General features: G+C 33.0%; 3 protein-coding genes across 5 annotated transcripts; 1 reads left to right on the top strand and 2 right to left on the bottom strand.

Moving 5' to 3' along the window:
- Positions 1–8035: 8035 nt before the first annotated feature.
- On the bottom strand, positions 8036–18550 carry LOC112715039 (urease). Of its 2 annotated transcripts, none has more exons than XR_011866420.1 (19): positions 18337–18543; positions 18053–18224; positions 17368–17441; positions 17147–17192; positions 16259–16364; positions 15492–15637; positions 14580–14690; positions 14323–14486; positions 13844–14225; positions 13657–13765; positions 13285–13424; positions 13010–13147; positions 12845–12936; positions 12381–12510; positions 12127–12285; positions 11657–11830; positions 11200–11342; positions 10811–10882; positions 8036–8481 (listed from the first exon to the last, which is right to left on the bottom strand). XR_011866420.1 is itself a non-coding variant. In XM_025766774.3 (19 exons), exons 2-19 carry the CDS (start codon positions 18176–18178, stop codon positions 8260–8262), a joined length of 2526 nt encoding a protein of 841 aa, XP_025622559.1. In that variant the 5' UTR covers positions 18179–18224; positions 18337–18550; the 3' UTR covers positions 8036–8259. The 2 variants fall into 2 exon arrangements, 1 of the variants encoding a protein (XP_025622559.1); XM_025766774.3 differs by having other exon boundaries at positions 11200–11334; positions 18337–18550.
- Positions 18551–28748: 10198 nt separating this feature from the next.
- On the top strand, positions 28749–34705 carry LOC112715038 (kinetochore protein SPC25 homolog). 2 transcript variants are annotated; one of them, XM_025766772.3, is made up of 9 exons: positions 28749–28974; positions 29235–29423; positions 29528–29593; positions 29849–29995; positions 32473–32583; positions 32658–32747; positions 32835–32957; positions 33438–33673; positions 34322–34705. In XM_025766772.3, exons 2-9 carry the CDS (start codon positions 29288–29290, stop codon positions 34331–34333), a joined length of 921 nt encoding a protein of 306 aa, XP_025622557.1. In that variant the 5' UTR covers positions 28749–28974; positions 29235–29287; the 3' UTR covers positions 34334–34705. The 2 variants fall into 2 exon arrangements, with proteins under 2 accessions (XP_025622557.1, XP_025622558.1); XM_025766773.3 differs by lacking the exon at positions 34322–34705 and having other exon boundaries at positions 33438–33679.
- LOC112717264 (short-chain dehydrogenase TIC 32, chloroplastic) lies at positions 34554–44320 on the bottom strand (the record flags this gene model as incomplete). Its single annotated transcript, XM_072204077.1, is given in 9 exon segments — positions 34554–34888; positions 34890–35001; positions 35101–35173; positions 35285–35363; positions 35473–35514; positions 35516–35580; positions 35752–35795; positions 43955–44036; positions 44072–44320. Coding segments are annotated over 9 exon segments (843 nt in total), but the record flags the coding sequence as incomplete, so codon positions are not given.
- Between the last annotated feature and the right edge of the window lie 13987 nt (positions 44321–58307).

Here is a 58307-nt window from a genome sequence, read left to right as displayed (position 1 = left end):
AGAAAGGTTCTAGTGGCAAATGGGGATTAAAGAGAGGATTTGGGGGCCGAGGTTGTGGAAGGGGTGACCAATCTGGAGGTTGGAGCAGTAGAAGGGATTCTATTGGGGATGGGTCTTCTGACGAGTTAAGTCTCAAAGTGGTCCCTGAAGTTATACTCAAGACTCATATTAGTCCCTAAAGTTAATAGTTACCCATATTCGCCCCTTAAGTTGCACTCCGCTACTCAGATTCGTCCTTCCGGCACGTTGGCTGGTAATGACTAGCTGACGTGGATTAGTAAATTTTTATGGTGCAATTTGGTCCCTAAATCAAAGTTAAAAACTCTAATCTCCAAATTTGATCATCATTCCCTATAGTAACCCCTTTCTTCTTTTCTCCATCTTCAAATTAAACAAAATGGGATATATAGAAGATTGTTCAAGAACAAATACTATAAATTAGATGAAATAGTATAAGTACGGCTTCATGTCTTGGACTGATGAAATAAGGCATCTGAAGGTGAGTGTATGTCATGAGTCTTACCTACTTCATAGTTTGAGTTGAATTAAAACTTCAAAATATTGTTTTCTAAACAATATGAATTCATATTGCTGTCGTGAATCAGGTAATGGCAAATATTAACACACCTGCAGATGCACTAACAGCTAGATAGAATAGTGCCCAAAAAATTGAATTGTGCAAGACCGAACACATGGTAAAAAACATAAAAATTTCAACTCCTTGGTTATAATTAAATGAAAAGTGTGCTCTCAATATTCCTATATATATATAATGCATGCTTAATTATTATGACACTAAATATTTAAGAATTGTATGATTCTCTACTTTCAATTTTTTGCCTCAGACGAGAGGATAAAAGCTGTGAGGTTGATGGTAGTAGCCATTACACCAGAACAGAGGAAAGCCGCAATTAACCTGTTGTTATCTTATCAGAGATCAGATTTTGAGGGGATCTTCCGCGCAATGGACGGTCTCCCGGTGACAATTCGATTGTTGGATCCTCCACTTCATAAGTTCATTCCTGACTCCTGAGGGTGAGTTGCATCATATTGTCAGGGAGCTAACTTCGGAGACAGGAATCAATGAAGAAGAAATCTTCTCTAGGATTGAAAAACCACCAGAAGTGAATCCCATGCTTGGTTGCCGAGGCTGCAGGTTTGCATCCCCCTAGTTTATGGATTGATTCACAGCATTCATATCTGACTAGTGAATTTTCTGTTAACAGGCTAGGAATATCATATATAAAACTAACTGAGATGCAGGTTCGTGCAATCTTTGAGACTGCAGTTTCAGTGAGTAACCATGGCATTAAAGGTCAGCTGGAAATAATGGTTTCACTTGTCGGTACACCTCAAGCATGATCCTTATTCAACCTCATTTATTCTCTTGTTGATTTTTTGCTTAACTTTTTGCTCTACATGTACCATTAATCATAAAAATTATGTTATAGCTTTATCATATATTCTTTGAGCCAAGGTTTCGTAGTCTTTTTAGTTTTTCCTAAACAGTATGTACTAAATAGAACTACATTAGCTTCTTGTCTTGGTTATTTATAATATTTTATTTTTTATCCTTGGCAGGAGTTGAAGTACCAAGTGAGTTTAATAAAAAAATGTTGATGTGAAAGTGTTCTTTGAGATGGGTTCCTCTCTAAGCTATAAAGTAGGAACCATGATCGAGGTCTCTAGAGCTACTCTAATTGCAGATGAGGTATAACTTAAATCCTCTCTTATTTATCAACTCAAAGAACCACATTTAGATTCTAGCTTTGTATATTACTAATTTCAAATATGATAAAACCATAAAGAATGGCAATAGACTCCACTCTTTTGCTTAGACTGGAACAATTAAAGTGTCATTCTATTTCCTTTTAGTTTCTCACACTTTATAATTTTATTATCTGTTCATGTAGATTGCAGAGGAAGCAGAATTCTTTTTATTTGGAACTAATGACCTTATTCAAATGACATTTGGGTATAGCAGAGATGATTTTGGCAAATTTCTTTCTATTTGCCTGTCAACCGGCATTATTTATAGTATCTATTCTTGAATAGTCTTTTATATATCCAATTTCATCTAATTTGAAGATGGAGAAGAGAAGAAAAGAGAAGAGAGGAGTTACCGCAGAGAATGATGATCAAATTTGGGAATTAGGATTTTTAACTTTGCTTTAGGGACCGAATTACACCATAAAAGTTTACTAATCCACGTCAGCTAGCCATTACCTGGCCAGTGTGTTATAGAGGAGTCCAGACCATCTTTCCGGTGGCGCCAGATGGACATAATGTGACGGAAGGACGAATATGAGTCCCGAAGTGCAATTTCAAGGACGAATATGGGTAACTATTAATTTCAGGGACTACTATGAGTCTTGAATGTAACTTCAGGGACCACTTTAAAACTTAACTCGTCTTCTGACTGAAAGCATTGGAAGCACATTTTGGGCCAAAGAGCACTTTGTCCCTTTTGTCCACGTGGCACTAAACATGTGCGTGAAAAGTTAATGCGACACGTAAGATATTTTTAGTTAGATCTGACGGAACAAATTGGACTAAAGACTAAAGTGACTAACAGAATTAACTGTTGAGAACTAATCAAATAATTAATTTTTATTGGAGACTAAAGTGTTTGGTCCAAAATTTGTTGGAAACGAAAATGAATAAATACTCTTTATTTACTTTTTCTTTTCACTTCATAGTAAGTTGTAAGACCCTCATCTACTCTTTTTTTGTCCTATTAGACTCATGTAATCCGTTCAATTTGAGAAAATGTAATTTTTTTTAGCAAAAAAAAAATATTGGATCGAGTTATATTTTAGTATTATATTTAGTTAAGATAAATATAAAGATTAATAGGTAAATTTAGAATTTAAAAGTTAAATTTTTCATTTATAAAATGGAAGTGAAGGAGAGCGAAGTTTAGGTGTGAATATGACGACGTGAATGACACGACGAAAGAAGAATTGGGAGCGGGGGAAGAAAATCTAGATGACAATATCAATATAAAAAATGAAAATTAAAAAAAAATTGACTTTTTAGCTAACTTATTTTTTTCTATTTATTTCATCATAATAATTTTTTTATGTTGAAATAGCAGAATCTTAGATTATTATTTTCAGATTGCATGATACATGATGCACCTAGTTCTTCATTCTTATTTTTGTACTGTAATTTAAGTTCAAATGAATCATCCCCAAGGGATGGAAAAGCTGATGAAGGAAAAAAATTACATCATCAATCATGTTGAAGGCAGTGGGCATCAAAAATGATACATCGTAAGATCAAAACTTTATTACCCAAGATGTTCATACAAACAAAAATAAACAAAATGTAAAAAATTTAAGATCAAAAGAGGAAGTAGTTTCTACTTTCTAGAAAGCAGAGTGGTCGTGGTCGGAGAGCACGCTAGAACCTCTTCGTCTACTGTAACGGTGTCTGATTCTGGATCGACAATAATATTTGGGAGAGAGTCATTGAGTTTCATGTCAAGTTTGATGAGCCTTCTCACATTTTCAACGGCTTCCACTCTCTTTTGAAGTCCATACAAGTCTTTTAATGGAAATGGATCCTCTCCATTTTTTTTTGTCACTGGAGAGAATAAAGTGTAATCTCCCACCTTTAATTTTATAAGTGGGACTAGAAATAAATGAGAGAGAGAATGCAATGAAGGATGAAATCTTCCACTAGATACCATCCAATTTTTTTTCCACTGGAGAAGATCCACTCCCGTCTTTTAATATCACCTGACAGCAGATCTTGCAAGTCTCATAATAGAAAATACAATTTTAGATAAGACCTATGTTGAACTAGGTCGGAAGGGTAGTTTTGTATAATTTATGATTAATTTTATAAGTCTAGTTATGAAAGAATGCAGTAAAATAAAATATACTAAAAGATTACATATTTTATAACTTTCGGCTCTAATACTTGTAATTCGAGACAAATAGGTCAAATTTAAATTCATAAAATAGTCTAATAAGTTTATCAGATCTGTTTGAGTTTATTAAAATATAAAAAGATATAAAAATGTTTTTTATAATTAAAATAGTTATTAAAAATTTTAAATTTATTATATTTTATTATAAATATTTTTTATATTTTAAATATTTTAAAAATTTTGATATTATTCTAAAGATTAAATTTAGTATATTGCACATAAATATTTTTTAAAAAATTAATTTTTTTAAATATTTTTATTTTTTATTTTGATAAAAAAAATTATATATATCAACTTTTTTATTAGGTTTTAGATTAAACTAAGTTCAATAACAAGCTAAGTTTTGTACTTAAAATAAAGTTTATAACAAATTACAGGTTAAATTCAAACCAATTAAATAGATTACAAACTTGATTTATTAAAAGTGAAGTCTAACTTGTCCTGAGCTATTTTCACCCTTATTAGTGCCGATTTATTATGATTGATTTCATGAAGTCTAGCCGTGGAAGATTGCATGAAAAAGAAATTTATTGACAAGCTACCGTTTTTTTTTTTTGGTAGAGACAAGCTACAAGTTAAAAGTGCATTCTCTAATTTCTTTATCACTATATATGTGTCGATAATACAGTTTACAATCAGTTTAATTCATTTGACCTCATTGGTTAAAAAAGTGTTTGTCTCATATTAATATTTTTTTCACTAAGTAATTGTACTTAACTGGAATTTTCAATTTTTTAAATCATATATATATATATATATATATATATATATATATATATATATATATATATATTACTTTATTTTCTTAATCTAAGTCAAGAATTAAATTTTTAATACATACAACAATTTCCATTTATTTCAAATATTTTTTAATCATGACATATAATTTTTGTTTTTATCAATAAATTTTTAGAATAAATAATTAGGAGTCCTAACTTATTTTTTTAATTATTTTTCTAACTTTTAAATAAAAAAAGTTTTCAATATTTTTTTTCTGTCCACAAACACATTTCACACAATCACAATATATATATATAACACAAAATCACCTCACATTCTTAACTACTTGCTATTGGAATTACATGAAATAGTTTTTTATAAGTTACATGCTAAAAAATATCAAAAATATTTAATAACAAAAAATAATTAGTCAAAAAATAAAAATTTACTTTATTTAATATTTATTAAAATATTTTTTTACTGAAAGAACATTTACAAACATCGAGGCATTTATTACAATTTTTATCAACAACTTACAACTTATAAACTTCTGCGGGAGGGTCATGCGATTTTTTTCGAGGTGTGCTATACATCCATATAACCATGTAACATACATCCATATAACTATGTAACCAAGTTCACCAAATTTCAAATAGTTACGTGCATTAACGAGAGTAAAAATAAACGTCCATTTATTACAAAAAAATGTTACTTCTTCCTCACTTTTTCTTCTTCTCTGCTCGTATTATAGGCTTCACCGTTCTTTTCTGCTCGCGTTTTCTTTCTTGTTCTTCTTCTTCTTCTCTACTTGCGTTATTCGTTATGAATCTGAATTGACTTCAACGTAATTAGCTTTGTGGTTCTTCTTCTTCTTCATTTTCTTCTTCGATCTGGACTTTTGAATTGAAACAATGAATGAATCAACTTCAAAATCAGTTGAATGAGTGCGATTTGGATTATTCTTCCGAAACGCATCACAATAATCTTAAACATTGAACAAAGTAAAAGGAGGCCACTGAACCAAACAACATTCATTTGGTGAACTGAAATCACAAAGGCCACCGAACCGAACAATGTACATGTGGTGAATAAATGGTGATCAACTTTCAATCAACAAGAATAGTATTTCTCCATGCAAAAGAAGTACTGAACAGAGTAACAATCAATTTCAAAGCCCTAGTTACATTATCCACTGAACTGAAGAAGAAGAAGAACCTACGAACGCAAATTTGAAATAAGAAGGAGGAGGAGGAGGAAGAGGAGGAGAAATACTATTCTTGTTGATTGAAAGTTGATCACCATTTATTCACCACATGTACATTGTTCGGTTCGGTGGCCTTTGTGATTTCGGTTCACCAAATGAATGTTGTTCGGTTCTGTGGCCTCCTTTTACTTTGTTCAATGTTTAAGATTATTGTGATAACATGCAGCAATCATTCTCTAGCTGTCTCAATGTAATAACCTTATTCAACTAATTTGAAGTTGAATCATTCATTGTTTCCATTTAGAAGTGTAAATCGAAGAAGAAAACGAAGAAGAAGAGGAACGACGGAGCTTATTACGTTGAATTCAATGCAGATCAATAATGAAGAATGCGAGCAGAGAAGAAAAACGCGAATAGAGAAAAACGACAAATTTTACTAAGAAGAATTTGAAAGAAGAAGGAGGAGGAGGAGAAATACTATTCTTATTGATTAAAAGTTGATCATCATTTATTCACCACATGTACATTATTCGGTTTGGTGGCTTTTGTGATTTCGGTTCACCAAATGAATGTTGTTCGGTTCAGTGACCTCCTTTTACTTTGTTCAATGTTTAAGATTATTGTGATAGCATGCAGCAATCATTCCCTAGATGTCTCAACGTAATAACTTCATTCAACTGATTTGAAGTTGAATCATTCATTGTTTCCATTCAGAAGTGTAGATCAAAGAAAAAAACGAAGAAAAAGAAGAATGACAGAGCTTATCACGTTGAATTCAATGAAGATCAATAATGAAGAATGCGAGCAGAGAAGAAAAACGCGAATAGAGGAGAACGACGAATTTTATTAGGTTGAAAAAGAAGAAGAACGAAAACGCGATACGTTATATGAAGCACGTGTATAACAAACAACTGTGGGGTGGAGAACGTGGATGTGAAGGAAGTTACTTGGATAACATCCATGTATTTTTTACATGGATGTAGAGCTTTTCCCTTTTTATCGCGAGTACACACGCCATGCAAATGTAAGAGAGAGAGGCGTCCAGCATCCAACAAAACAATATGTATTTTGATTTGGTGATTTCTTAGATACCCAATTAATTTGAGGGTATTACATACCCTTCTTACATGTTCCAATTAATTGGTGACATGTGTATTCATTAATTCCAATCAGCAAATGAATTTTTAATTTTTAAAAATAAAAATTAATAAATTTAATACATGTATAAAATATTGTATATATAGATATCTTAATACACTGTACATTCATTTAAGTTTGGTTAATATATGTATAAAATACTTTATATATACATATCTTAATAGTTAATATACTGTACATACATTTAAGTTTAGTTAAATCAAACCACCATATGTGCTAAACTTTAAATAAATTATTTTAAAGAGAAAAAAGAAAAAGAATTAGAATTGGGTTATTATATATGCTGCTGAAAAAAAAGGGAAGAATATAGAACCCTAACCTTTTTCATCTAATTTCGTCTTCTCTCTTTTCTATATTCACAGAAAAAATTCGTTTTCGTTTTCTTCCCTCTCCTTCACTCTAAGGATATACCTTCTTTTTTCTCCTTCTAATCTTCAAAAGTCATCGATCTTGTTACCGTAACCCAGAACAATCGATCGATCTTTTTATTGTTCTCTTTTTTTTCTTCAATAAAAACACAGAAGACGAAAACGCATTTTTTTAATATAAAAAAGAGAAAAAAACAAAATTAGATGAAAAGAATTAGGTTTTATGTTCTTCCCTCTTTCTCCAGCAACATATACAATGATTCAATTCTAATTTTTTTTAAATAATTTATTTGAGATTTACCACGTATGGTGGTTTGATTTAACCGAACTTAAATATATGTACAGTATATTAAGATATGTATATATACAGTATTTTATACATGTATTAAATTTATTAATTTTTATTTTTAAAAATTAAAAATTCATTTGCTGATTGAAATTAATGAATACACATGTCACCAATTAATTGAAACATATAAGAAGGGACCATACCCTCAAATTAATTGGGTATCAAAAAAATCACCTTTTGATTTTTGTTTTCAAATTAACTTTTTAGTTAACGTATTTTGCGTACCTTTTACTATGTATTCTTGTAGTAGTTGTAAAATAGTTCTTGATATTGAAATAGCAGAACCCGAGATTATATTATTTCGAAACTGCATGATGCATGATGCATCTAATGCATCATTTTTCATTTCTGTACTGTAATTTAAGTTCAAATGAATCATACCGAAGGGATTGTGAAGGAAAAAAAGTACATCATCAATCATGTTGAAGGCAGTGCAGCTTGACGAATGATACATCCTAAGACCGAAAGTTTATTACACAAGAGGTTCATACAAACCGGAATAAACAAAATGTGAAATTTGAGATCAAAAGAGGAAGTAATTTCTAGAAAGGGGAATGGTCGTGGCCGGAGAGCAGGCTAGAACCTCTCCGTCCGCTGTAACGGTGTATGATTCTGGATCGACAGTGATCTCCGGGAGAGAGTCATTGAGTTTCATGTCAAGTTTGGTGAGCCTCCTCACATTCTCAACGGCTTCCACTCTCTTGTGAAGTCCATACAAGTCTTTTACTTTGTTCCGTGAAGCAGCCTGCTTGCAAACATACCAACAAATCGACATTGTGGCGTCAATGTCTGCCTTTGGAGAGGGAAAAAAAACGTGGATGTGCAGGGTGTGTGTGTTCTCAACTGGATAAATACTTCTATGTTTCTAGAGTATATTTAAAGCTTGCTCACAATTAAACTACTAAAAAATTCAAATATATGTGTTATTTTTTAAAAACATAAAGAAAATATTTAAAAATTAGGAGAATAATTAGGAAGATAAGTTAGGGCTCCCAATCATTTTACAAATGAAAATAAGCGATTGTAGATATATATGTGCTTTAGGAACGTATAATCTTTGTACAAAATGCTATTTGTATAGCAAAATTAGTCACTAAAATTAGTCACCAATATATTTATGTATAAATACATGTGTGATTTAATTTATTTTACTGTATATTTATATTTCAACATGTATTTTATATTAGTGGTTAATTTTAGTGGCTGATTTTAGTATACACGTAGCATGGTTGTTCTTTGTGTATGCGTCTATCTAAAAGGGAATTAGGGAAATAACTCTTCTCATTTTGAAATTTACATGACTGTCTTGCGTGTGTTTTCATCCATTAATTTCGCTTATAGGTAACAAATGGGTAATATAGTTTAAATTATGGCTTAATTATTCTATCGATCCTTATAGTTTTACCAAATTTTGGATTAAGACGTTACAGTTTAAAAATTTGTAACTGAGTCTCTATATTAGATACAAATTTTCAACTAGGTCCTAATTTACTATTTTTTTATAAAAATTGTGAAATATTCTCCGAATAGTCGATTTTGTGTTTGTTTATGATGAATAGTAGAATATTCCAAAAGACAAATACTCTTAAGATTATTGTTTTAGTTTAGTAAGGACGAGAATAATTTTTTATATTTTTTTTTTATCTTAGAATCAAATTAGTCTCTCGAATAAAATTCGAGATCTTGCCATTATACACATGCTGATGTGGCAGAAAATTTTCTGCATAGAAGTCCGTGCTAAATGAAAAATGCTCAATCTAGTTCTTGTGTGTAACAAGATTGAGTCATTTTGGCATTTGTACTTAACCAAATTAGTTTGTAAGGCTACGTTTGTTTACAGGTACGGGATATTGAGATAGGAATACAAAAACACAAAATCATATTTGAAAGATGAAACATAGATAGAAATATTGTATCTAGAGACACTGAATTAGTATATTTTGTATCTATCCTAACAGGAAGGATACAGAGACACTAACAAGGGACACCACTTATTTTTCATTTTTTCTTTCATATTCTTGTTAATTTTTCATAATTATATATTTTCTCAAATTTTTTGAATGAAAAAAATGAGAATAAATTAGGCTTTCATAATTTTTTTTCTAGTTTATTACCAAACAAAATACAAGAACACTAAAATTTGTGTCTCTGTCCTTTGTGTCTTATTCTCACGCAGCCTAAGTTACCAAGGGAGTCAAATTCGTCCTCTCTTCCTCTTGAAAGCTAGCAGCTGTTGTGTTGATTGTAAGTTTCGGGTTATTTTTTATGTCAAGTAGCCTTTTATAGATGAGATTTATGTTACCGCATTGCCGATTTCTGATATATTAATATGAATATCAAAACTAGCTGTAAATGATTAAAATTTACAAACACACAGAATTCATAACTTTCATAATCTACTATGATGATCTTTTGGAAACTATGTCCAGGTGATTATAAAAGTTATGGTCTTTTTTGTGTAAAATTGTACTCGTTTATAGTTTGCCTTGTATTCATATTTAATAAATCATAAATTGGAACTGTGCTAACATAAATCATATATCGAAGGTGTCTTTACTTAATTTGGAATAAGATATTTTTCCATAAAAACCTACTTGAAATTAACATTTTGTGCGCACAAAATAACCTAAAACTTGCAATCAACACAACAATTGCTAGCTTCCAAGAAGAGAGGACCAATTGATTCCAATGGTAACATACAAGGACTAATTTTTGGTTCAATTAAAAGTATAGGACCAAAATGATTCAGTGTTACATACAGGGACTAAATTAGCATTTTTTGTTTAGCGCAGACTCCTTCATGTCACTAAACATGCCACGTCAGTACGTGTTAACGGTGTGATAACAAATTCTGGTCTGATTTGCTTCACGTTAGTAATCTATGGGAACTAATTTAATCCAATTAAAAGTAAAGGACCAAAATGACTAATCTTATAGGAACTAAATTGAGCAGTACCCCAGAGACTAATAGAGTAATTAAATTAATCGTGAAAATTATGCGTCACAAAATTATTTAAAATTTAATGAGGGATCCAATCTCTTGCAAAAGATAGAGAAAAAGAGGGGTTGCATACCTTGCTCACGAAAGCAATAGAGTGTGCACTGCTAGCCTTGCCGAAGGCTACGAACATAGGCCTCATTATGACCTACATAATTGTGTTTCATAGTTTAGTTTGAACTAGTTCCATGGAGAAAACAAACAAGTAATGAAGTGTAGACTAAGATCGTATTTGTGAGTTGAGAGTTTTGGCGGGGAAGGGATAAAAGAAAAGGGTTTAAAGAGTAAAAAGAACTTCACTTTACAGTTCAAGCCCTTCAGTTTCCTTTCATCCCCTCTAAACCCCGAATTATTTCAATAAAATTCATGTCAGGCTAGTTAATGTGTAAGTTTTTAGCATTAACCACAAACTACAACCCTAAACAAAGCGGAACGCTCTTTAAAAAATAGACTTAAAAATTTTACCGGTTCGGGGGTTGGGATGCTCGCATTTGGGTCACCCATGTTAGCCCATGCAACCTCCCCACCTTTGATTACCATTTCTGGTTTTGCTCCAAAAAATGACGGCTTCCATAACACAAGATCAGCTAACTTCCCCACCTGCAAAACTGGATATGAATGTGGCACTTGGAATAATATATAAAAAATAAAAAAGGATCAGCATCAGCTTTAACCCCAACTTTTAATACCTCAATTAAGTTAAATTAAACCAAAAAAAAAAAGCGCGGCAAACTACTTAGAGAAAGTTACAATAAGAGCCACTAAATACTAGTGCTGTATAACTGGCACTACCCACTAAATACCTCAAACATGACATTTGCATTCATGTCTTTTCATGGGAAATGACACAAATTCTGCATGTATTTTGCCCTGGAAAATTCTTGGTTAGATTGATAAAGCACTAAACATTTAAACATCATACCTCAACTGAACCAATGTGTTGAGAGAAGCCATTTGCTATAGCTGGATTTATAGTGTACTTTGCAACATATCGTTTGATCCGACAGTTGTCATTGTCATTGTCCAAATCACCAGGTTTAAGTGGTCCTCTTTGCAACTTCATCTTACTGGCAGTTTGCCATGTTCTACTAATAACCTAAGGAAGAAACCAATCCAACATCACATTCCCTAGGATCAAAAAATTAATCTTGATTTTCATGAGTAATTTTTACTGGAGAAATTTGAGACATTCATAGTTAGTATTCCACACAATTTTTTAAATGAGATAATAGCATAGAGATATTTTAAGAAATTGAGAAAAATGCTACAAGAACACATCATTTCATATAAAGATTTAATTCGGCACTATCCAGCATTATATTTCTATTTTCCATGATAGAAGAGTCTAGAGTTATGTCTTAAATTGATGCACTAATTAAATAAAGGAAGGACCTCGCCAATTCGACCCATAGCCTGTGAATCAGAAGATATTATGCTAATTGCCCCCATATCATGCAAAATATCTTCAGCAGCAATTGTTTCGGCTCTGATCCTTGATTCGGCAAAAGCTACATCCTCTGGAATATTCTTATCGAGATGATGACATACCATCTGTACATCATTGAACTCTAAATTCAGAAGCAAATTGCACAAGCTACATTACTTCTTGGTAATTTTGCTTCAAACCAACATGTCAAGGTTCATACCAACATGTCAAGATGCTCATCTATGGTATTAGACGTATAGGGGCGTGTGGGGTTTGTTGATGAGGGCAAAACATTCTTCACACCACATACTTTGATGATATCAGGAGCATGGCCACCGCCTGCACCTTCACTGCCCAAGAAAACAACAGATAAAATTAAAGAATTGATCTATCAACATGGGTAAACAAAGAATGAAAACCACACCCTCATCAACTTCTGTGGGCCAGAAAGAAGAGGTTCAGAGACAAACAGATAAATATATGTGAAGGCATAGGACAAGTATAGAACTAGTATTATATAATGGGAAAAGCAAAGGTTTAAACCAATCACCGATTTTGCAGTCAAATTATATATCATCTCCATTAATTCCTCTTTCTATAGCATATACATGTCTCTGCTTTTATACAAAATTATTTTTTGTTAGGAAAAAATAAAAAGAAAAGCAGTTCAAAGATAGTCTATACCTGTGATAAGTATGAATAGTTCTTCCTTTAAATGCATCAATTGTATGTTCCACAAATCCAGATTCATTCAACGTGTCAGTATGTATATTAACCTGGTATAACAAAAGTTAATAAATCAATCAAATATACAATAGTAAATAAGTGAATATAATAAGTGAGATGTGCCTGGATATCATATTGTTCCGCAATGGTTAAACAACTATCTATTGCAGCAGGTGTAGTTCCCCAATCCTCATGCAGCTTCAGTCCCATAGCTCCTGCCCTGATTATGTCATGTAGGTCCTCAGGCTTAGCACTGTTCCCCTGAAGCAACAAACAGAAGGTTTACTTTAATTGAATTTTGAAAGTAGAAAGAGATTCTATATTCTTCACAAAACAAGAAAATTTGTGCTTCAAAAAGAAGAAGCACAATTTTATACATCAAACAAAAGAAAACACACTTTGCCTGTGAAACCAAAGTTTAGAGGCAGGTCATCCGTTGATTGCAGCATCATTTTCATCTGAATTGGAGCCGGCGTACAAGTAGTAGCACGTGTTCCATCAGCTGGTCCTGTTCCTCCTCCAACTAATGTAGTGATACCTATACACAAGGTAGAAAAAGGATCCCAATTAATAATTTGGTGAAAGAAAGAAAATTGCCAAACTAATAAGAAATCAAATAGAGACTAGAGTTTCAATACAAAATATGATAAAAATATTGAAGCACGGTGAACCAATCACAAGTATCTCCCAGCACACTAGGACATGTTAAATATTTGAAATAAATGTAACCGCGACTTTCAGTAGAGGTTATTTCCACTTATGAAACTCACCACTTGATATGGCTTCATATGCTAATTGAGGGCATATAAAATGCACATGACAATCTACGGCCCCAGCTGTTACAATCAAACCCTCTCCAGCAATAGCTTCAGTGTTAGCCTAAAAATAGAAGATGTGAGTTTAAATTGTATCATAGCAATTCAACTTGCTGTGTCCAATATAGTTAAGGGAAGTTACCCCAATGATCATATTATTTGGAAGTATTCCATTCATGATGTCTGGATTTCCTGTTTTTCCAATCAAGATGATTCGGCCATCTTTGATACCAATATCTGCCTTGATAATTCCAGTATAATCGATTATCATAGCATTTGTTATAACAGTATCCAAGCAGTGAGCAGATGGATGGCCGCATGACTGACCCATTCCATCTCTTATGACTTTCCCCCCTCCGAAAACACATTCATCACCATAGGCAGTAAAATCATTTTCAATTTCCGCAAACAAGTCAGTATCACCAAGACGGATTTTGTCACCAGTAGTAGGGCCATACTTGTTAGCATATTCCTCTAGAGGAATTTCCGTAGTAAGTGAATCATCTTCCCCAGTAATACCTTCCCTGGGAAATTCAAATTTGACATTTGAGAAATTTTCATTCACTCTTGACAAAGATGCAGGAAAAGTTATATAAACTGCATCAATAACAAATCATAAACCTTGCATTTTCCTCTTCCATATGCCCGAATTGTCGTGTCTTCACAGCCTCCATGGCTGCTACACAATTGGAAACAGTAACTGGCCCATCGGCAATGTTATTACCTCCTCTGATGATTTGGTTACCTCCAATGCTTACAAGTACAACACTTTTACATTCCCCGGGCTATCAAATGTATAAAAGAGTAAAAAATTCAAAGAAATATGCATTCCAATTACTATATCAAATTTGAAAACTGATCATGATTTAGAATTCCACCTCAAAGCGTGTTGCAGTCCCTGCAGCTATATTGAGGCGCATGCCATATGCTTTCTTTCTATCAAAGGTTAAGTAGGGATTTACTTCAATAAAATGGTAGTGACTGCCAACCTGAAATTTTTCAGAATGTTATAAAGTGGTTGATAATGAGATTTTAAGTTTTAGCTATTATTCTGATAGAATTGGATGTGTTTACAAGAGAGGATACTATCTATGTAAATAATGAAAGTGAAACCCTAATCCCAGTTAAAATAAGGAAATGATCATGAAATAATAGTAGGTATCTCATCCACCAATCAGCCATCACTGTATTTTTGTATTTTATTTGTATTTGGATTATATTGTTTATAAAGTTTAATTATAAATGTAAATTTAGTTTGATTATATTGTTTATGCACTTTTTTTCATAAATGTGAATATAGAGTTATTCTATATTCCTAAATGGGTGGCTGATATCTGATGTCCATGTAGCAATTATTCTTTTTCAGAAACTAAACTCTTTAGGACGATATTTAGACAAGCTTCACTATTTACTGAAATATAAAATTAACAAGAAAAACTCAAAAGCCTCTACTTTTTGAAATAAGTATAGCCGAAAGATGGTGCATTGCTGGATCAGAGGGATCAACAAGATGCACTTGCTCACAATACATATTGTCATACATCCCTCGATAATAGATCCGAAAACCATTTTACATAACTAGTACCAACTGAGTAGCATTGATTGAAAACACTTAAGATATTCAATTTGTGCACAGTTTATATTGCTGCAATTAGAAGTGTTGGCACTAAGATAAATTATTGCATATTCCAAACATTTTTAACATGGCATGAATAAGTTTCCCATTCTCAAGAAAAATAAACAAAGATGCATAAATTTATCAGACATGTTTGTCATTTGTAAGCAAACACCTGAATTGGTCTGTCTCCCTTGTTGACAACTTTGAGAAGTACAGCCTTCCTTCCAGGGTTAAGAACTAGGCTTCCACCTCTACATATTATTTCGCCTGGAATTCTATCATCTTCTTCATTATCGGGAAACTTGTCAAGTGAAGGTACTGTGAACACAGTTTCCATGCATCAATGAAAATGTTAATGTAAGTAAGGCTTCAATTTGTGCTTTGCAGTTTTGTAACTCAACTAAAAAAAAAGTTCTCCAATATCAAACTGCATTACAGGTGATTGAAAACTTGCAGTCTGAGCACTATAATGCTATTGCAAGATATTTTGGGTGCACAATAGAGAGACAGGAATATATATTGGCTTATCTATATAAGTTTTCTTGCCTTACAACATATAATCACTATTTAAATTAAAAGCACACACTATTGGAGTTCTCGGCAAATCAATGATCTTTTCGGGGGGAAAAATGCTTCAAATTAGCTGATAACAATTTTGTCTCCCACTACATTTATATATAAACAAGACAACAGAATTCTCCTTTGCCTAAAAAATTAGAAATATTGATCTTAATCAACAACTAAAAATTATATAAGAATTTTAATCAGGGGTTAAGTACAAATAAAATTATAAAAGAAATAGTTTGTAAAACTCCTATCTTGTTAATCTGCAAAGACGGTACATGCAACATTTGATTAGAGAAAAAGATGCTTAGAAATGGAAGCATTAAGTAGATATATAATGAAACATCTATCTTTAAGATCATATACAAGGCATACCTGGAAGAAAAGAACCAAACAATGCTTTCTCAAGGTTTCCATTCTCGCAAGCAACTGGGTCATGAACAGTGATTAACTTAGTCCCATCACGAAAAGTGGCTTCAACCTACATTCAAATTTATGGAATAAGATGACACCAGGAGGATGAGGGAGTCTAAAATGTACTAACACATTACAAAAGGATTGACCTACTTGTATAGTTTTATCCTTTTAGGTTTTAAGAGCCATATTAACGAGAATAACGAGGGTCAAAATATATTAAGAATTTTGTTCGCAAATCTGATTTAAATCACATATACAAGGTAAATTCCGCCTAGTTACAATGCTTGGTTATTATTGTTGTCATTGTTGTATTCTTGGCACTAGACATGAAGATTGCCAATCTTGAAGAATTGTGAAGAATTTAGGGTCACGGAAACACAGAAAGATAAAACACATATAACACTGAATACATTGTTGATGGATGACAGGATACAAAAATCAAATCCTAATACCTCTTAATTAAACTAATGAATAGATCAAATACTAGTAACCTAGTATTAGTAGTACAGGCCCAATTCCACTAACATCATTAATGATTTCTAAGATTTTCCTACTCAATTAGAAGATTAATTGAATTAATTGAGTCCACAATATACTTTGGATATGCTCTAGATTAGTTTACAGGCATTTTCAAATATTCTCCAACATCTCACAGTAACAAGTTAACCAGCATAATTTATTGTTTTTAGCCAGCAGTTAGCCGGCAATGTTTAAAAGTGTGGCCTAAAAGTATGTTGTTGGATTGCTAGACTAAAGGAATTGGACTAAAGGCTAAAAATGCTGATAAAAACCAATAAATTCTTCTGGCCCTTAAGCTTTTCTCTTTTAAAAATATAGCCACATTACCTGAACAGCATCCAAGAGATGTGGAACAGAAGGAAGAACTTGTCTCCTGTTGAATAAAAGGTGTGAGGACAAAATTTTTAAAGACTAGAGAACTTGTTCATTCCTCTTCTGATACTACCGAACAATATCAATTCAAAGAGATGAAATCTCAAACTAGTAATAATAATTATGATTAGCAAGCATAGGCAATCATCACCAGATAACCTAAATTGACATAGTACCTTCCTAAGAGTTCTCTCCCAATGCACATTAGTTCTGCCACAGTCTTCTCACCATCGCGAACAAATTCCAGAATCTATGGAATATGAAAAACAAAAATTAAATTATATATTTCCCAAAATCACAGGTATCTTCAACATGAGACAATCATGTTGAACTTTAGAATCTTTTTCATGGTAAAGCTAGCTCTCTTAGTGGGGATTTACTCAATCCGCAGTAATTAAATTAAGGGTTTGTTTGTTTCAGCAATTTCTTACAGAAAAAAAGAAAACAACTTTCACGTCTTTGAATTTTATGTATAACTTGAGACCTTGTTTAAGGAAATTAATGGTGCCTTTGTTTCAGTGTGCTTATTTATTTATTTATTTTTACTGAAAAAAGAAATCAACTTCAAGAATTTGATTATAATGTATAAACTAATAATAAAAAAGATTAAAGAAAAAAAAAGAGAAAGAAATCAAGTTGTAAAATTACTTTATGAAATCAGAAACCAACGCACCCTAAGTATGTACCACTTAAACCAACTCCATTTGGACAAATTAAATTAAACCATATCATATATAATATATCAACCTTCAAAGGGTTAAGATTTTGGCTTCTGTATGCAATTGACAGTGGAATCCTTAACAGATTACAAAACTTCTCATGCAAAAAAGATTTAAAAAAAAGGCAGAGAAGCAAAACTACCTGTGTTGCTATAAGAGCAATAGCTTCGGTATAATTGAGTCTTAAACCACGAGCAAGGCGTTTCTGTGCAAGGAATCCAGCATTGTGCAGTTCTAGCTTCTCTATCTCTCTTGGACTCAGTTTCATTTCTCTAAGTGTTCGATAAAAGTCCTCAACGAAATACTACTAGTAACTGAGGAAATTTCAGTATTAGTAAATAAAAAAACACGAAAGCGAAAGTACTGGCTAGATTCACATTCTGATTCTGAAATAAAATAATGAAGAACGAGAGTGATTGTTCTTACCAGAGAAAAAAGAAAGGTTGAATTGTTGTGGAAGAGCTTTGATAATGGAGCACTGGAAGTAACGCGTGATTGATGAATCAAAGTCCAAGCCATGTAAATTGTAAACAATTCATTTCTCATTTCTCCTTTCTCACACTAACATGTCGTTTGTAGGATGCTCATCGAATTTTGGCTGGGTTTGTTTAGGATTACTTGGCTAACAACACTAAGGCTTAGTATGGTAAAGATTTTACTTTTTAAAAGTAGCTTATGAAAGCTGTCTTTTAAAAGACAGCTTTTTAAAAGCGGCAGCACTTACGTTTGGTAAAATCAAATTAAAAATGACTTTTAATAAATACAAGCACCATAATTATGTTTGGTAAAACAGCTTTTAAAAGTTGAAAAAATTATAATAAACATGTTTATAACAAAAAAATAATTTTTTTTCAAATTCTTTAAAATTTTATATAATATTTTAAAATAAAATAATGTTAAAATAAAAAATTCATAATAAACATAAATATAATAAATAAATTATTCTATTTTTTAACTTTAAAATTTTATATAAGTATCATAAAATTTGTATGTAATCCAATGTTAGTACTGGGTACGTTCATTATCCACCTATGTATATTGGCTCACCTTTACAGATCATAAAAAATGGGACAAATATCTCAAATAAACTACTCTTATGATTATATATCTATATTTACATATGTATATACATGTTGTTATTATAATTTGGACTAATACTCATGCAAAAAAAAATTTTATGATTGGTTTTCATCAACCTCTTCCCGTTTCAAAGAACAGAAAAAAACAAACAAAGATAATAGATCTACTGAAAAAATACAAAATTAACGCAAAAAAAATAATATAAATAGATAGAAGTTCATACCTAATATGTGATAGAGATGTATTTGTGTTGAAATTTGTGAAGATTAGGTTGAAAAATAAAAAATATATGAAGATTGTGTTAGATTTTATGAAGGTTAGGAAGAGAAGTTAGAAATATATGAAGATTTTAATGGCAATATAATAACGGGAAATATGTGCGGGAAAATGAAAAAAATTTGGTAAGCATAAGCCAGCTTTGAAAAGCTCCCTGCTAGGTGCTTTCAAAAGCACCCCTAACTTTTAAAAGCCGCAAGCACAAGCACTTGAACTTTTTAATTTACCAAACACAAAATGACGTGAAGCACCTCCTGAAAAAGCTTTACCAAACCCAGCCTAAGTATTATGTTTATTATGCAAAAATATTAAATTAATGTATTTTATATTTTTTTATAAAAAAATATAAAAATATTAATAAGAGATGTAATTTTTTATTATTTTAATCAAAATTTTTTAAATTTATTTTTATGAAAAAAATGAAAGAAAAATAGATTTAATTAATCTCTACATTCAAGTCATTTAACAAACCAAGTCTAATATTCACGTGCCACTACCTCTAACAAACTTTTGACTTAACGCACGATTATATATAACTGTCTTTTTTATTTGGATTTTGTTTGCTTTTTTGAATTTTCTCAGTATTTTCTGCATTCTCTATGTTCTCTTCCTTTTATGCATTCTCTTCTTTTTTTGGGTTATTTTCGTTTTTTGTGTTTTTTTCGTCCAAGATTAATATTCCTTTATCTGGTTTGAAGGCCTGGATCAATTTTTTGAAATCAAGTAGTGAAATCAGGTTTGAATAGGTATTTTGTTTTCGAAGACAATAAATGATTCAAGTTCAAACTGTCAATTGAACCAGGACGAATTGGATTATTGTTTTGAATTGAATCAAGTGGCTGAGGTGTGGTTCGAATCTAGTTAATGTAATTCGTTTGTAGTTTATGATTCGGTAGTTAAATAATTTTGTTTTTGTTTGAGAAAATTGATGTTCATAGTTGATGATTCGAATTTGAATGTAATATATGAGTTTTGAATCTGAAATATTATTTTGATGAATCTGCTTCGTTTTTAGTTTCGGTGCATTTGAAATTATAATTTGGTTTGGAGTATTTTCAAGTTCAGGCTGTCAATTAAACTAGGGTGAATTGGATTATTCTTTTTAATCGAATCAAGTGGTTGAAATGTGGTTCGAATCTAGTTAATATAGTTTTTTAGCAGTTTATGATTTTGTAGTTGAATAATTTTGTTTTTGTTTTTGAAATTATTGTTCATGGTTAATTGTTTGAATTTGAATGTAATGCAGGAGTTTTGAATTTGAATTATTATTTTGATATATTTGTTTCGTTCTCAGTTTTAGTGCATTTAGAATTATAAATTATTTTTTTAAATACGTTCGGTATTTTTTCAATTTTTGTGTGATGTTAATGAGTAGCTTGTGCCAAAGGTTGGGATGATTTTTAACATGCTTGAAGAAGCTGAAAAATTTTACAAAGATTATTGTAAACTTGCAGATTTTTCTACGAAAATTCAGAATACAAATAAGAAGACAAATGAAATTAAGAACAAATTGATTACATATAGCAGAGAGGGAAAATGGAAATTGAACTATCTCCAACTCAGAAGACAAATCCCTCAGGTGGATTAAATTGTCCTACAAGAATTTATATACATATATTAAAGGATGTTGGTGTTTGGATCGTTTTTAAGGTTGTGTTGTATCATTCACATTCGTGCTGTCCAAATCAAACAAAGATGCTTAAATGGCACAGGTAATTAAGCATGTCTGTACACTGTACAATTGAGAATAACGACAAAACTAGAATCAGACCAAGCAAAATATATCAATCATTTGTGACAGCAATAAGAAGTCATCATGAATTAAGTTTTATTGAAAAAGATGTGAGAAATTACATTACGAGAGAAGTGTGTAATGTTTCGGAACTAGAGAATGCAAATGAATTTGAAAAATACTTATTAAGAATGAAAGAAAAGAATAATAATTTCTTTTTCGAGCTTGAACTTAAGGTTGATTGGTCAATTAAGATTGTTTTTTGGACCGACGCAAGAAGCAAGGCTGCTTGTGAGAATTTTTGAGATGTTATTTCATTCGATACTACTTACAATACAAATAAGTAATTTGTTGTTTTAGTTTGTGTTTTTTGAAACTACTTTCAGTGTATATAATATCATCAATAGAAGCTAAATTTCAGCATGTGTATACTCATAAGAAGTTTAGAGAATTCTATGTACAATTTAGAGGAAAGGTGAATTGCATCACAAGATTAACATAGTTCGCTCTAGATTTTACGGTATATGAAATTGTAGAACAGGTTTCTAACTCAACATTCAACAAGTTTGTGGTTACATATGATGGGATATCAGCTGAAGTTAAATGCCAGTGCTTATTATTTAAGTCAACGGAGATATTGTGCTGTCATTCTCTGAGCGCGTTAAGTTTTGAGCTAGTAGATAAAATGTCACCAAGATATATATTAGAATGACGAAGTAAGAACGTAAAGACGAGGCACACACACATATCAAGAGTAGCCATGACGAGTCTTTACTGGAGCCAAGAAATAGAAGATTTGACTATTTGGTATTTCGGTCACAAAATATTTGTGAATTTGCATCACAAAATGAGGAGTTAACAGCGATTCTGCACTGCGCTTATGATAATCCGATGATTGAGATGCAAGAATATAAAGTCAAAAGCAAAGAAAAATATCTGTTATCTCACAAAGATGCTTCGTTGGAAGATATTAACGAGTTTCAAAATCCTCCACGCATGACAACAAGAGACCGTCCTAAAAATAGATTGGAATCAAATACGAAAAAAACAGATTGCAAAAGTTTCAAAGAAAAAGAAAAAGAAAGCTCTAAGTGAGGTAAAAGTGTTGTGCTTTAAATAGAAAAAATTGAATTTGTGCATGTTAATAATTGTGCTAATATATGATTTACTTTTTGCAGTTGAACCTTTTAAATGGTTGATTTGTGGTGTAGTCAAATTTTAGTCATTATCATGGACATATTATGAATTATCAGTTCAAAAATTCAAGAAAATAAGATAGATTTCTCGATATTTATTTGAAGGCATTTCAGTATTTTGTAACACAGTTTCAGTGTAATCTATATAATATTTTTTTATGGAAATGAGGTTTACTTTTTATATTTTCTTATTTTATTCCATTTTACCATGTTACTATTTGTTTTGAAATTAGTTTTTTCAAGGGATTTGTTTGTTTTAAATATACAGTACACAGACAATTCAATAGTTAAGCAATGTAGAAATTCAACCTACACAATTTCTATATCTTCCCATGAAAATTTACAGAAAAAATTGTAAGCATTCTCGGTGTTTATTATTATTTGAATAGCTTTCGATGTATTTGGTGTAGCAATTCGATATATCATAGAAATTATTCTTCTTTTTCTGCATTTTTGTGAATCTGGATTCATTCAGATTAACATGATATAATATAGTACAGATAGGTTTATAGAAGTTTAATTTTTTAAAGAAATTTTTATGAAAAGCTTTGATTGAATATTTACAAATATACAAAATATGTGTTTGTTTTAACTATACATTGTACAGACAATTTAGTAGACAACCAATATAAAAATTCTTAACAATTTGCAACATTCAAACTTTCTACTATTAATATCTCATGATGAAAATTTATAGTAAGGACTTAATAATGCAACCGATGGCTTGGAGAGTCTGATGGATTCAGATTCTTAAATGACTTTATCTCTCAATTGATTTATTTTGTCAAAGAGAATGAGTGAAGCATATTCGACTCTGAAATGATCAACTTGTTCCTACAGTTTAAAGAAATTTATTTATTAAACTCTGTTAATATAGTAATAGAAAGTTATCTATTTTTAATGATAGTTACCTGTTTCCAATTCCTCCATGCGTATTTTCCCTTTTTTATTTTTTTTCGGATAAATTATTTTCAGTCATTTTATCACATATATTGCACAATTCTAGCTAAAGACAAAAACGAAATAACACATTAAAATAGGATAGTAACAAAAAAAAAAGTAAAATTTCTTAGATAAAAAGATTGATACGTTGTATGCTGCCCACTGATGTTAATGTATGGTGCTTCGACTCCCTCATCGTTATCTATCAAAGGCTTTATTCCAGCAAACACCTTCATTTGTGAAATCATCAAGCCCTAAAAATCAAAGAAAGCCAAATATCAAGTAGAACATAGTATATTCATCTAATTACACCAAAATGAATAAATGATAATATCACACAAATAAATACCAGTGCACCTTATTTCAAACCAAAGTGCATCGAATTTATATAATGATAACAACAGACAAAAACAAGAGAATTTATACAAAAAATGAAAATATGTATCACATAAATAATTTATAACAAATTTATTAATTTTTGTTCTAGCTTCTAAAGGAGACTTTTTGTGATATAGGTTAAGGACATAAAAATTTTTGTTTAGAACATCCGCAATTCATAGCCATCAATGGTCCGTATAGCAAACTGGGACAAATATCTAAAGTTTGGCTAGAGAAAATAATATTTTAATCTAATTGACACCCAATAAAAGAATTATTTAAGAAACTTTATAAATAAAAACTTACAAATGGATGGGATGCAAGGTTTTTCTTGTCCAGAAACAATAGATACTCCTTATACTCTTCAATGCGGAAAGGCTTGTTAGTTTTTGGATCAATGTAGTTGTCCTTATGTTTCGCCGACATGGCATTCTGCAAAATTTGAATAATACCGAAAGAAACAGCTTCAACACACAATATATTTTTAAAATACACTGAAAGTTTAATAGTAATAGAGCTTACCACAATATTAGAGGGACACAATATATGAGTTTTTCAAATCTTTTAATTTTTTTCCTGTTCAAAATGAGACACATTGCGAAAATCACCTACAAAAAAAAATCCAAACTTATTACATATATGACACAACAACTCATAAGAAAATCATTAATGTATATTAATCTAGGATTACCAACTTTTTAATATATGATTTGGCTTTTAAAGATGCAAAGTGCATTCTAGTTGCCTCAAGTTAAGATTCTTGGTTCAGCATGAATATCGTTTTTCACTTATTAGTGTTGTCATCTTGATAAGTCTTGATATTTGTGACCCAGTGATAGCATTTCTCTTTAAGTTCCTCTGGTATTTCCTTTTACTTTACCGGAGTTTTAAACTTGTCAAGAAAGCTCAGAGTAGGCTGCACCTTTTTTGGTGGGGGACTTTGCTCCTTAGCATATGTTAATACTGCAGCAACCCCAGTATTTATCAACTCAATCAACTGTTCCAACTTTTCAACCAGCTCTGGGTTGTCTTGAGAATTTTTCATTTTAGTTGGTGATTCACATTCTTGGATAATTGTAGCTTCATTACTTGATTGACTAAAGGCAAATCTAAATGATGGTGCACCAAAGTCATCATTCAATACATCATTAAACAAATCCCGAAATTCCAAACTACCCGTTATCCAATAAAGACCTAAAATACCTAATAATAAACCAAAATCCCCTACACGATTAGTTACAAATGCCTTTTGACAAGCATTTGCTGCAATAGGACGTGGGAGAGCTATACAAGCGTCGTGCTGCTAGGCGAAGCGGTGGAGTGCTGCACCCTAGATGGCGAAAGTCCAGTAGCCGAAAGCATCACTAGCTTACGCTCTGACCCGAGTAGCATGGGGCACGTGGAAGGGAGGGATTAAGTATTCTAAAATGAATTCTATGATTTCTATTATATTGTAAGAAACCATTATTATCCAGCTTTCAAGTTTTGAGCGGGTGGATGACTACATGGTGACACATAAAATAATTTAAGAATGTACAGAAAATATTTTAAAAAAATTTATTAAGTAGAACTTATACATTAGGAGGAGCTACATGTTGAGTTTTTTTTTTAAAAGCTTCCTTATGAGCTTCTTGTTGAGGTTGTTCTTCCCTATATTCCTCCGTGGGAGACTTCGCAACAAATTGTTGAGGTTGTGGAGGATTGCAAGATTACACAAAAAGAATTATGAAGCAAAAATATTAGAAAAGGAATTTAATTAATGCAACAACACTAAATGCACCTCAATTCATTGAAATACACCGAAATACAAACTAAATACACCGCTATTATTTCTTAATTGCATCACACAATGTCAATTCAAAAAGACATACAACTCAATCAAACATGCACAAAATGACACCAGAAGTACTACAATAAATTTTTATGGGCTAGTTACAACAAATCATGAACAAAATCCCTCAAAAAAGGTAAAAAAAATTCATGTAAATCACTCAAACATGCAAAAAAAATCATCAGAAGCACTATCATAACATTCTGATGCCTAGTTACAACTAAAAGAGAAAAACAACACCAAATGCACCTCAAATCACATGAAATACACCAAAACTATAAGAAAAAAAATTTAATTAATACTTACGCATTAATAGGCTTCTTCTTCTATATATTCCTTTATGGGAGACTTTGCAGTAGGTTGTTGAGTTTGCAAAAGACTTGAGATAGGGGTTTCCGAAGAAGGAGCAAATACTTGAAGTGGAACTCTAATGAAGACATACAATGAAGAAGTTAATATTCAGTAAACATTCAGGTGTAAATGATTAACTCAATAATTAGAACATTGAAAATGAATTGAAAAACTCACATGTCGAGTGATTTAGATTGAGAATGAGTTTGTTTTTGAAGAACAATCATTTGTTCTTTAGGATCATTATGGATATCAATAGTTGTGCTACTCATCCTTTCCTACAATTAGATTTCTTTTTCTATTCTTGCTTCATGAACAAGGTTTAGTTCATGCAATGTTTCTTCTTGTTTGTTGAACTTGTAATATACTGAAATCATCTCACCACAACACCTCAAGCAATAAAAATACATCTTCTGTTGTATGTGAGAACTTATATATTTGCAGTTTTTTCTTGAATAAAATATTAAAGGGGTTTTTATTCTAAAAAATATATATGAAATTAGAAACAGATTATGGTAGCATAAGAGATAAAAGAAATGGTAAGAGAAATAGAAATTATATGTTATCACTTGACTGATTTACAAAACTCTGACAGCATGTCTATGTTTGAAATACAAAATCATTTTCACTTGACAAATTTACATGTGGCATTCTAAGGACAAAATAAATATTATTCAGTAAAACTAGAGTAATTACATCAGATTTTAAGAAATTTTGGCAAAGAAATAATTTCAGATATTGAATCTTACATTTATTAAAAATCATATTGAGCTTTTGTCAAGTGGAGTCCACTTTTTGGAATATCTGTAGTTTTTTCCTGCATCTTAAAAAAGCAAAAAATCATCATACAAATAAATACAATAAAATTGATAAAATATACTGAAAATTAACACATACTTTTGTACAGGTTTATCATTTTTTTCTTCAATCTTGTTTTTGTTATTTCTTACAGTTTTTCAAATTGGGTTGTTCGAACGTTTCAATTTAAGATTTGTTTCCCTTCATCTTTGGATGATGAAGTTTTTGGAGCTTTAGATGAAGCCATTGTTATAGAAAAGGGAATAAAATTAGGAAAAGAAGAAAGATAAAGTTGGAGATAGAACAATTACTAGATAGAATGAGAAGAAGAATAAGTGAAAGAACCAGAAAATTAAGGAAGTCACTGTTGTGTTGTCGTTGATTGAGGAGGTGTTGCCAAAGAGAACGGTGAAAGAAAAATGGAGTTCTTCTTTGTTGGAGGTGAAGGGTTTTTGTGGTTTGTTTTTTCAAATTTGAAAAAATTTTTTTTGAAAAGTAAAACTAAAGGAGAGAGAGAAGCGATAATTAATGAAAAAACGTACTGTAGTGAACATAATTATTGGATTTATAGAGACATGAGTAGTTAATGGACTTTGTTTAAATTAATTAATTGAATATGGTATTTAAAGAATCTTGTTCATATAGGATTGAACATTATATTCCCAATTTGATTGCGATGAATGTCAATTCTAAAGAAGAATTTGTTAGTCAAAATTAAATAAGTTTTTTTTTGTTTTCCACGGTATCTCCCAATCCGACAGGTCAAGGACCAATTCGTCGCGGATCTGAGCTCCATTTAAGGGTCTGCCACTGGCCAATGGGTTGCTGCATGCACAAGGCGAAGGTGGGATTCGAACCCCCGACACTTGCTTAAGCGGACGAGTGAGCTGACCACTCGACCAACCCAAGTTGGTTAAAATTAAACAAGTTTTAAAAATCGAGTTTAAGACTCGTTTAGTATCTTCGAAGATTGTGAATCTCATCAGGAAGAGTTTATTGACAAGAAAGATGGATTTGATCGGATTAACTCTTCAAAAAAAAAAGTGAAACAATCAAAATGGCAAGGAGGTTAACAAGTAAAGATAGCTTTGGTAGCAGTCACATGATCATCTAAAAATGCGAAAATAGTTATCAAAGAATTTTTACACATGGAAAATATGTTGAAGTTTGATTGGTCAATGACTCTTATAAATAGTTGAAGAATGGAAGGAATAAGGGTTGGAATTCGTTTTCAGAAAAATACTCTCATACAATCACATCCCCAATTCTTCATTGACTTTTTGAGCCTGCAAAGAGCTTTTTTTTCTATAAAATTTTTTCCACATCTTTTATATTTCTTTAAATTTTTTTTGTAATCTTTACTCTTTCTGTAAATTTACTTTCCTTTGCAAAGTCTTGGTTTTCTTCTTTAACATTTTCGTATTGTCTTTTGAATTCAAAGTCCTTTGACCTTTGTTGAATGCATTTTATTGCTTTGTTTTAATTTCAAGTCATTTACTTTATTCTGTAATATTGATTTCAAGTAATTTAAATTCCATTTACATTTCAAATTTTTTCTTTTCTTCTATATTCGTCTAAAATTGGAATCTTTTGGTACACAATTTGAAAATTGGTACTCATAAGAAGAGTAGGTTTTACTTCTAAATCATTAGATATCGAACTAACCTAGATTTTGCTAAAAATCTGCATAACAGATTCTTTGTTTAATTTTCTGTTTTTGGATTTTCTAGCTTTGGATGACTTTGGATGCCGAGAAGTTTTTAGATTCTGAATTTTTGTTGAATACTTGATTAGTATTAAGGATACAAATGTAATAGAATAAAATTCGGTTCAAGAAAGAGCTAAAGAAAATAGGTAAACTCTTGATTAGTTAGTTATTCTGTTTGATGTCAATAGCTTTTATATATATAGTACAGACTGCAAATTTTGTATTTAGAAGTGTGATTCAGTTTTTAGTTCAAAATAATATGATTAGTGTGTATTGATTCTTAATAATATTTTCAATTCTAAATCTCAGAAATATTTTTTTAGTTCTTATATTACAAGAATTTTTCTTTTGGAATGTTTATCTCAAGCAGTTGAGTTTGATTTTAGTTTAGAAATTAATTAAAAAAATTTTATTATAAATTTTTAATGATAAAATATGAATCATTATGTAAAATGATAAAATTTTAAAATTTATTAATTTAAAAAATATTAATTTTTTAATAATTTTATTGTATATTTAATTAAATGAATTCAATCAAAGTTGAACATTAAACTAGTCACTTTACTGAACCAGTGACCAGTCCTCACAAGTCACAACCTTGGTTTTTACTTTTTAAGCGCGCTCTCTCTCTTCGAGCCTATTCTCCTCGTCTTTGTTTGATCTTCTTTAAGCGCGCGCTCTCTCTTCGATCTCTCTCTCTCTCTCTCTCTCTCTCTCCGACCTCACTCTGTCTCACCGGTTCACTGCGAACGTGTCTCTCTCTGCTCGGCCCGTAAGCACTGCTTCTTCAGTTTATTTTTTCCCTTCCGTGTAGTGTGTGGTTTCTTGTTGTTAGAAACTTAGAATTGGTTAAAGTTTGAATCTTGTACTATCATTGGCTATTTAGATTGCACGGTTCTGCTTTTTTGATGCATTCTACCTGTTCGATTGAATGATGGAAATGGAATTTGGAAACTTTTGTAACTTTGTGAAATTGGAATGGTTTATTATTCAATGCATAGTTTATGCCAATTTTTTTTTAATTTCTCGCAGCCTTGCTGAAAAGCATTCGTGGGAAAGAGTAAGAACAGAGAAGAAACAAGAGGATGGAATTGTCGGTGAGCTCAATATGTGACTCAGAGATCCCTCTTCAACTGCGCAAAATTGATGACTTGGTCGCTTCATCCTCCAAATCCCTCCAATCCCTCAAGTCCACCGCTCATGAAACAGCTCAACTTCAAGGTCTTAGGGTTTCTACTTCATGCTTTACTCTGGGCTACAAATCAGAAATGTTACTGTCCTTGAGTTTTTATTCTTGTACTTTACTGATTCTTTTTTTTTTGTAGGGAAATTGGAAGAGGCTAAAGGTAAAGTTAGGGAAGCCGAGGATGATTTGGTCAAAGCAATTGCAGGTACTCCTGGTTTTCTTTTCTCATTTTTTATTCTACAACTTCCTTTTTTATTTTTCATTCTAGATTTTCTTCTTAAATTCTTATATTTGTGGTTAGTTAGAATTGAAATCGCTCATCTAGTTTTCGTGTTTGCAATAAATCATCGTGTAACCTTTTGGGAACATATTGATAATTTAGTGTTACCTCTCTGCAACCTTTTGTTTTTTTGTTTTTTTAAATTAAATTGATCTGCTGTATATTATTTTGATGGTTCAGTTAAGACCCGCAAAGAAGCCAAACGAATGGCCTTGTTGGATGCTATTGCCTCTGCAAAGGCTAGAGTGGAAGGCCTTAAGGCAAGCATTGAGCAGCAGCAGACAAAGAAACAAGAGTTTGCGGAATTTCTCGCTCAACAGTCTCTTGGTAATGACCTTTTTTTTGCATGTGGTTGCAACTATTTCTAGCTATTTAAAGAAATAAGCTGTTTCTGGTTTTGTTTCTGTAGTAGAGTGGAAGTTGTTAACATCTGCTTTATAACTTGTTAACACCTAATACGTAATTTGTTTAAAGATTTTCAGTTGTTCTGGCATTGACATTTGAATCACATGGTTGTAGATAATTTTTCTTGTGTTTGTTCTTATTTGTTTGTGGTGGGCATATTTTATGCAAAAATGCTATTTGCACACCATAATCAGTCACCTTGTACTTTTGTATAAATATATGTGTAGTTTAACTTATTTTCAATGTATATTTTGTATTTCAATGTATATTCTATACTGATGGCTAATTTTGGTGACTGATTTTAGTATACATCTAGCATGATTGTATTTTACGTGATGGATTAAAACTTATGTAGTTATGTGTAAACTTTCACAAATTATATGTTGAATGGAATCAAGTTATACTAAATAATACATTGGCTGGGTCGACATAGCAGAGTTGTCAAAGATTTTGTTAACAAGTTTTGTTATATGTAATTCGTACAGAAAGGTTTCTGACTTGAACTATAATTCACTGGAAGATTTAAATATTGTGAGAAATGTGTGAATTTATGTTTGAGGTTTAGTTCTTTATTGAAATTCCTGATGCAAGATACTCTATGGATCCTTGATTATTGAGTTATGGATCAAAGTGGGCTGATAAATGACAAAGATGCTACATGGGTGGACAGATAAATGGATATATCTTAGATATTGGGACCGATAAAAGTTGTCTTGATTGTAACATTATTGTTGCATTATTCTGTCATAAGAGGATACTCAGTGGTGCGTATTACATAGAGAAAGTTAGCGCTGTTTATTTCAAGGGAGCATACAGTTCCAGATTTTGTGAGAGGTATTTGAAGTTATGGTTTTAGCCATAGTGCTAGTGCAGCAATCTCTGGTCTATTACTTAAGAACATATGGGGAATTTTCAACTGCAGTAAGCTGAAATATGCAGAAGTGAAAAACACAAGTCATAGAATCAGAAAAAGAAATAATGCATAGGGGACGGAATTAAAAAGGAGCAAAATATGATATTAAAATCAACTCAGAACAAATAATACTTATAATGAAAATAAAGATGGTTTCAAACTCAAACAAACAGGTTTGAGCAAATAAACAAAATAAAAAAGAAACCCAAGTTATGGTGGGATAAGGCTAGATTTAGGGCTGGCAATGGATAGGGTAGGGTAGGGTTTGGACTCTACCCTAACCTTACCTGCGAGTTGAAAACTTTTTTAAAACTCAACCCTATCCTACCCGTGGGTTGAGTAACTCTACCTACATCCTAAATTTCTCAACCATATCCTACTCGTAGGAAAATTAAATTTTTTCAAGCAAATATAAAATTCAATCATTCCATATTTTATACATATTAATAAAATAGAAAATAAAAAATTAAGTTCAAAGTAAAATTAAAAAAAATAAAATCTTAAAGAAATTCAACATAAAATTATAAACGTACGAAATTAGAAAGAAAAGAAAAGACAGCATCTACCACTTTCAAAGGGAAGGGAAGTATATGAAGATAAAGTTTGCATTATTGCCCTTCATTTTTCATGGTAAAGGTAATAATTAGATATTAGCACTGGTAGTGTAATAAGCCATAATGATCAACTTAAAATGTAGCAGTTAGCATCTGTCAACACAAATCCCTCTGGCCTCTATCTTTGTAATGGCTACTTTGTTACTACTATATATTATATTATTATTGTGCATTAATACTAAAGGTGCCGGTGCCACCAACTATCTGCAATTCATCTTGGAAATCATTATAGCAAGCTGCAAATATTATTAATGAGTAACATTGTAAAGAGAAAAATACTTATCCCTTAGTATCATTACTTGCCAGAATGCAGCAAAGTGCGAATTTCCTTTTCAGCTCTTAATCCTTTTGATCTCTGGAATGTTGATTTTTAATCATGTTTTTAGCATGAGTCAAAAGTGCTTTTATCCTGGTCTTCCATTCATGTATATCCTATCAATTTAATCTTTTGGTCCAGTGATTTTATGACATAGTATTAAAATTTTTATGACTAAAAAAGCTAGAGTTTAATCTTTGTTATTCTCAAAAAAAGAAAAAGAAAAAGAAAAATAGTATAAGACAATTTAAAAAACGTTAAGAATATAATTATTCATATGCATCCCTTTATTAGTTTAAACATTTAGACTAAGTAATTTCATACTATAATATCAAGAAATCTGTATTCTCTATTTACACGTGATTTCTGGTTGCAACTCTTGTGAAAGAAGTTTTGAAGGATGATTTACAATGGTTTTGTAATTATGTCGTCTCTATTTCCCTTTTCTGTTATCTTTATTGACCGACTTACTGATGTTTGAAATTCTCTGATGTAAGAGATATTATGAACTGCTCTGAGCTCATCTCTCCTAGCTTCCTTTTTCTTCTGTAAATAGCTTTGGCAGCATCTGAAGGGAGGACAAATGAAAGAATTGAACATGATGAAACACAGGAGGCCATCTCTTGGTACAATAGGGTCCTTGGCTTTCATGTTGAAGGTGGACACGGTAATTGATGTCAATATTTTTGTCCATGGATTATTCTTTTCAAACTTATTATCACTAATTCTTATGCTCTTCAGGAGTAAAATTCACATTCAAGAATATAAACATGAACAACCCAAATGAGGAATATTCTTTTACCATCCGCCATGAAAACAATACTTACACATGTAAGCAGGATATCCGGTTTCATCTATGATCTTAAAAGTATACTGATATACTAGCTCAAGAAATCTGAATTTTGTCTTTTGTATCAGTGTTAAGTTGTGAACCTTCCCTTGAAAACACAGAAGATCTGATCCATGAATTAAACAAGACAAATGGGTTATTTAAATTTGCTAGAGTAATGAGGAAAAAGTTCCAGGAGGCAGTGATACAAGGTACAGTCATATCTCTTTTATATGAGTGCATTAAGCCATTAAGATCATGGGGTTCCTATATATTATGAGGCTGGAAGTCTGGGACGGCCACTTCAATCACATCACAATTGAGCTGAGCTTTTGTTTAGTCTAATTATTATTTGATGTAAACCATGAATTTGTCTTTATGAGGAGTAAACCAGCTGGTATTCTGTCAAACTGAGTCATTGCTATTCATCATGTTTATCTTGGTCAAATGATGTTTTATCTGTTAGTCCAGTTTATCATTGCTATTCTTATTGTTTATTATATGAATGTTATTTTTCAAATATATTCTCTTGTTTGTCTGTTAAGATAATATTATGAACCCTAGTCAGTTGCAGTTCTATCTTTGTCAAACTCTGACATGTTACCCTTCTCTCAACTTGTTAAATAGTATTTGGAACATTGATGAAAAAGGGCTTCTTATAAGTGTTATATTCTAAAATTATGAAAAAACAGGGGGTTTTGTTCAGACTACAGTTGAACATGAAGAATCTATGTTGATGTCTGCATCTGCTCCAGTTTTATCAATGTCATCTGCTAGAAGTGATACTACAGCTGAGGGAATCAATGATCATGTTGAGCCTGTTAAAGTTAATTCAAATATTAACAAACAACATATTCAAAGAAGGGTAAATTCAGGAATTCTATCTCCTGGTTCCGCATCATCCATTCGCCGGTCTCCTCGTTTGAAGGTATGATGCAATTAGTTGTGTTTGGATATATTACGTGAAAAGTGATTTTAAAAATGTTTTGTTTGAATCGATTTTCAAATTTTATTTTGCATAATAAATTACTGGACATGGCGTCGTTTGATCCATGTAGCCGATCCCACCTAGTGGGATAAGGCTTTGTTGTTGTATATATTTGATTCATTTATCAATGGATAAACAGGTAAAATGGTCCCACGTTGAAAAAATTTCAACCTGAATAAAGTAGAGCAGTATGAGTATGATTATGACTGTTTTCATATTTCGATGGCCTAAAATAGAAAACATTAATTAGTATTTTCATTTTGATTTTTTTTGTTGTAATATAAGAAAATTCAACTCAATACTAAACCAAAATGAAAAGTCAGAATCAAGTAGATTATAACTAAAATGTAAATATAACTCTTCCCAGCACAGAAAAGAAGTCTTCAGAATTTGATATTGTCAATTGCAAGCATGTAGACACATGCTGCCACAATATGTTTGAGGTCATATCTTTACCCATTCTTCAGTTCGGCAATGTTGCATCCCCTCCCATTCCCCACCTACCCTGGGGTAAAATGTGGAGGGTTTGTTTTCTGGTATGTCTTTCTGAATATGACAGTTACTGGTGTGGTATATCCTTATATGCAGGCCATGAGATGAATCCAAATGGAGGATGCTGCTTGCCTCCTCATTTTATGATGCATGCTGAGTTTGCTGAAGTGATCTTTATAGGCATGACTTATGGTTAACGTTGCTAAGAGTAACAGATTGACACTTCAGATTGATTTACCTTCTCGATGTCTGTATATAGCAGATTAGAGATCTCCAGAAAATGGATATTGTATCTTATTATGTATTGGGAAACTAGGAATTTGATGTAGCTTTTTTGAAAAGCCGTGTTCCTTATGTGGAAATTGCTTTTTTTTTTTTTTTTATCCCCCTCTCCCTCCCTTGATATCCGTCGTTATGGACTTATGGTACCAATATCTTGCATTGGCTTTGTAAATGAAGCAGTGTATTCAGTTAGATCTCCATGGTTTGTGTTTTCTTTTTGGCTACCCTTTTGTGTGAATTTTCCTTTTGTTAACCATTATGTATCAAGCTTTTGCGTGTGAAAGTTACTGTAAAATTACCATGTGACCTAGACATAGTGAGTATGATTGCCAGTCACAGAAAGTGTACTCTATTCTTGAGCAGTTACATTCGTTGCAATCTGAAATATTTCTCACTCGCCCCTTCTGCTTGTGAACTTAGAGCAACATAACATGTGGTTGCCGCACCCTACGATATTGATTTGAGTAACTTGGATGCGATGAAAAATAGGGAATCTGCAAGGAAGTTATGTGAACGTCGAGTAACTTCTTCAATCTTATATCAAAGTGTGAAACAACCATGCCGATGCCAAAATAATTAGCGTTTGTTCTTACCCGTAATTGAGCCCTGATGAGCTCTAATAATTCTTGGATGAACTGCATTGATAGTTACTCTAGCATTCCTTGCCTTTGTTATCATCCAATTTCCAAGAATATTTTAGAGGGACATGCAAAGTTTTAACTTTTGTAGCATAATGAAACATAAAGTTTAGGTGTGTTATTATGATGTCATTCTAACCTTGTGCTGTCTAGCCATTTCCTTCACATGTAGAATGCTAGCCAATTTTGACTGAGCATATAAGCGTGTGCCATTATAGCTGCATTTGTCATGGGGAAGAGAATTACAATGGTTAGTATCCATCATTTAGTGCAATTGTTAGACATGTTCTGAAAATTTAGCATCTAAGAAGGAAGTGACGGTGGTACTTTTTTCCGGCGACCATGTCATTGAAGCGAAAACAGCCTCTGGATGACAGAGGAAACGTTTATTATTCTTCCTTCAATGCCTGTCTTCTTTGCTGTATCTATCAATTTCTTTTTTTTTGGTCGGTGGATTGGACAACCCCCAATTCTAGGTACACAACACACTCACACATTCCTCACATTTTATCACATTTTTTTCCTCAATTGCTTTTTCTAGAATTTGAACCCTAACCTTTGATGTGGGGAGGAGGAGAGATGCCATTAGAGCCAAGGCTCATTGGCATCTATCAATTTCTCTAATAGAATCTTCGTTAACAAAAAATGTCCTGCAATTAAAGTTGGAAAATAGTAAACAAATGAAATATATGACTTTTTCTTTTTATTTACGGCCCATCTTGAATTTTGTTGTATTTTATTTATTGTGTCCTCTAATCATGTCTCTTTTTGTTGTCTTCGATTCTTTGGTTCTGATAAGGAGAACAATTTTTTTTTTTTGGTCGGTGGATTGGACAACCCCCAATCCTAGGTACCCCAATAAAACATCATCAATAGAAGTATGGGAATGGGCCATGTAGTTTGCTTTGGATTTGGAATCAATTAAAAAATGGCGCATGCTCTTGCTCGGTGATTGATATATTTGTTTATTAAAAATGAAGGCATGACCCAAAAAAAAAAAATGAAGGCTAAAGGTTTTTTTTTTGGTATTGTGACGGCGGAAGCCCAAAAATTACAAAGCAGCAACTACAGTTCGAGAAAAAGATATTCCTCTACAATTATTAGTAAAAATTGATCTTAATCTAGTCGGGGCTGATCTATGAAAAGAAAGCCATGATTAATTTTAAAACTCTCTTCGCAAGCCAATCCGCTCTTTGGTTTGCTTCTCGATAGATATGCTTGATTTGAATACACCAATTCCTTTTGAGATAATCACCAATTCTTCTGATTAAAGGCACCGGATGTTGTGTTGAATCCTTTACTTTGTTGATCATATCCACTACTACTTTGGAGTCTGACTCCACTACCAAAAATCTTAAGCTCAACTCCCATGCAATTCTAACACCATGAAATATTCTCCACAACTCGGCTTGAATTGAGGTACATGTTCCTATGTTCACCATATACCCAGCGATCCACCTTTCATTCTTATCTCTAATTAAGCCTCCACATCTCGCCCTTCCTAGATTCCCCCTCACAGCTCCGTCTGAGTTGAGCTTTGACCATCTCTCTGGTGGCTTCAACCAGCCAATATATATCTCCTCCCGTGTTCGTTGATTCTCCAAGGGTTTGGTCCTCTCAAAGGCTTCTTCTATGTTCTTGACGTATAAGATGGTCGGCATTTTGAGGTCTACAAAAAGGAAGTGTGAAGATTTCTTTGTTCCTCCACTGCCATATCCACATTTAAGTTACAAAAAATTGCGTCATCCAATCGCTTTTGGTCTTTCCCATATCTATAGTGTGAGGGAGAGAGAAAGAAAAGGAAGGCTAAGAAAAGGAAGGCTAAGAGTTATTATAGGAAAGTTTTGTTTCTATCCATTGAAATTATAGCATATAACCACTATATAAACGTTTGTAGAATTTCAATTCAATCATCATCAACAATAACAATTACATTCACATCTTCTCTTCATATTATTATTATTTTATTTTATTTCTTTTTCTCTTTAGTAATTATATAGCGAGTGTATTATTGTGAGTAGTGTTCAATTTCATATTACTTTGTAGCTATTAGAAGTCAAAATTCCGCTGCAGACTCAACAATTGGTATCAAGAGCCAACATTATATTATTCATTATTTGAGTGGTAAAATTCAATTTTGAATATAATGGCTTCTACTAGTAGTAATGTCAAAGTAGGCAAATATGAAATCGAGAAGTTCAATGGAAAAAATGATTTTTCCTATTGGAGGATGCAGATGAAAAATCTGCTTATATCACAAAAGTTACACAAGGCACTAGCAGGAAAAGAGAAAAAGCCGGAAGGAATGGAAGATGAGGATTGGGAAGAATTAGATCTTGAGGCACGGGCTGCAATAATCTTATGCCTTGAGAGGGATGTTGCTTTCTTGGTGAACGAAGAAGCAACTGCAGCAGGCGTCTGGTTAAAGTTAGAGAGTAACTTCATGACGAAGACTCTAACTAACAGGATCTACTTAAAATCCAAATTGTATACATGCAAGATGGAGGAAGGCACCTCAATCCGAGAATATATCAATAAGTTCGACAGGATCATATCAAACTTAAAGGATATAGATGTGAAGGTTGATGATGAAGACCAGGCACTCATATTGTTACTTTCATTACCGAAGTCCTATGAAAATCTGGTGCAGACATTGATGCTGGTGGGTGACACTCTGACCATGGATGAGACGAGGGCATCACTTTTAGCAGATGATCTACGTAAGGTTGCTACAAGTGTAATGTCATCTTCAAATGGAAGAGAGTATAATGATCAAGCACAAGGATTGTTCGCGGCTAGAGGAAGGACTAATGAAAGAGGAAAAGGTAATAAGCGTGGAAAGTCTAGGACAAAATCTAGACCTCACGCGGAGAGAACATGTTTTAAATGTGGTGAGACTGGACATTTTAAAGCAAATTGTCCAAATAAGAAGATAACTTTCAAGAAACAGAACAACGACAACCCAAAAGAAAAGCAAGAAGCAAGCTACGTCTCAAATGATGAGGAAGATTGTTACTCTGTGACAGAACAATCTTATGAAATCTTCGATAAGTGGATTCTTGATTCAGGAGCCTCTCACCATATGTGTCCAAATAGGAAGTGGTTTACTACCTATGAAAGCATAAATGGTGGCACAGTTTTAATGGGCAATGATCATGCTTGTAAAACTGTGGGATTGGGTACTGTAAGAATCAAGATGCATGATGGTGTCGTAAGAACCTTAAAGGATGTGAGACATATTCCAGACTTGCGGAAAAATCTGATCTCCATAGGTTTGTTGGAGAAAAATGGTTGCAAAATAGTTGCGGAAAATGGGATACTGAAAGTTGTTCGTGGTTCTTTGGTAGTGATGAAAGGAGTTCGTCACGGTAATCTTTATTCCCTTTTGGGGACAACAGTTATAGGTGAGTTAGCAGTTGGAATCGGTCGAAGTAGAGATCAAACAGATTGCACGAGAATATGGCACATGCGGCTTGGACATATGTCAGAGAAAGGTCTATCATTGCTTTGTGGACAAGGTTTGCTGAAGAATATGAAGAAACCACAAATGGAATTTTGTGAGCATTGTGTGTATGGAAAGGCACATAGGGTGAAGTTTTCTACAAGCAAGCATAAAAGCAGAGGGTTGTTAGACTACATGCATACTGATGTTTGGGGCCCGGCTAAAGTTATTTCCAAGGGTGGTTCCAGGTATTTTGTTACTTTTGTTGATGATTATTCCAGGTATGTTTGGATTTACTTCCTCAAACATAAGAATGAGGTATTCGATACTTTTAAGCGATGGAGAGCAATGGTTGAAAACCAAACAGGTAGGAAGCTGAAAACTCTACGATCTGATAATGGCACAGAGTACACGGATGGGGCTTTCAAGGAGTTTTGTGACCGAGAAGGCATTACAAGACACTGGACAGTTAGAGAAACACCACAACAGAATGGAGTCGCCGAACGACTGAATCGTACGCTACTTGAGAAGGCAAGGTGTATGCGCTCTAATTCTGGGTTAGGCAGAGAATGGTGGGCAGAATCGATTGCTACAGCTTGCTACATAGTGAATCGATCCCCACATTCTTCTCTAGATGGAGACACACCTTATAAGGTATGGTCAGGGGAACATGCAGATTACGAGAAACTCAGAGTCTTTGGATGCACAGCCTACTATCATGTTAAAGATAATAAGCTTGATGATAGAGCTAAGAAGGCAATCTTTTTGGGGTATCCAAGAGGGGTTCAAGGCTATCGCCTCTGGAGTGTAAATGATTCTAAGTTTGTAATTAGCAGGGATGTTACCTTTGATGAACGATCTATGGTAGCTTTGTCTAAAGATGTGGTGCCAGATGATGGTGATGTTGGAAAAACTTCAAATACTCAAGTGGTGGAGATAGAGTCTAAATACCAACAAATAGACTCTAATAATGTTCAGGTGGAGCATCCTAATGCTACTCGAGATGACGCAGAAGATGAACTTGATCATGAGGGAATTCAGCGAGAAAATGCACATGCATTACAACAGCAGCAGCAGGATTCTTTGGCATCTACTAGGCCAAAGAGGAATTATAAATTTGTTCAGAAGTTCGGGTCAGACAAGCCTTTGAGACATTATGGGCAGCTAAACCTGGTAGATTATGCACTCTCAGTGGAGGATGATGAGCCGGTCACCTTCAAACAGGCTATCAAAGACAAAGATAGAGAGAGTTGGTTTGTCGCTATGGAGGAAGAGATGCAATCTCTTCATAAGAACAAGACATGGGATGTGGTCCCATTGCCCGTGGGAAAAACTGCAATTGGTTGTAAGTGGGTGTATAAAAGAAAAGAAGATCCTACTAAGTCAGATGGTACAAGATTCAAAGCTAGGTTAGTAGCAAAGGGATTTGCACAGAAAGAAGGTGTTGATTACAATGAGATATTTTCTCCTGTGGTGAAACACACTTCCATACGGGTGCTTTTAAGTCTTGTCGCTCATGGTGATTTTGAGTTGGAACAACTAGACGTGAAGACTGCATTCTTGCACGGTGACTTAGAAGAAGAAATCTACATGTATCAACCTGAGGGTTTCAAGGTTGAGGGTAAAGAAAGTCAGGTATGTCGCTTGAGGAAATCGCTATATGGATTGAAACAATCTCCTCGGCAATGGTATAAGCGATTTGACTCCTTTATGTTAAAACAAGGTTTTTCCAGAAGTAATTATGATTGTTGTGTATACATTTGTAAGCTTCCTGGAGGTGATTATATCTATCTTCTATTATATGTGGATGACATGCTTATTGCCTCTAAGAGCAAGGTAGAGATAGATATGTTAAAGGTTCAACTTGGTAAAGAATTTGAAACAAAAGACTTGGGTGCTGCACGAAAAATATTAGGCATGGAAATTAAAAGGGAGAGATCAAGCCAAAAATTGTTCTTGAGCCAAAGAGGATACATTGAGCGCGTCATTGAAAGATTTGAAATGAAAAATGCTAAATCAGTGGTAACGCCGTTGGCTCCACATTTTAGGCTCTCTGGTAAACAATCTCCCATAACAGCAGAGGATAAGGCTTACATGGAAAATGTACCTTATGCTAGTGCAGTCGGTAGCCTAATGTATGCTATGGTATGTACACGCCCAGATATTTCACAGGCAGTCAGTGTTGTTAGCAGGTTCATGGCAAACCCGGGTAAGGCACACTGGGAAGCAGTCAAGTGGATATTAAGATACTTGAAGGGCACCATTGACACAGGTTTATGCTTTAGTGGAAAATCATGTCAAATCAGCGGCTTTGTTGATTCTGATTATGCTGGTGATCTAGATAGAAGACGTTCTACGACTGGTTATGTATATAAAATACAAGGTGCTCCAGTTAGTTGGCGATCGATGTTACAAGCTACAGTGGCACTATCTACTACAGAAGTTGAGTACATGGCAGTAGCAGAAGGGGTGAAAGAAGCATTGTGGCTAAGAGGTCTTCTAGATGATTTGGGGTTGAAGCAAGATTGCGTGGATCTGAATTGTGATAGTCAAAGTGCAATTCATTTGGCTAACAATCAGGTTCATCATGCTCGTACCAAGCATATTGATGTTAGATATCACTTCGTGCGTGATGTTATGGAGAAAGGTGACATTTCTCTTGTAAAAGTACACACGGATGAAAATCCCGCTGACATGTTGACTAAAGTGGTGTCAGGAAGCAAGTTCCAACACTGTTTGAAATTACTCAATATTGTTCCATGTTAGGCAGTCATTGTCAAATGATGCAACCGAATACGAATACAATTCTTTGATCGTCCAAAATTTGCATAGATTTCAAATTGTGAACGAGGTGGAGAATTGTGAGGGAGAGAGAAAGAAAAGGAAGGCTAAGAAAAGGAAGGCTAAGAGTTATTATAGGAAAGTTTTGTTTCTATCCATTGAAATTATAGCATATAACCACTATATAAACGTTTGTAGAATTTCAATTCAATCATCATCAACAATAACAATTACATTCACATCTTCTCTTCATATTATTATTATTTTATTTTATTTCTTTTTCTCTTTAGTAATTATATAGCGAGTGTATTATTGTGAGTAGTGTTCAATTTCATATTACTTTGTAGCTATTAGAAGTCAAAATTCTGCTGCAGACTCAACATATAGTCATATTCCACCGAATCCAAGAATCGAAGGGAGCTTTAAAGAAGAGGTAAATGTCGGAGGGATGAATAAGTTTTGTCCAAACTCTTGATGTCCATGGACAGTCTCTGAGAACATGTAGCACAGATTCTTTCACACTATCACATTTATGGCACGAAGGATTTTTTTGGAACATTCTTGCTCTTCTCTTTGCTGTGAGTATTTTCTTATGAACCACCATCCAAAGAAAAACTTTTATTCTGTGAGGTCCTTTCCACCTCCATATCAGGGTCCAAACTTGGTCTTGCTCTTCCTCATGTTGAGCCAGTGCGCTATAGGCGCTAGATACTGCAAATTCTCCGTCATTCGTGAGCTCCCAGGTTAACGTGTCCTGTCCCATAGAGTCCATCGTTGGCGGCATCGCTCTGATGGTACTTAAGATGTCTTCAGTCAGAAAATTCTGCAAATAAGTTACATTCCATTCCCCTGCTACAGTGATGGCATCACGCACTGTTAGACTGAGATCCACCTCCTCTCCCGCGGCGATGCATTGGATTAAAGGGGGCCTCTCTTTATCCATTTATCAGTCCAAAGCTTAGTTGATCTTCCATCCCCAATAAAGATGTAAGTATTTTGGATTAAGCAATTCCAAACTTTGGCCAAGCTTCTCTATAGTGTTGAATCTGATTAGCATATTTGAAGTTCATGGAGTAAATTTTTTCCTCTCCCGTACTTACTTCTTAGGACCTCAGACCATAAAGCCTTCTCATTCTTTAGTAGACGCCATAACAGTTTAACAAGAAAAGCTTCATTCATTGCCTCAAGTCTTTTGATCCCATTCCTCCAATTATTTTTAGTTTGCATAGAACCTCCCAGTTAACATTGTGTATTCTTCTCTTATTAGTCTCCTTCCCCCATATAAATCTTCTTTGTATTTTTTCAATTTCCAAACAAACTCCCTTTGGTATGGAGGTATACATCATATCAAAATTGATTGAAGGACTTATGGCAGACTACACTAAAGTAATTCTCCATCCCAACGAAATACACTTTGCTTTTCACCCTTTCAACTTCCCAGCCACTCTATCAATAATATTTTTAAATTTATCCTTCCCTTTTCTCTTATTATTAAATATGGCACCCAAGTACTTTCCTAGACTTTCCACTTCAGAAAAGCCACTCAATCTAACAATCTCTTGTCTGGTCCGTACATCAACATTCTTGGAGAAATAAAGAGAAGTTCTCATTGGATTTACCTTAAAGCCTGAAGCCTTTTTAAATTTCTTCAAACTCTCCACAGAAATTCTCATCTGTTTCGAAGATGCTTCCATGAATAAAAGCAGATCATCAGCAAACAAAAGATGCGAGATATGAGGACTCTGTCATCCTGAATGAAGGCTAAAGTATTATCAAAGCTTGCTCCATCATAAAATGGTGGTCCTGCATAAAAAAGGATTGTTGACTATATTGCTCCTTTTCTTATTTTAGAAGGCTTTAAACATATAAACATGTTAGATGTTGTTTCTCATTTTTCTTCATATGATATCAACTTTTCTCAGCTAATTAAGAAGTGTCAACTGATTATTAATGAAGATAGGAGATTAGATTGACCAATAACAAAATATTTAATAGCCCATTTTTACAAAATGATTAAATACATTAATTCATAAAATATAATAGCACAACTTTGTTAAATAATAAATTTTTAAATATGTTCTTTATATAAAATAAATTATACTATGGCAGTTTGACAATAGAAAACTATTACAATCATTAATCAAGTGTATTGTAAAAAAATCATTCAAAAAATTTATTTTTTATGTCTTTTTTTTTGTCAGTCGGTATTCTCTAATTTTACATACTAATAATTAATTTTTCGAAGATCAGTATTTTATTTAAGGGTTTGTTATTAATGATTTGTTGGTAGTCAATGAATTGCTATATATTCATTAGGTGGAATTGAACCTCCTTAATATTTTTTTAAGCGGATGAATAATTGCTATGTATTCACTTAGTGAAATTCAACCTTTGGATACTTCCTTAAGCAAATGAATATATATTATCCAAATATATATTAGTTTTTTTTAGTGGGATAGAGACTAAGATCTTTGCCATGTTTACTTAATTTGAGACATTGTCAATTGAACGTATTAGTCTATCTCTATTTTTTAGTATATCCGATCATTGAAGAATGCAATTATATATAAATATTAAAAATTGTACCTAAATAATTTGTAGAAAATATCATTTTAAATTTATCTTCAGAGAATTCAAGGTTTGGAGAGGATATTTCTATATTGTTTCTGTAAGACAAAACTCATTGCATCCTGAATATAGAATTTTAATAGAGAGAGAAAATATTGAGGGGAGTTTCAAAGCTAAGAACCCAAAACAAAATCTATGAATAAAAGCAAAAGAGTTAAGATCAATCTCTAATAGAATAACCTTAGCATTTGATGTCTCCTTTTGAATATTTTCGATCACATCTTTTGCTTTCTTTAACTCTTTTACTGCAATAACTACTTTTACTCCTCTCTTTGCTAACACCCTTGCTGTTTCAGCTCTAATTCCAGAACTTGCCCCTTCAATTAATTAATTATTATTGTATTACTACACAATAATTTTGAGATTTATCAAATTTTAATTAATTAAGAGTAAATTAATATATAAATTATGGAAGAAAATTGAATAGTTTTAGTGTGATTGAGTAGTGAATAATTTAAAGGATGAGAAAGGAATAATAATATTAAGAGTAAATATCCTTTTCAGCTTTGACCTTTTTTTCGTGAGATATATAATACTTTAATCATCATTAAACCTCAATCAGGTCCCTACCCATAAAGAAAATTAGACAAATCGACCCCTGTCACCAGTTGTTAAAGGGTTGCCTATATAACGTGTCAGGTGGAGTTTGATGTATCAAAGTGTCAGTGCCATGTTTCAGATCCTTTGGTTGGAGGGACTAAAAACTCCTCTTGACATCTTCCTCTTCTTCTTCTTTATCCTCCTCCTCTTCTCCTCTATTTCCTCATTTTCTTCTTTTCCTTTCTTTTCGCATCTCCATCTCCATCATCATCGAATTTCACCTTCACCACTACCACCGTGGTTCTCTCTTCCTCCCACTCTTCTCCTTCTCGCCCTAAACCACCACCACCATCACCCTAAACCACCTTCCACCGAATAGCCCCGAAACTGCCACAAACATCCTCGACAGCAACCACGCACACATCCTCTCCCTGCCATGATATCATGCCCAATCCGAATTGCTTCCCATCCAAATCTCTCCACCTCCATGAACACCACCAGCTCTAGGATCATCATCGCCATCAAGTATATCTACAGAAACAAGATCATAGCCGGCACAAGGAAAGCTAGGGCAGGGGAAGGGGACAACGAGGGCGGCGAGAACATGAAGGAAGGAAAGAGAATAGGAAGAAGAGGGCATAAACGACGATGAAGATGAGGAAGGGGCAGTGGAAGGAGGCGATGGTGGCAGAGTGGAGATAGGAGGGGAAGGAGAAAACGAGTTCGATGCGGAGGAGAGAGCACCTCTTGGCCGAATTCCTTGAAGACGTGATGTGCCCAAAGTGGGTGGATACATTCCACTTGTGATTCTTCGTCATTATTGTTGTTCCCTCTCTGATTCTTCTTATAACATTGGTGGTGGCCGCTGTGGAGGAGTAGTGAAATTAGAAAAGAAGTGGCACCAAACAAAGGTATGAATTTTTTGGTTTTGTGTGGGTTTTTAGGGGTTATTTTCTAGTTTAAGGGTAGCCATTGATGATGGCTCTGAAGAAGAGGAAGAAAATAGAGGGGAAGAGAAGGAGGATAAAAAAGAAGGAGGATGAAAAAGAAGAAGAAGATATCAAGAGGGAGTTTTTAGTTCCTCAAACCAAAGGATCTGACACATGGCACTGACACTTTGACACATCAGACTCCATCTGACATGTCATATGGGCAACTCTTTGCCAATTAGTAGCAGAGTCGATTTGTCTAATTTTCTTTATAGATGAAAACCTAATTAAGATTTAACGATAATTAGGATGCACTATGTCTCACAGAAAAATTGTTTGGGCCGAAAAAGGGTATTTATCCTAATATTAATGATTTTTGTTTTCTACATAGATTGAATGTGATCTTGTTTGAACCAATAAAAGAAGTGTACCTAGCCATAAGATATTCATCATTATCTCCTAACTCCCTTCTCTCATCAAATATCATTAATTTCTTTCTTTAGCTTCCAATGTTTCTATCAATATATCCAAATTTTTCTTTGTTCGAAACTTTCAACGATTTTCTTACCGCCTTCATCTTATCTAACACATTTCTCCTCTAATTTCAACCACTCCTCCTTCACCATAGATTTAAAGCTCCCATGAGATTATCACACATTCATGGACCAAAAATGCTTAGGACTCTAATTCACTTTCTCTATGCCAACAAGGAGAAGGCAAGGATTTGGCAGTCATTCAAAATCTACTAGAATTCTATCAGTACAACTACACGATCTACTTTTGTACCATATGTACCTCCTTCCACACAAAGGTAAGTCCACCAATTCCATGGAGTTCACCCAATGGTTAAACTCTTTGCTATTTTGGCTTAGACTATTACATCCATGTCAATTCTTAAAACACATAATCTTATTGAAATCAACCACAGCATAATTGGAACCCTAACCTCTATTCTAACTTCTTTAAACTCTTCCCAAATTTTAATCTTATCCTTTCTAAGATGAGCACCAGACACCAATATTCTGAAAATTGGACTGCACTAGCTGGTCGGACCGAGAATCGCTAGCTTATGCGATTCGCTTTGCAATGCAAAACTACCTGGAGAGAAATTGTTGTTGAACCGCTAAATCGGCCAGAAATCGATTAGTCGAACCAAACCAAGGACCCTCCAATTTTAAAAATAGGAAAAAAGAAAAAACCCTTATGCTACATCGTCATCTCACAGTTCATTTCGGGACGTCCTCCTAGAAAAATTGAAATATAGATCATCAAATGCAAGAGAAAAGAGATACTAAATTGACTGTGACATAAGTAGAAACAGATCTAAACAAAGCAACGAGGACAAAAGAAGAAACAACAAGGTAGACATGAGTAAAGAGAAAGTTGTAAAAAGACACGAGAGGGAGAGGGATAGAAAACGGCGACAACGGCTTCTATTGCTGCCGTTGGAACAAATCAGATGTTGAGGGAGAGGAAGAATTAAAGGTTGGAACATATCATATTTTGCTATGTGACTAGTTGCTACTAGGATTATCAATTTATTTTTTATCAAGTGGATTAGACAGCTCCAATTCTAAGCGTTATATCCATGCACCATACACTCACACAACTTATAAGTTATAATTACATTTGGTGCATGGGCCAAGTTTTTAATATTTAATATATAGTATATTTACTTTTAAAAAAATACTGGTATAATTCATTTAATTTAAAAAATATATATATTAAACGGTATAGAATTTACTTTAAATTTATTTCAAATAAAAAACGGATAAATATTTTTGTGTGTTTAATTTTTATATCTCATATGTAATATATAATATCATATATTTCATAAATATATAAACATTTATGTTGAGATTTGATATTTGACTTTTTTTTTAATTTAAAAAGAAAAAAAGTAACTTTGAAAATACTAAAACTTTAAAATTTTTAATAAATTTAATCTAAATTAAAATATTATAAACTATGAAATGATTTTAACCAATTGATTATAATTATAATATGATATTAATATAAAAATCTTTTACTAAAGATTATAATATAAAATACTAAATAATATGATAAGAATATATTTAATTATTTGTATTCATATTTTTGTGAATTCTTTTATAATTTTATGCATTATTTTATTATAATTAGTTATTCTGATTGAATCACAATTGGATCGGCTGAACTTCTAAACCGATAAATCAATAATAAAAATAGTTTGATGACCAATTCAATTTTCAGAACTTTACCATAAACAATCCCAATAGGAGATTCAAAATTTATCTCCTTAAAAATACATTAGCAGCGCGGGTGTAAAAATTTTAAGACATTTATATATGTTTATTGTTTACTTAGATGATATTTAATAAATATTTTATTATTAGGATTATTATTTTTGTGACTTAATGATATAAAATATTTACGAATAAAATATAAAGAAATTTTAAACAAAAGTTAATTAATGATATTATTTTTAAAATTAAACTCTCTTTTAAGATATGTAATAAATAAGAAGTAATTGATAAAGATTATATAAAATTACAGAAATTTGTATATCTTTATAAAAAATTATGTAAAATTGACATAAGAGTTATTTTTTAAATATTCTACTAAAAAAAACACAACATATTTTTAAATTGACAAAAATATGCCTATAAGTATTGTAAATCCTATGATTGTGTTTAAATGTACTAATTTAAGTTTTTAGAATTTATATAATTAATTGATATTCCTTTCTTAATCAACTGTTAATTTAAATATAAATTTATACTTAGATAATAAAAATTAATATTTTTTAAGAATAATAAATTGAGTAATATATTAATTATTTTAGTCATGGTAATTGATTATTAGAAAGAAATTTCTAAGACTAACATAAAAATACATGTGAAAAATCTACCACATGTTTTGTTATTGTTCATTGCTTAATCTATCATTGTACTATATTCAATATAAATGTTTAAATATAAATATTAACTAATATTATAATTATAATTATAATATTATATAACAGCAGCGGAAAAATTTGAATTCTGGTTGGATACTAATTCTAATATTCCTCCCTTTTTGCCTCACCAATCACCAAGACAAACTAAAATTTGTGTTACTTGTGTATTTAGTCATTTAAATAGTTGATTAATTAGTGAATTATTAGTAGATATTTATTGAAACTGTTTACCAATAATATTGTGAAGTCATAATATTAAAATTTGATTCATAAAATTTTAGTTTTTATTAAGAATTATTTTTTTAAAAAATTTATTTTATTCTTCATTTATGAAGGACTGTAACTCAAAACACGTAAAAGATAATTAATGAAAGAAAATTTTATTTCACAATAATAATCCAATAAATTATATTAAAGATGTAGGGATAACATGAAACTATATATATACATTCTATATGTCAAATTTAGTGGCATAATTTGAATAAAAATAGAAGCTATAGATACTTTAACATTTATTTTTAAAATTTTTCATTAAATGTTTCTATTGAATCACATCAATTAAGAACAAGCTTGGTGTAAAAAGTAGGATTAACATATGATAATATAGAGGAAGATATTGTAAGATATTCTACATGTATAATGCATGATTCATGACTTGACCTTTGATTATATTGAAGTTCAAATAGAATAAAAAATCTATTGTCATTGAAAATTTAGTATATGATGATTTTATTGGTAGTGTCTGAAATTTCTTAAGTTAGTATATAAAACATTCATGGATTGTCTATGAAGATACATTAAATATTGGAAGTGCTATCTTTTAATAACAGAGGTAGATTCATTAGTTTCGTACTATACTTGATTTTTTTTGTATTAATAGATCTATATATAAAATTTCATTTTTTACAATTCAGATAAGATTTTCCAATCCAACTGTTATGTTAAAAGATATTTATTGACATTGTTCACTTATATTAGTGTGAGGTCATGACATTAGAATTTGATTCACAAAATCTTAGTCTTTATTAAGAAATCTCTTTTTTGACCTATTTGATAAACATTTATTTCATTATTCATTTGTGAAGGACTATAACTCATAACTATCAAGGAACATTGATGAAAGAAAATGTCACTTCACAATAATAATCCAATAAATTATATTAAAAATGTAGGTATAATATAAAAAACAGTAATAAGAGAATCATCAAATAAGATAGATAATTAAATTCATAGTTAGCTAAAAATTAATGAAGACAAATTTTTGTGACATGAATTAGTGTTTATATATTTCTTTAACATATACAAAATAATGTAATATGTGTCCGCATTATTTTTCTTTTTTTACTTTGTATGCTCAAAATTATTTTTTCTTGTTTTAAGTTAATTGACTTATTGCATATTAATTTCATTTATTAATTGAATTGTAGTAATTTTATATTATTGTCAGTGTAAATTATATGACTTAATTTAATTTAATTATTGGCATTTTAATATCTAAAAGATTATAAATTAGACAAAAAAATTTTGGAACATAATATAACAAAGTTAAAATATTTTTTAAATATTTATATTTAATTTGAATGGATGTGAATTTTTAAATATATACCTCAAAATCTAGTACTGATTCATTTGTTGTGATATAGTTAAAAAATATTATAAATAAATTATGCTATCAAAAAAATAGTATTAGGTATATATTAATAAAGTGGGGGTCTGATATTCAATGAAGATCCAATAGCTTTACTTAACTCTTCTTCTTTGAATTTGAGTGAACATTATTTTCTCATTTTAGGTCTAGATTTCATTAACTATAAAATTTGATGGTATTTTTAATAGATATTTTTTTAAAAATTTTGAGAATCATATACTCATTAATTATGATTGAATTGTTATAGGCTAACAATTTATGGAGCAACTGAAAAGAAAATGAGAGCTATGTTAAATATGAATTAGACATGAAAAGATAAGTTGTGTTGAGTTGGTGGTATTAGGTGAAAGTTATTGAAAGATACATGTGAATATAACTAAGGTACTCTAATAGTTTTGTGTCTTTTGAAAAGCTAGTGAATATATATTATAATATTAAATACTTTTATATTTAAGACTATTTAAACTTTTTTTTGTTTAGATTTTAATTGTGATCAATATTTACATTTATATCTTTCTGGATGTGTTAAATATATACTTTAATTTTTTTTTAAATTTTGTACAATATTTTATTATTCTTTGATAAGATTTGATAATTCTATTTCTTTAATGATATAAAGACAACTAAAACTAATGAGAGACTTAGAAAAAATAATAGGTAAAGACTAATATTTTATGTTAATACATAAACAGCAGTTAATTGATTCATTATCAAATAGTTATAGATAATATCTGATTTGTTCGAGTACTGGGGTGGCCGAGTTTTAGCAATTTCGAGCAGATTGCTGGAGGAGAGGAAGAGCTATACGTCAGCCAAGACCAAACACTGCGGCAGAAATACCTGCAAAAGATACTCTGACACTCAAGTCAATAATAATCTCGAGTGAGTATCTCAAGTAAAATATGAAGACTGAGAATAGAACCCGATCCTTAGTCGATAATATCAGTTCAGTTTTATAGACGTTGTTTTTCCCATTTTCTGTGGAGAAGTCCGAGTTTATGAGTTGGTTATCGTATTCTATTTTGGTGATAAGCTTTATTCACGTTTCTTATTTTCGGTTAAGTGGGCCCGATCTTATCTGTTTATGTTCCGAGCTTATTGGGTGGCTGACAAACCCCATTTGTAGGGTTTATCTTGTATTAACTTTAAGGGATTTTATCACCTTTCACCCACATTTATTCAATGAAATAGCATGGTTTTGTATATTCTCCTTTAATTGTGCTTAAGAGTGAAAACATGCTTTTTAGGACTTAAAATAGCTAAATCTAATTCTCCTTGATTCCATTAGATGCCTTGATATGTTCGTTAAGTGATTTAAGGTTTAGGAGGCAAAGATTGGATCAAGGGAATGAAGAAAGAAAGCATGAAAAGTTGGAGAACTCATGAAGAAATGAAAGAACCGGAAAGCTGTCAAGCCGACCTCTTCGCACTTAAACGACCATAACTTGAGCTACAGAGATCCAAATGATGCGGTTCCAGTTGGGTTAGAAAGCTAACATCCGGGGCTTCAAAACGATATAAGATTTGCCATAGTTGCTACAAGTATGGTGGCGCGCACGCGCCGTTGCTTCCACCTAGTCCACTTGAAGCAAAACGTGGCCAGCGATTTTAGAAGCCTTGTGGGCCCAATCCAACTCATTTCTGATGCTATTTAACCCAAGGAGTGAAGAGGGAAACACAATCTAGTTACCATTAGTTTAGTTTAGTAGTTAGAAGTAGTTTCTAGAGAGAGAAGCTCTCACTTCTCTCTAGAATTAGGATTAGGATTAGGATTAGTTCTTAGATCTAGGTTTTAATCTTTGCTTTCTTCTACTTCTACCTTTCAATTCTTTGTTGCTACATTCATCTTCTTCTATTCTTTTGTTGTAATTTCCTTTATGTTGTTCTTACATTTTGTTGTAGATCTAGTATTGTTCCTTCTACATTCTTCCAATTCAATTAGAGGTAATTCATAATTGTGTTCATTTGATTTGTTGTTGTTTAATTCCTTGCAATTGAGTAGTATAGATTTACTTTTCTTGCAAATTTACTATGCTTTCCTTTTATGCCTTCCAAGTGTTTGATGAAATGCTTGGTTGGATTTTAGAGTAGGATTTTATACTCTTGGCTTGGAAAGGTAACTTAGGACCTCTTGAGTTACTAATGTCCAAGTGATTGATGATTGGGAGCCATTGACTCTAGTTCTCACTAATTGAATTAGTGGAGAGTTAGGACTTATGGACTAGGATTAATATAGCTCATTTGACTTTCCTTTACTACTAGTTAGAGGATGATTTAATGAGATTAATCCTTGCCAATTCTCATATTGTGGTTAGTGATTAGGATAGAGATCCTTGACCACCAACCCTTGCCAAGACCTTTTTAGCCATTAGTTTATTTTCTTGCCATTTATCTTTCATGTTTCTTATCCAAAACCCCAAAATAACTCATAACCAATAACAAGACACTTTATTGTAATTCCTAGGGAGAACGACCCGAGGTCCAATACTTCGGTTTATAGATTTTAGGGGTTTGTACTTGTGACAAACAAATATTTGTATGAAAGGATTATTGTTTGGTTTAGAAACTATACTTTACAACGAGATTTCATTAGTGAAATTCTAAACCGTCAAAAATCCAATCGTCAAAATGGCGCCGTTGCCGGGGAATCGCAATGGTGTTATGTTATTGGTTATTGTATATATGTGAATATTGTGAATAGCTTGATTTTTTTGGATTGCTTGCTAGTTAGGACTTTGTTTCATTATTTCTTAGTAGTTTTTGTTTTTATTTTCTCTTTTCACCATGAATTCTCATTTTGGCTATGAGTGTGATTACAACTATGTTGTAGGTGATGAGAACTTCAATGAAGAGATGCATCAAGGATGGGACAACCAAAGGTGGGAGGGGCCATATGCATATAATCAATCTTCATGGCAACAACCTCCTCCACCAATGCTCTATGAAGAAGAGCCATTCTATGATGCATACCAATCCAATGGCTATGGTGAATTTACTTGTGACTTTCAAGAACCACCACCATATGCCTATGATCCATACCTTCAACATAACTCTCAACCATACTCACAAGCCTTTTCCTACCAACCACCTTCATATGACCCTAATCCATATCCATCACACCAACTAACTTTTGAGCCATATATGGAATCACCACAATATCAACCCTTTCAAGAGCCACCTCCTCCACATTATTACCAAGATGAACCACCTCCAATATATGAACATTTTCAACCACAAGACGAATTCTACTTTCCACCACAACCTCACATGGAAGAATACTCATATCCATTGATCCAAAAGCCACATGATCCTAATCATATTATCCAAGAGGAACAAGAGTCAAGGGATCATCTCAAGGAAGCATTGGATCAATTTCAAGCAACCATGGAGTGTGTTGTGCAACAAGTGGAAAGAATGGAAAATATTGAACCACCACAACTCTACCAAGAAGAACCACCTTCCTACTATGAACCCGTCCCCCAAAATGATGAACTCTTCCAACCACCCCAATCTCTAATGGATGAAACCCTTGGTGTTCTTGTTCAAGGACAAGAAGAGATGACAAGGGATGTGCAAAATTTCATGGCCGCCTTGGATGCGGTAACAAATCAATTAGCCTCCCAATGCTTGAACACTCAAGGAACTCCCATGGCTCAAGAAGAGCATAGCATGAAGGAGAGATTGGAAACTCCGGTGGGAAATGAAAGAAGTTGCTTTGTATTGGAACAATTGGAGGAAGCTTTAATTGTTGAAGACAAGGAAGAAGTGGTAGAAGACTTAGGAGATGCGGAGCTTCCATGGGAACATAGAGTTGAAGAAAATCCCTCCAAGATGATTGAAATTGATGCTAGGGAGGAAAGTGCACACCTTCCAAGGCATACTCCATATGAAGACTTGGATGGGATAGAGCAAGGATTGAGTTCCCGTGGTGATGAAGATCAAGCATCAAGTCTTAGTGGTGAAGAATCCTTTGAGCATGAAGAACCTTCTCCGGTTGGATTTGAAAGCGTTGAGGAGGTAAATTTTTCTCACCCTCCCTATTATGATTTGAGTAAAGGAAAAGGTTTAGATAAAATTTTTGAACAAAGGATTGAGATTAAGAGATCTTGTGAAGAGGTGGAAGTCCCTAGAAATAGAAGAACGAGGGTTGGTTATGCTTTGTCAAGATCTTTGGAAGCATCTTTGCCTAGGTTGCCATCTACACCTTCATTTGAGTGGGTGAAATTCATTTCTATTAGTTTTATTATCCCACTTGAATACGGTTTTCTTGAAACGGATGGCCAACTTAGGGAAGTTTGTGGGATGAAGCGTAAGCGGAAAAGGTTTTGTGGTGGGCATTGCAAATCAAGGCTCATTATGGTTGATGCATCAAATATGAGATATAAAGGATGGAGTAGTGCTCAAATAGATGGGTCTAGAAGGATTGTTGGGCACTTTATAGAGAATTCGCCTTACTCACCACCCGGTTGGACTAATAATGATGATCAACCTCAAGACGGGTGTGAAAATAAAGTGTGGGATCCCGGATCACAAGAAGAGGATCAACTTTGGGAGCCCCAAGCTTGTGAAGAACTCCATCAACACTTGGCTCAATCCATAAAGAATCTTGGGGCACAATGGAGAACCAAGCATTGGTGGGAGTTCCAAGATGAATACAAGCACAAGCCACCTTGAGAGGAGCTCCCCATAAGTCCAACTTAAGGACAATAAACAAAAGTGCTAGGTGGGAGGCACCCCACCATGGTAAAAATCTTTTCATTTTCCCTTTTGTAAATATTGGTAAGAATTAGTTTGATTTCATGTTTTTATTGGTTTGTTAAGTTTAGTTAGAAGTATAATATGATAAATAAGGTTTTAGGGTGTTTTGGTAGCTGTTTGGAGGTTTGGAATGCTTGGATTGGTGTAAGAACTTAGAAAAATATTTTTTTGAAAAACAGAACACCATCCACGCGTGCGCGCACATGACGCGTACGCGCACCTGAGCATTTTTCGACCACCCACGCGCACGCGCAATGTACGCGTACGCGTGGATGCAAATAATTCACCTCCAGCCAAAAACCCGAGAGTTAGGCCTGCGCTGTGCGAACATTGGGCCTGAGGCACAAGTCTATGCACGCGTGCGCGCACCTGGCGCGTACGCGCACATGATCTTAAAGTCGCAATGCACGCGCACGCACACTGTGCGCGCGCGCGTCGATTGCACAATCTGCACCCCCGGTACTTTTACCCGAGAGTTGTGCCAGACTTGGGCCGACCCTATGCCTCCGGCCTAACTCGATGCACGCGTGCGCGCACCTGGCGCGTACGCGTCCTTCGACCAATATACCCATCGACGCGTAAGCACGCATGACGCGCACGCGTCGGTAAAAAAAAGAAAAGAGTTTTTTTTTCTCCTCTTCCATTTTCTTTTGCTTATCACATTCGCATACTTCTACTCTTCCCATTTTCATTTAGTTTTTGTAGTATGTTTTCGTTTTTTTTTTAGTCATTTCAATAATGGTGTTGGATTCTTACACTCAATTGTTGAGAAATTCTTGCATTATTTTGGTGCTTCTTGACTTGTTTGATATTGTTGGGTGATGAAACTTTTAAATCAATGCTTCATCTTGTATGACTCTTATGTCTTTGTGCATTGATATGACCTCATATTGTCTTTCATGACCCACTTCTTCTTATGTGAACTTGATGTGCCATATGCTCTTCATGCTTTAACTTTACTCTTGCATCAAGTATCATTGATATGCCATTTTCTCTTATTGTTTCCTCCTCTACATGTTGTAGCTACCATGTAGTAGAGAACAATACCTTTATTTGGCATTAGCCCCCGCCTATGTTCTATTTGCTGTGATATCTTTGTTATAGGCTTAATTTTCTTTCTTTTTCTCTCCTTCTAGGTTGGCCACCAAGAGAGGAGAAAGGAAAAGCTTTTAAATGGGGCGACACACAAGTCATCCGCACAACCTTTTGAAGGAGCTCATCAATTGTAGCAACCCGTCCACCTTGCTCTCCTTTGCGTGCACCGAGGACGGTGCAATCTTCAAGTGTGGGGAGGTCGTTCGACCGATCTCCATGGGTAACAATTTCTTTTTCAACACCAATGTTAGTTAGTTATTGCATGGCATGATAGGTTGCATGTTAGTTAGAATTTGTACATATTTTACTACCTTCTTCTTATTAGGACTACTTGGTTAGGATGATGATTTCTTTTCCAAGAAACTGTTTTAGGGCAACCTACCAATTTGAAAAATTTCTGTTGAACTTGCTTGAAAGAATGTATTTTGGAACATGGTTTTTGAGCTAAGAACACAAGCTTGTGAGTTTTGAGCCTAATGGTGTGGTTACATCTTATAACCACTTATTTTCCTTCTTGTGTGCATTATTCTCCTCCTATGATTGTAATCTTTGATTTGTTTGATTCTTTATGTCCATTATTTTGTGTATTCATGCATTTATATGATTGAGGCCATCATTTCATTAGCTCACTTATCCAAATAGCCAACCTTTTATATTCCTTTGTTAGCCAATTTGAGCCTACGCTTAACCCACTTTGTTCTTATTTTAGCACATTACAAGCCTTAAAGCGAAAAACAATAAATGTCCTTATTTGGATCTTTGATTAGCTTAGGCTAGTGTGTGTGAGTATCATTCAAGTGTGGGAATCTTGGGACATTGGGTGAATAAAAGGGGTGTATTTTGTATTATTATTGGAAATATTGGGAATGGGGTACATACTCATGTATTGATTAAATGTATAGACCTTATGCATTGATGTTCGTGTATATAGTTTGAAAGAAAAAGAAAAAAATGAAAGGAAAAAGAGATAAAAGTGAAAAAGAAAAAAAGAAAAGAAAAGAAAAAAAATGTATATAGAAAAAGAAAAAAAAAGAAAAGCAATAAAGGGGACAAAATGCCCCAAAGTAAAGCTCAAATAAAAGTCAATGCATAAGTGTTGTGAAATGAAAAGGGATACATGAGTATGTGAAAAAGTGAAGAATGGGTAGTTAGGTTAGAATTTAATTTTATAGGATGTCATAGGTTAGGTGGGAAGTCTAAGCCTATCAAAGATTCAAACTTCAAGCTCACTTGACCAAATATGCACCCTACCTTAACCCTAGCCCCATTACAACCTAAAGAAAAGACCTCATGATAATTGTATGCATGCATGAAATAATTGTTGATTGTTAGATGAAAAACAAATCTTGGAAAGCATGGTTAGGGGAGAATTGAGAGAATCAACCCCAAACACCGAGCGACTAGAGTGCAAACACTCCCGGTGAGGGTTCGATGCTCAATTCCTTGATTCCCGGCTTTCATGAGCGTTCTTCTTGCAAGTCTACTTGAACTTCATTTCATACTTAAATTGGTAGGATTCATGAATCGTCATATGACCTTAGCCCTACCCGTTTATACATGCTCTTGGAGGATTGATTTATTTTTAACCAAGTAGGTAAAACCATTTTGCATTTTAGTTGCATATAGTTTAGGTTGCATATAGCTCATTTACATGGAATAAATGTTGATACCCTTTGTTTCTCTCTTGGCTTAAGCATGAGGACATGCTTGGTTTAAGTGTGGGGAGGTTGACAAACCCCATTTGTAGGGTTTATCTTGTATTAACTTTAAGGGATTTTATCACCTTTCACCCACATTTATTCAATGAAATAGCATGGTTTTGTATATTCTCCTTTAATTGTGCTTAAGAGTGAAAACATGCTTTTTAGGACTTAAAATAGCTAAATCTAATTCTCCTTGATTCCATTAGATGCCTTGATATGTTCGTTAAGTGATTTAAGGTTTAGGAGGCAAAGATTGGATCAAGGGAATGAAGAAAGAAAGCATGAAAAGTTGGAGAACTCATGAAGAAATGAAAGAACCAGAAAGCTGTCAAGCCGACCTCTTCGCACTTAAATGACCATAACTTGAGCTACAGAGATCCAAATGATGCGGTTCCAGTTGGGTTAGAAAGCTAACATCCGGGGCTTCGAAACAATATAAAATTTGCCATAGTTGCTACAAGTATGGTGGCGCGCACGCGCAAAGTACGCGCACGCGCCGTTGCTGCCACCTAGTCCACTTGAAGCAAAACGTGGCCAGCGATTTTAGAAGCCTTGTGGGCCCAATCCAACTCATTTCTGATGCTATTTAACCCAAGGAGTGAAGAGGGAAACACAATCTAGTTACCATTAGTTTAGTTTAGTAGTTAGAAGTAGTTTCTAGAGAGAGAAGCTCTCACTTCTCTCTAGAATTAGGATTAGG

Source organism: Arachis hypogaea, chromosome 10 (assembly GCF_003086295.3).
Source record: "Arachis hypogaea cultivar Tifrunner chromosome 10, arahy.Tifrunner.gnm2.J5K5, whole genome shotgun sequence".
In the NCBI taxonomy this organism is placed as follows: domain Eukaryota; kingdom Viridiplantae; phylum Streptophyta; class Magnoliopsida; order Fabales; family Fabaceae; genus Arachis; species Arachis hypogaea.
This window is presented reverse-complemented; position numbering and strand designations above follow the sequence as displayed.

Bases quoted from the DNA above. Each gene is read 5' to 3' on its own strand.
- LOC112715039 (XM_025766774.3), bottom strand. From the start codon at position 18,178: ATGAAACTGAGTCCAAGAGAGATAGAGAAGCTAGAACTGCACAATGCT. The intron at 14,226-14,322 runs GTTTATGATTTG...TGAATTTCCCAG, and splicing joins ATGGAAGAGGAAAATGCAAG to GGAAGGTATTACTGGGGAAG. The intron at 13,425-13,656 runs GTGAGTTTCATA...CCTTGTGTATAG, and splicing joins ATATGAAGCCATATCAAGTG to GTATCACTACATTAGTTGGA.
- LOC112715038 (XM_025766772.3), top strand. From the start codon at position 29,288: ATGGAATTGTCGGTGAGCTCAATATGTGACTCAGAGATCCCTCTTCAA. The intron at 29,996-32,472 runs GTAATGACCTTT...TTCTGTAAATAG, and splicing joins TCTCGCTCAACAGTCTCTTG to CTTTGGCAGCATCTGAAGGG. The intron at 32,584-32,657 runs GTAATTGATGTC...TATGCTCTTCAG, and splicing joins TCATGTTGAAGGTGGACACG to GAGTAAAATTCACATTCAAG.